Consider the following 60,948-nt stretch of genomic DNA (forward strand, 5'->3'; position numbering starts at 1 on the left):
GCATAGTCAATCCAAGGTAGAAAAGAGCTCCAGGTGCAGGGGTCGGAGGAACTGACACATCAGGTTGTTTCCAGACTCTGGTTGCCTCGTTACGAACAGAAGGCTAGAAAATCCAGTTACGGGATCAGGTTCAATCAGCTGGGTCATGTGCGCCATGTTTTCTCTCTCCCACCTAAGGGTTTATGAGGGAGAGAGAGTGGGAAGAGGTTTTAGGGGAGTGGTGATGGGCATCAGGCTTGAGGTTCCTAGATCCAGGGCGGTAGGTGAGGGAAAAGGTGAATCGGTCAAAGAAGAGGGACCATCGAGCCTTGCGGGAGTTTAGGCGCTTGGCTGTCCTTACATCCTGGAGACAGCACTTGTGATTGGTCAGAGGGCATAGTAACTGTAGTGTGATGTAGCCTGACCTTCTCTGATTGGCTGGATGAGTGATTCTGTGATTCTGCCTTTTTTTTGAGAGACATTTTTAAAGCCTGTGGAAGTTACCACATATAGTTCCTTGCCCGATAAAGGGTTAAGTTATGACAAAGTTCCAATGTTTAAAGTAATAGGTGGAAGTTTTGGTCTTTATTGCGATTCACATTACATTATCAGGATTATCTTACTGTGAACCTACAAAAATCAACAGTATTAGAGAGAGGTCCATTTTATGTTAATGATCATGTTTTTAAAGACGAAACAAGTGACATTTTAGCACAAATGCTCCAAGATTATAATAATAAAACAGTTTTTAACAGTTTGTCCTGCAGACCTGCTGCATTACAGGTGCATGGCTCCTGCAGGTACATTAGATGTTTGCCAATAATTTAGTGGTGTAAGTCATTCTGTGCCATGCCTGGGTGGGAGCAGGTGGGCAGACAAGAGTGTTGTAATTCTGCTCAGACAGGGAGAGAGGGTAATTAAACTCTCACACAGTGGGGAATTTTAATGTAATCCCTTTCTGTTATATTTGAGTAATGCAGCTGTCACGGATCGGCTCAGGCCTGAAAAAACATAAAGACTTCTATGGCAGTAAGCAGGAAGGGCGGGACTAAATAAATGGATATCAGTGTTTACCATTGCGGATATCAAAAACCATATTTCAGGGTCATTTGGCCAAACATATTGTAGAGAGACACAGAGACACATGTAGGCATCACACCAAGCTCCTTGCCTTCAGGTACAGTATGTTGAGTTAAGGAACTGGTCAGTTAAAATATGGTCAAAACTGCATAAATGTGTGATGAATAACATTAATATACTGTATATTACCCAGCTTCAACTTCTGTGTGACTTAAGTGATGATGACGTTACGTCAGTTCAAAAACTTCAACGGCTTCTGACTTGTCCCTTTAGGGGGAACATGTATGTTTGACGGTGGTTTGGCATGTGTTCTTATGCCGGATGCCCGTCGTGTCGCAACCCTGCCATTTTGTCCAGGCTCGGGACTGACACCGGGGTTGTCTTTGGTGGCTCCCATTCGAAACCAGCTGCCTTCTGCATGCCAACCCAGTGCTCTACCACTGAGCCACCAGGCCTCCGGTTGATGTTACTTCAGTTATCTTTGCAAATACTGCAGTCATATTCGAACATTTTCTGTAGTGTGATCCACACTTGAATTGCTTGTCTTCAGTGTCTAATCTCTAGTCTAGTTCTGCTCTATATTTATCCGCTCTTTTTAAGCAATTCCTTTTACATGTCATTTTAAAGTCTTTCTTAAACAAGATGACAGAATCACATTTCTGTATTTTATGGGCATAAAGCATACTTTTTACAGATTAATGAATTTTCACTGGACTCCAGAAATAACCTTTAATAGATAATAATAGTGATTTATTTATTCCTGTTATTCTACACATATAGCTGTAAAGAAGCTTTTCCATGGTCATTTTCTGATAACCAGTTCCCGTTTAATTATGCAAACAGCAACATTTGCAAATGTTGACAACTTCTAAATTGAGATTTGTACATTGTGCCTATGTGGTACCATAAGGAAATTAGATGATTTGCTTTTAGCATGCTGAACTTTGTTCATTTTAAAATATCACCATTCATTGCTGCAGCGTGCTTAATCTTCCAATGTTTAAAGGTTGTTAGGAGGACACTTATGACAAAAGGCTGTTAATTACATAAATACTTTGACTTTGCGTGGGCTCATTTTGGTCATCAGATGAAATATGTTTTTCTTACATCTGTGTAAAATCAAGCACAACAGGTTTATATTTTATTCCAGAGGTCTACCTACTTTTTTTTTTTATTTCAAGTTTGCTTGAAACACCTTATTTTCCCCATGCAGAGCATTTCAGCAGCCTTTGTTGTCTGATTTTTCAGGTTAGTATTCATGCACACATGCTACAAAAATTAATATAAGCTCTGTTTTATGTTTGCTCTTACAGTTTTAGCTAGGAGAAATTTCTGAATATGTCACAATAAAAGGTTAAAAAAACATTATTGGAACATGTACTGTAAATTGTTTGCAAGTAGGGGTAAGATTATTTCCAATGTAAAAAATAAAACCACTATTAATGACTTGAAATTTTGCTCTGGAGCTTCCTAATTCTCTTGATCATTGCCGAGATGTTTCTACACCTTGACATAAAAAAATTAAAATAAAAGATTAAACATGATTTGGAAAGGCACAAACATCTCTATAAAAGGCTTCACAGCTGACAATGCATAACAAACAACATGATGTCAAAGGAACTGCCTGCTGAGCTCAGAAACAGGATTACTGAAAGGCTCAGATCTTGGGGAGGCTACCAAAATATCTGCTGCACTGCAGGCTCTAAAGAGCACCTTGGCCTTCGTAATTCTCAAGTCAAAGACTGGCATAACCAGGATTCTTTCAAGAGCTGTTTGTCCGGCCAAGCCTGAGCAATCAGTGAAGAAGGACCTTAGTAAGAGAGGTGACCAAGAACCCAAAGGTCACTCTGACTGAGCCCCAGAGATCCTGTGTGGAGATGGGAAAAAGTCCCTGAAGGACAACCAGCGAGAATGGATAGATGGAATCCAAGCTGTTAAGTTAACAAAGTTTTTATGACCTTCTACAATCAAGATTTGTTTAAAATATGTTTGCTATACTACCACAGGACCTTCACTGCAAGATAATGACCAAATCTAAAATTTACCAACCCTCTTAAAATTAAAATACTTTATTTGAAGATAAAATATAAACAATGAAATAAAAATATAAAGTGTGTGCACATAATGCACAAGGAAACAACATTTTATAGTTTGGATCATGTTTTCCATTAAAGAGAAGCTTCTCCAGCTTATGTCAGCTGGTGCAGAAGCCCTCATCCGCTTGAGAAACAAAAAGGTCTTACACCTCAAAGTATGAACATCCTGTATGCACATTTACTCAGAAGAGTATAATGTACCAAACATAGGCAACATTCACCCTGGAGGCACTGCAGATGGGTGAGAACACGAAGAGGTGATTTCACAATAAAAGTCCAGAAACAGAAGTGAAGCTGGGGACCGTGACACTTGTTTCGGTATACTGGTCTTGCTTAATTTGGATACCCAAGACCACAGCAATAGTTATTAAAACAAAAGTGAATAAAAAGCATAAAATGACCCCTTTAAGTCACAAAAGAACATTTCTAGCTAGAATTCAAAAGAGTTTCGGAGGTTTGCGCTCCACTCTTCCCGACCACATGTTGAAGTGTCACTGGGCAAGACACTGAACCCCCAACAGCCCATCCTCATCCCCTAGTAGCCTAGTAGAAATTGGGAAAAGCTGCATCAGGAAGTATGAACTGTGCCAAATCAACATGCAGACTAATGACCCTGAACATAGGGATAAGCCGAAGGGGAAAAAAAAGAAAATTTCTTTTAAAATAGGGTGGCCAAAAATTTAAAACCACCTGTTTTCATAATGTAGTCCAGTATGACTCCACTACCCATTTGAACCTCAATAATAAACAGTGAGAAGAATAATCTCTCTGACAGTTTCAACTTAAAAACTGAGAATTATAACATTGTAAAAGTAGAATTCCTAGCAGCTGTATTGGTTTGCATTAGATTATACATGTGTACCTAATAATGTGGCTAGTGAGTGTATTTAATCTATTGGATCTAAATGAACCTTCAACATGATTATGAATAGGTCTTTGCCACAAACCTTAATAGCAAATGTCATGACTTTAGTTTCTATCATAAATGCCAATTTTGTATCATGAAAGGTTTGTAACATAAATTAAATATTATATTTTCAAATACTGAAATTATATTCAAACATTTAATAAAATCAGGATATGATCAAGACAGATTTTAGGCCAATAACCTAACAAATGTCTTTAATTTAGAGAAAGTGGTTTTCCCCACAATAAGTGAAGATCACTTTATTAAAGCTTTATAATTTATTAAAATACCTTCAGGTGAATGATAAGAAATAGACCCCATTTGCTGTCACGTGTTATTATCATTTGTTTTGCATTTGCATTATATTTTTCCAAAAATTTGCCACTCTACTGATCATGTGCAAAGTTATTGCATTTAATTACATTATTGGCAGATTGTATCATAGGCTTTTATTGACCTGCATATTTTTTCTCCATTATTACTTCCTACAAAGGTTTATGGCCCCACTAAATCAACCTTTTCAATTCAGTCCTGAGTTTCAAACCATGTGACTTATTTATATTAATGTAGGATGACAGTGAAAGATTGGCCTGTGAGATAGAGCGACACACTTTTGCATGACTATTCTTAGTCGAATACGAGACTAAAATTGGTGGGACATGCAACATCTCAAACAGATAAGCCTTTAAGTAATTTCTAGACAAAGTAGGGCAGTCAGTGGTGGCTGTCTGTGTTTAATCTCTGCTTCTTAGTGTCTGACATTTTCCCATTTGTTGCCTTGTACATTTTCCACACAATCAAGAGGCAAAGCACTACGGAAAGATGTTGTCATGGTAACAGAAAAAAATAGCCAGGATGACCATGAGTGAGACAGACCTGATAGCACACTGTGTTTTGTCTTGAGTATTTTTTACCTGATACTACAACTGCAGGATATTACTTTGAGATTTCATACAGATGAAAAATAAGTGATACAGTAGTTTGAACTTCAAGGTCACTACTCCACTGGAAACAATCAGGAGATGTATTGTTCATATATTTCACATTTGCTTAGGTTGAAAAAGAGAATAATTCAGGGCTTGGTTTGTCCTCACTGAATTTGATGCTGTCAAAGTGACATATTTCCAAAATTCCTTAATTCTTTTTATTTTTATTTTCAATGTGTCTCCTAGAAATTATTGTGTGGCAGAAGAAAAATGCATAATTAGTTTTTTGTGGAGGGCATACCAATAACTAGATGTACTGACAGCTCACAGTTTTTCAGATTTATCACTGGTAGCTATGGCTGAGACAGACTTTTGAAACTAAACAAAAGCCTGAAGAATCTGGTTAATTCAGCACCCAGCTGAGAGCGTTTGAGATTAAGTGTCCTTTTGTGTTTTTATTATACTTTCTTGTCAAGAGAAAGCGGAGCTCTTGAAAACATTTTGTATATCAAGGGGCAGAACACATCTGTTGCACTTTTTAACACTTGGTGTCATTAGCATACCTTTCAGATGTTAGAAATTAATCAAATGGCATCAAATGTAATAGTCAGTCAAACGAGAGTCTACTGATAACTCGTATTGCTTGCATCCCATAGAGAGGAGACACATGCCAGGTACAGCTGAACTTTGCTGAAGGGTTTGGTCAGTGACATACCTACAAATGTGTCTGCTTATTATTCTGGCAAAGACCAGTAAGAAAGACTTCACAATATCTGTCTCCTCTATAGCTAGAAATAGCTGCTGGAAAAACTTCAAACTTTTCTATGTTTAAAGCCGTTGTACAGAAGAATGTGAGGAGAAACCTTTTTGTTATTTTGGTAGAAATGTCTATTTTTAAATTGTCTCTTCTATCTTTCTAATGTATTTGTTGTTTTGTCTGTAAGTCTGTGTTTTTCAGAGGCTGAATCACACCAAAAATAACAGTAGCAGTCATTTATATAACAAAATTAGACTATGTTTAAATGTTCAACTTGCACAATCGCAGACTGTGGGTGTGTTCTGTACGGTGGCATTAATGTCAAAGTAAAAAGAAAACAACTCTTGTTCTGTCCTACTCTAACCCTTAAAGTTGGTGCCACTTTAATTTACAGTTCTATTTATGAGGAAAAACTAAAGGTTTAAAACATCTCAGACGCTACATACAGTAACCTAAACCAAAACAAAACATGTTTTCTTTGCTTTAAAAAAATAAATTAAAAAAAGCAAGTGATCCTGACGTTATTGTGGGAAATGTGACTTGTTCCATCCAAAGACCCTTTTAAACAGCTCTTACTGTACACAGAATCTTGTTGATTTCTGGAAAGTGTGATGGACTTAAACATAAGGGAGTGCAAAGAGACATCTGAGTCTCCTCTTTTTCCTCTTAAGAATTGCAAAATGTATCTACTTAACGACTCAGCATTTGACTGAAGACAATTATTGAATGCCTCTTGTAAGTCAGGTCACCCACTCCATAGAGCACAGTGACAGCATCGATGCCTAGCAGTGGATACTAGCTCATTCAGAACGCCATCAGAGGCTCTGCTCGTTCCCCTCAGTCTGCTGTGGAGCAACAGGGTGGCTGCCTCACTCCAAGTTGACCAGTTTCATGCCAAAGTCTCTAGTGAATGCCAGGCTCATTATAGCATGATGAGAGTTCACTTTTCCTCTAACTATGCAAGCTTCACCAGGGATAATGAGCTTCCTGACCACTGGGAGTAAGCTTGTCTGGCTGCTTCAGTCTGTAGGAGAGGAGCCTTCACACCTGCTTGTTTTCTCTGAATGTCCATACTTTCTGACACATGTCATTTTGCAAATCCCACTTCACATACTGGCCCTTCTATCTTTAGAAAACTTAAACTCCTGGCTCAGTCTCAGCCAAAGACAAAATATATCTAGTAGCAACTCTAAATGTTAAATGTTTTGAAAGTTTTGTTCTGTCTAAAACATGCGGTTCACTTTTGTGCCATTATTACCGTGTGGCCCAAACTATTTCTCGATTGTAAGCATTGGCAAGGGTTCAGAACGCTGTTGTTTATGGCTGCCTTTAAAAGAAAGGGCAAAATGTTGTTTTTACACTTTGGTATTTGCAGGAGTAAAAACAACATAGAACATTTCAGTCAGACATCAGTTATGTCCAACTGTGTACATCTTTCTACATTGACAGATTAAGGCTGAAAGTGTATTTGTCAAGATGTACAGTCCAAGCAAGGAACATGGATCTATTTTTTTTATATATTTAAATTCAATGATTAGACTGTTACTTTCTGTGAAGAGAAGATTTGGTTCTTCGTCACTTTGTTTAAACTCATGACTAAAACATTGTGTATTACGCTGCGTTTACCTAGGATTCCCCGCTGCCACTTACTTAAAAGTGGAACAAAACAATACATTTGTTTTGTTCCACTTTTTGTTTCCACTTTTACCCTTTGTTTTACTGTATAGGATTTTCCTTCAATTTCAAAAGTCATGGCTGCTTGTGGTTATTTTCAGATGTCATTGACTATTCACCTTGCCTTAGAAAAACACTCTTGCTGCAGGCGATGCATTATGTGTGAGACCCAGATACGTTGGTCTGTGGAGGGCGGGGTGTAATGCTTTCAGTGCTGGGAACATTAGCTGCTTGGATGGAAAAACTGCGGACCTGCCACAGCAGAGATATCCAGAATTGGGCTGCCAGCCTTGGCACATATCCCAGAGAATTGTGACTCAACTCTAGCAATAATGTTTGAATGTCCGTCCAATCCGCTCCCAGGTGAGCCGGCCCCCGAAATGCCCATTACTATGTTTACACTGCTTGTGGCTTCTTTGATTATTTTTAGCGGCTTTCCAAGCACAAGTGTTAGGGACAAAACAAACATTTTAGTACAAATAAAAAACATATTGCTACAAAAAACGGCACTGTGTTGTTGAAGTGATATGACAAACATGTACAACGTTTATATGAACATTATTTGTCTTTTATTATTCATTAATAAAATTCTTTAAAGATATGTTAAATTCTGTAATTACTTTAATTACTATTTAAGGCCATGGTAAAAATTCTAAAGCTGAAGCTGCTTTTGGCAGAATGTTTTATATTTGTCCATTGTGTCCTTGGCTTGTGCTAGTGTAGTGCCGTGATAACGTGACCTTCAGTGGTGTCCTGTGTCCACTGTGTGCTGTTCAGTAGAAGTGGAGAGCTCCGTCTAGAGAAGTGAAGAGGAAATCAGTAAGAGCTTAAGCTCCATGGGTCTCCTGTGCGATGTAATGTGAAACACTATTCTTCGATCAAGCCTATTTTCAGCCCACACATTTTACTGAAGCAAAACTGATCTCCCTAACATGCACTCTGGGAGAATTTGGCAGAACTGCACACACACACACACACACACACACACACACACACACACACACACACACACACACACACAAACAAAGTGCAGACACTTGGCTGGGTTTCTCAAATCAAATTGGGACCAAATTTGACCTTTGGGGGAAAGTCTCAGGTCTGTCCAGCCAATCTTTATCTGTATATAATATCTGAAAACATTTCGATCTACAGTCATACTAACAAACTGTACAATGAATATATCCAGTAGACTACGTGCTTCCACCGACTAGACTGGAAAATAACAAAACAAACTGCCACTTGACAGTAGATTGAGGTAGGATTCATCGTTTTGTTAGTTTTATCTTAACCTAAATTATTAGTTTGCTATTTATTATGTTGTCTATTTTTAGCTCGTTTAAAGAGCTGGTGATGCTGCCAAAAATTTCAAATATATGTTATTTGGGACACTAGTTAGACAACAAGACTGAGCTGAACAGTTTGTGTCATGCAGGTCCAGAATATCTGTCCTTGAAATGGACAATGGACTTAATATGTCTAGTCAGGGATATCACCAGACTGACCAGGTCTATAAGATTGAGACTATCTCCCTCCTTCTCCATGTTACTCAGATGCTTAAATAAAAGACGAGACCCATAATTACTTAACATCGCCACCAATGTCAATAATAAAATGAACCACAAAACACCCGCTGAAGTCTCCCAAAATGCATTTTCAAAAAAACTGAAATTTGGAAATATGAAAATATGAGATTTTCTAATAAAACCTTAACAAAAATGATCAGATTCTTTAGCATAGTCTGGTTTGTGTGAAATGTTGCTTAAATTAAACATTAAATTAATTTACCCCACCTCGGTACATCAGTGCTCATGTTGCCCCTGCTACTAAACAAGATGGCAGTATATAGGTCTAATGTAGCCTGTAATCCTCTAATCTCTAATCCTCCAAACTCGTGGTGCTCTACAAACCACCAGGCCCTTATTCACAGTTTTTTCAGGAATTCAGGGAATTAATCTCAGACATTGTTATGCAATTTGATGCCCTTATAATTACTGACTAGGTGACTTCAAAATTCACCTGAAAATGGCCTGTGATCCTTTCAGTAAAACTTATTTGACATTTGATGATAATTTTGGTTTTACCCAGTTCATGGCATGATTCTGTCCTGACGGATAATGGTTTCTGATCCCCCATCCCATCAGTTATGTCAGATCAGTTTCTTATCAAATTTGAAGCGACATTGCAAATGTATTACCACTTGACACATTGGTCCATCAACCATTAACTATTTTTAGTGAGCACTTGCCAGCAGCCCTGACTTCTTCCACTGCAGCTAGAGGGAGACTACCAAATGTGTTTCCAGGTAATTGCTGTTGCTCTGGGTGTTCAGATTCCATATTATTACCCATGTGTTTTTTCCCGCCATATTATCCAGATATGAGCATTGATTATACCAAGCTATTACCTGGTTATTACTTTAGTAATTCCCAAATATCACGTTACAAATATTTTATTATTGACAGATGCCCTCTTATATTGCTATTATAAACAGTTAAATGGTTTAAACTGATATACCCGTGTATTATCTATACAACTAATATCCTTTTAATTCCGAGCTGTAAACTGCTGCCATACCAAGACTTCCAGTGGAATCCTATTTTGACACTGTTGCCTGAAAAATTTCCATTTCCAGTTTTTTGCATTCATGATATTGATATTTTACACACAAACTCCTTAAAATTAATTGTTGCAGGCCAATTTTCTTTTCTTGGGTTGTTTTTATGTACTGCACCATGTAGATGCTGATTATACCTGTGTGCAAAACTAAATGACACAGAAAATGTTCTTGCAATAAATACCCCTAATTCAAATTGTGTTTGTTTGTAATGCTTGTCTTTTTGGGAAAAGAAAAGAAAACTGTAAACTAAATGACATAGATAAAAAAGAAAAAAAAAATCGAATGAGCTTTTCACTGACTGTACCCAAAGGGATTTTCTTATGAACCCTTCACTTCTTCAAACAAACTATTTAAAATAAATGTCATGCTTCTCCAGATGATAGGGCTCAAAATCCTAACTGGGTCCAGCATAGTTTTTGCCAATGATACTGTGCTACCTCTCAAATTGCTCTGACATTTACATTTAGTGAAAGTCAAGTCATGGCTGATTTTCTTATATACTTCCTAATCACTGTAGCAGATTTAACTGCAGCCACACTAAGAAAGAAACTTTGACAGTGAAATGATTCTAATCATGTTCATTCAATTAAGAGTTTAGCACTGATTGCTGAAACGACTGCTGACTGGGGACTTTTAAACCCACATAGACAATATGCCCCATTGAACAGCAGTCATACTGTACATTGTGTCATCGAGTCATGTTTATGTACTGTCCTATAGGTGCCCATAACAGGCATACCATAGTGTTATTTAAGTATAGATTTTCTGAATTTCTTTAAATTGCATCTACATTTCTAACTGAAAAATGTCTCAGATTTAAAAGGTGAAGATTAAGATTTACTGGTTTCAATAGTGGATTTGTGTTGTAAATTTAGGCCATTTGCCAAGGAACACATTTAGTCATGTAGACCAATTTATGGCCTTGAGTTTCCAAATCATTTTGAAATATATATTTGAAATTGAACCACAATTTAAATATATATATCAATCCTATTTAGTCTTGTGCTTTGTAATGCTCCTTTTTGTTAAATAACGCACTAAAGAGTGCTTTACAGTATCGGATATTCACAGCATTCTGAAGATGGCTCATTTTGTAAAATGTGTTACGCAGTTCTTGTACAAGTGATTGTACACAAATAGTTCAAACAAATTTAATCACAGCTTCCCTACAGGTGGCACCACAGCAGCATGATAATTTAGATACTGTAGATAGTGCAGCAGTAATTTTAAACAAAGCACTTTGTATTTTCATTTATAGGGCCCCAGGTTGTCATGATGCCACTTTATTTAATAAAATTGATATTTCTTTAGCAAGGCCCTAAGAAAACATAGAAACATTAAATGTGTGTACTACAGATTTGTAAGCTTTGACTTTGTGTTTGATGTAAAGCAGAATAGTGTGGTGAGGTAAGTTTGCAGCTGCTTAAATGCCCTTTCAATGTAAGGGGATACAGAATAAGGTCAAAGAGTGTTTTTAAACACTCTTATCTTACCCAGCTTTAAGAGCTACTCATCTAGCTGCAGTATTCAACAGTATTCTGTTAACAGGTTTGTCTCACCAAGAGTTAATTAGCGGAATTTCTGGCCTTTTTAATAAATTTCAGACCATTAGCTTTGTTTTGCCAAGGTAGAGGCAGCCCTCTAAATAGCCATAGTTTATTACTGTAATAACCATATTATGGCAAGAAAGGTGGCAACCATGCTTCATTATTTTAAGAGATGAAGGTCAGTCAGTCCGGAAATTTGAAACTTTGAAAGTACAGGCGCAAAATCGACAGATGGTATCTGCATGTGTGGTTCCCCCCCGTGAGCGCATGGAGGAGGATGTGTGATGGTGTGGGGGTACTTTGTTGGTGACATTGTTGCTGTATTTTTATTTTTTATTTTTTTCAGAATTAGATGCACATGTACCACAACATTCTGCAGCAACACAGCATCCCATGTGGTATATAATTAGTGGCACCTCCAGGAATTGTGAGGGCGACTGTGTATGACCATAATGGAGTGTGATGGGGCATTCAGATGACCTGGCCTCTACAATCACCAACCGATCTAAACTTAATATGGTTTGTGGTGAGTTGGACTGCAGCAGAAAAGAAAAGCAGCCAGTAAGTACTTGGCATTGCACATCTCAAAGACCATTGAAAAAGTTTTCCGGGTAACTCCCTTATGAAGCTGATTGAGAGCACATCAACTGTGAGTAAAGCTCTTGTCAAAGCAAAGGGTGGTTTTAAGTTTTAAACATATTTGAAAAGTAACTTGTTTTTAAGCTACCAATTTCATATGTGCTATTTAAAGTTTACAGTATTAATCTACAAGAAAATAACATGAAGAAATAAAAAGCAAACATCCAAACGTTTGACTGGTAATGGTGTGGCCTTAAGTTTGAATAAATCTTTTATCTTTTCAGACTTCATAAACATAATATATTTAAATGTGTTTTATGTGAAACTAAATTGCATTATCCCGGTTATGAAAACTTCACTAACCTTACTAACATAGTTGAACATTATGGAACAGATAACAAGCAGAATCATGATGGATTCACTCCAAGCATTCGCCTTCCAAGGGAGAGAATCACTGACGGCTAATATTATCACACTCCTGTCGCCTCATACTTAGTTCTATATTTGGGGCAGAGCTGATGGAGGGCATATGGACTGAAAAGACTTCAAAATTATCACTGTGCAGTTACTAAAACTTCAGATGCACTATAATTTCAAGCTCCAAGATTCAAAAGAGCCAAATGACAAACTGCAGCTTATAAACATTTCACTGCCCCCTTGTGTCGTGCGGTTACGTTCAGACCTACTTATCCAATTCCTCTTTTCAAAGGGAGCTATAAAGTTTAGTCATTAATATAATCTCTTCATGATGAATGCAACCAGCTCTCAGGATTGAGGTAAGTGTGTCTCAATTCCTTGTGGAAAATAGCTTGAGGTATTAAAATGTCAAATATGACAATTTTGAACATATCACTGTAATTTAAATAGCAGAATCAATATGTGTTTGGCCACTTACTTACTTACTGCCCAATCTTCCCTAAAAAAAAAAAGTTTCAGTTCTCACGCAGTGTTTAAAAAGAAAGTTCACCTGTCTGGAAAATTGATGAACACACTTATACCTGTCTCCTTTTTTATTACACTAGATGGCAGCATCTTCCAAACAACATTTGTCTGTAGCACTCTCACCACTGTAACACCAGTGTTCAAACTTTGCCGTGCTATCTTCAATTTCAAAACATAAGATGACTTAATAGCTCATATAGGCATATATAAATATGAACTGTAAGAATTCAGTGACACCAGCACTGTATCCTGATAAAATGTCACAAAGGTTAAAGAAAGCATAAAACATGCACATAGTATTATTAAATATGACATAATATACAGATATAGGCCTTCTTGATATACATGAACATCTTAAAACCCTGACTGATAGACTACGTCAAAAACAAAAAGAAATATAAACTCTAAGCGCCCCCCTCTGGTGAGAATCTTATCGAGAATGAAGCACAGATTGTAATGCTGAGCGCTGAAACCTTCAGCTCCTTTTTATCTTATTTTGTCAAAGGACACATGGTGCTACATGTTTCTTGGTTTCCTTGATTGTGCCAATTTAAAAGAGACAAGCATGAAAAATATGTCCTGCTATTTGCCAAATCTTTTAGTTCACCTCCTAAATGCGGCCTAAATTGAATGAGCATAGCACGTTACTGTGGTTGTCTCCATGTCAAATCCAGGGTGAAAGTTGGTTAGGAATAGTTTTTACTTGCAGGAATCACTGAGGCTTTTTAAAAACTCCCGTGTTTCCACAAAATGTGGACATGAAGCATTTTGCATCCACATGTTGTTGTCAACAAAAGAGGTTGAAGTCACAGAGACAAAGTGTTCCTGTGCAGTCAATAAGCAACACCAGAACGGAGCTTGACTCAACCTAAATAAATTAAGAAATTGCATCATTTCTCTTGCAAAATGATGTCATGTTTTGTTTGTCAGGATTAAGAAAGACTACTCTCCCAGGAACCTTGACCCATGATGTGTATGCCATGTGGGCGTGGGATCTGCAGTTGACTGCTTCAGGCCTGAGTAAATACTGCCATCATTCCAGGCATTGCTGTGGATGGTGGAGGAAGGAAATGTCTGTAATCAGGGTAGCTTCACTGTTTCCCATAGCTGAGTCAGGAAGTAAATCAGTTGCCTGGAGATGACTGTTGACGAAGAGAGAAAGCATAGCTTACATAAAAACTGAAAGGTCATAGGTAATCTTATGAGTTTCAGTTCAGTGATAAAAAGGCATAATTTCACATCTTCATTCCATTTCTCTATTTGCAGTGTTTCTCTATTTTTCCAGGAAGCCACGGAGAATATTTATATTATGTTCATGCTGCCTTTAGTGTTTATGCTTTATATACACTATAATATATATTATATGGTAGGTATAGTATAGTATAGTAGGTATCACATATTTTGTGATGCATTATTATCTGCCCATTTGAAGACATTACATTTAGACATTAGATTTTCATATCCCAAACTTAATATGGGAAGAAGCTCTTACTTTTCATTTAGTAAAGAAAAAGGTTTGTGGTGCCAGATGTTGGCACTTTGCTTATATGTAAGTCAATGCATTAAGTGTATTTTAGAATAATGTTTTTTTTTTCACTTTCCATAAACTCAAAAAAAAAAACCTATATGTCTGGTGACTGCATCACACCAGTTTGTTGGGTTGCTATATGCTAAACCAAGTGTTAAATAATTAAAATAACATACAATAATGTATAACTAACTTTCTCTTGAGTCAGCAGAGCTGCAATCTTCTGACCGTATTACATTAAGTAAAAACATTTAGCAGCTCACTAAGCACTCATGCTCTAAAGCAGAAATAGATCTCAGTCCCTTATGGTTTTAAAGATAAAATTACCAAATAATAATAGAGAAAGATTTGCTTCTAAGGTTGGAGTTATTGACCTTAACTGTCTTTGTTTGTGTGTGTGTGTCTGTGTGTGTGAGGATATATACTACCATACTAGACAAAAACAGAGTCCAAGTCTGGCTCTCAGAACAACACCATGGGTTTGCAGTATGCCAGAAAGCAAACAAGAGGTTATTTCTGTCTGTGGTCGACCCCTAACCAACCCCCCTGTCAAGCAGGCTGCCGACTAGGTCAAAATGGGAGAGGGGAAGGGCACTTGGTATGTGCAACTACTCTGAGTAGGAACCATTTGAGGGTTAATTAGACTTATGGGAAAGTTATGGTTGATGAAATCAGGGAATGTTTGAGGGGAAGTGTGATTGAGTTGCCTATCATGTGCTTTAGCCGTAATCTTTCTTTTCATTTTGAATGGAGGGGAACATCTGGGGGCGCCCTATACACCACTGATGCACACAAACAAAGGATATTTTGTTATTCTCTAAACTACAGCTCAGTAGTAACATGGAAATGGTAGGTAGTATTTTGAAATATCAATGTAATTGGGAAACATTTCTGTTACACGTGTAGTAGTTTCTGTGTAAAACCAAATAGTAGATGCAAGATAAAAAGGCTTCACTGTTCTCCAGCTGTGCGGGTCAGCAGGACTTCAGACATGTATGAAAGTTACTAGAAAATGTGATACAAGTGGCTGAAATCAGTAAGTGGACACAAGGTGAACAGAATCCAAACAACTGTACCTGTCCAAGTCAAACTGCATACGAAGCATATGTTTCAGCTGGCGATGCTGACAATGACGACTTTAAATTTGCAAATGTGAAAAAGGTAACACAATCTTAATAGTTGCACATTCTTTTGATATATCAATATTAGTTACGTTTTAAAAAACATTCAGAGAACCCAACACACTTTTCTTTATTGTGCCATTTTAGTAAAGTGCATTTGTACCATATTGTACCTGGTACAAAAACTTCAACCTAAGAAAAATAAATTCTAGACGTCAAAATGTGGTGACACACTGTTTTGTGAAGGGGCCTGGGACTCAGTTTGTTTTGCTTTTTCTCAGCTTTGCAAAGTTTATTATTAAATGACATGTATGATGTTGAAGAAATTGTTTTGCATTTCACTGACCGTTCATTCATTCACTGATTTGTTTGTTTTCAGGATTACAGTAGCAGCATGTCCCACAGTCACAGGGCAAAGCAGACGATGAGGACTTTTCCAGTGTTAACAGTGGATCCTCAATTCAAATGGACTTCTTACAGACTTCCTACAAAAGTAGGAAAAAGAGATTTTCTTTTGTTTCACAATATTACATGTGTTTGAATGCATTTCTTACATCTAACGCTCCAGTATCTGGCCATTGAATTAAATTAATTAGAAATGGGTAGTTTCATAGGTATTATGCAGAAACTGATATAACATAGCTCTTGTTCAGAAGATAAAGCATTTGTCCAACCAGTTTGGTTCCCCCCTCCCCCTGTCCAGATTTAAAAGTGTCCAAAGTGTGATGAACTCTGAACCTCACGTTGCTCCAAATGAAACATTATGTGCAGACAATGATGTTTCGGCCACTTCTGTCTACATTGTGTGAATCTCGAGGATTCTAGAATAAAACATGAGAAATCATTCGCACACTATCTAGAATAATTTGAGATAAAGTGCCAGAACTAATAAAGTAACGCCTCATGCTGTATTACATCGTCATAGTTATGGTAAAACAGTTCAGTTCCATGTCACATGGATGTCATGGAAAAATAACATTTTGCACATCTTAGCTTCTGCATCAGTATTTAATATTATAAATATTGTAGGTATCACAGCAAATGTTAAAATTTAAGTCTACACCAATGTTACAAAACCTACATTATTGCAGTTAATTTAAGAGAGCAAATAATGATATGCTGTATGTATGTTGAGGCACTTAAATAAATGTAATTGCAGTTTGTCTTTGGGCAACTGAGAGTATGTTTAATTTCTGCTCAATGTGTGCAACTAGTTGTTTTTAGTGGTGATGTTAATGTGGCCGAAGCTGCCACAGGCCTCCCTGATTCAGCCTCTGATGAAAGCCGCGTGTAGCACAGCTTCAAAGAACACTGGAGGTCTACAGGGATTTATCTCTGGCTTTCCCACCATCTGCAGAGGCCTTAATGGCACGTGATGATGGTTGTTGGTTCCAGTGTTACTGTACCTTTCTCTAACACATCCAGTCTCTTTTGAAATAGGTTGGCTTTTGTGATTTTAAATCACACAATTGTACTATCTCTAGCCATTTAAAGGCGTACGTTTCCAACATTTTGACTTAAATCCTATCAGTAAAGCTACATTCTTAATGTACAGTTACTTCTTCGATTAAAATCAGATCCAGGTGTATTGATTCTCTTACTGAACATAATGCCAGGGCAGCCACCCAGCTATTTTGCTGCTGTAATGAATAACTGTACTCCAAGTCTTGAAATGTCAGATTTTTATAATTCTGCAATTGGTCATTCATAGAGAAACACTTTGATTAACAGAATTATACTTTGATTAAACCAAACATGTGTCTCGTGTGTAAAAGCACATGCTCATGTGCTTGAAAAACTCAGATCGATCTTATTCCTTCTGACATCTTGGCTGTGTCTGCTGGAGCTGTCTGCTCTGCATACCTGCCCCTAGAGTACTTTAAATGTTCATCTCATCCAGACCTTTCCTGGGATTCTTTCTACAACCATCCTAGAGAAAATCCACAAGGAATTTCACACAGTCTGGGTTTTATAGGAAAGAGATTGTATAGACAGCTCATCACAGTGTTTAGCTTTGCTGTTACTGTTGGCATGTGATCGAAGCTCAACTCAATATGTTTGTTACAAAATGTTTTAGATTGTCTCTCCACTGTACGGTGGGCAAAAATAAGCTGAGCGTGATGACTATATGTGTTAGTCCTCACATGGGTCTTGATGTTAATGAGAGCTTTGATGTTCAATGGAACTTTATCTGGGAAAAAGATGTGGATTGTGTCTCTGAAGAATAATTTGGCACTGAGCACCAAGAGCATTGTCAGAACTTCCGTGATGGGGCTTCAGTGTACTTTCTCAGCAGGACAACATTAAGACAGCAGAACAACACAAACTCATGAATATCATATGGAAGCGCACAATTATATATTAAATCTCTATTTGACCTATCCTCAAGACAAAATCAGGTTGGTCAGATAAGGCTAAAAAATACCTCGTTTTGGGTTTAAAGACATGTAGGCTAAAAGTGTTTGTGTTTTTTTCATATAAATGTGAACTGCCCAACAGAGCACCTTGATCAGGTTTTTATAATAGGCCCACAAAACAAATTTGTGCAAACTGTATTTGTCCATTGATATCTGTAACAGTAAAGTTGGCCTTCTCGTTACAAAGGAAAATATAATTAAAATGAACCAAAAGCGGCTGCCTTAATAGTAAAATGATGAAGAGTAAATGAAATGGCCACAGTTAGACTACGGCATGTCCGAGTAAAATAAATAGAAAATTATAATGATTATTTTTTTCAGGCCTGTGTGTAACATTCCTAATATTGAAGCATTACAGCCCAGTTTCATCACTTTTTTAGGGTTTTATTTATTTTATTTTATTTTATTTTATTTATTTGTTTATTTTAGCCATTTTCTTATTGGAAAATAGTATATGCAGAGATGAGAATAGTGTTGTCCATCCTTGGGGAAAGTGCACCTCCTAATTATGGGGGGAGACCAACAGTGAAATTCTGCAATATCTCATCCTCACTACATGAGCACACAACAAGCTAATCTATAAAATGTAAAACAATAGATAGTTGGTTCATGTGATGTATGCTTATGGAAAATTTTTAAATGTCAAAAAACAAAAATGTTTGACTATCGTCTCAAACATCTTGACCATTTGCCCATTCTGTGCTTAATGAATACTAACCTCTGTTCTTCCAAATGAATCCTCGCTGATCAGAGGCGTGTTTCACAGACGCCGACCCAGTCCTACTTGAAAAATGTCATCAAAGCTCCTGCTACTGCCTCAAGAACAGAGAAATTAACTTAATTCAACCTAAATAGGGCAAAATTGATGAACAATACAGCAGAGTTGACAGTTGACCATTTAAGAGGAAGGCCACTGTGGGAAAAGAAACTCCCTTCAGCGATTTGAAATAAATAAAGTTGGGAATAAGATCAGAATTCCTTTTGGAAGATAACACGTAATCACATCTTTAACATTTAGTGAAGTTAGTTTTTCCTTGGGAAAAACTAATTTATTGTGTATTTACAGTCAAGCAAAATAGCTTCATATTTCAGTAATTACTCACATTTTTTCCCTTTTTTGACCTAAATAAGTCTTAAAAAGGTGCAAGGAATGGAAATATCCATTGCTTAGCATCCTGGTTCTCACCAGGCCATAGCTTTTGAGGATCTGATATAATTATTTGAACATTATTCTTTATAAAAGAAATATATACTGTTGGTTCACAAGGAAGTAGGAAAAGGTTGACAGGGTTTTACAGTTACTGGTATTTTGAGGAGCGAGTAAACTAAGTATCATGGTAGTATCTGGGTTTCATTTCGGCATTTTAATGCTGATAAAACACCAGTTAAAGCTAAAACTACCTTATTGTACTTTGTCACTATTAGTAAATAATAATGTTATTTGCCCCAGTACCCCTGTTTACCCACTGTGTGTGTGTTCATGTTGGTTTGAAAGTGTCGCACAATGAAACTCTGGTGTGGAGTAAACATCCAAAGGGGTGATGTGGGGGGGCTCAGTTGTACTGTTCATTGAAATGAGAAAACAAAACAGACCAACCACAGGGTTTTATGACAGTAGATTTGTGGCTTTAGCAGTTTAATTCCATCTTATTGCAGACACATCTAATGTGCTTTAAGAGTTGCTCATTAAAATAAAATATAGCAACTATGTGTGTTACAACACATTTGTCACAATGTCAAGTGTGTCTCTGGTATCTCTCTGTGTCAACAGAGAAATGTGAACACAAGTAGTGAGTCTCCAGAATGTAGTTTCTCCAGGAGGGTCTTTGTCCTTAAGACAATGAGATAATTTGTTGTATTTAATTTATATATTTTTTTCTTAAACACAACAGTCAAACCTGCTTAGTGCATGCAGGTGAAAACCTGTATATATTCACTGCGTTTTGAAGGAGCAATTGTGAATTCAGCAGCTGGCCAATGTGAAGCAGGTGGTTGTAATAATAAAATAAGTTCAATAACCCTCAAGCCAAAGTGGCTATTAATGGAAAATCAATGCAGTTATATTGTTGCAACACTAAAAAGAATTATTAAAAGCTGTGGTTTAATAATGCAATTAGACTTTTAAATAGATGCTAAGGATAAGAAACAGCTTTGTGGTATTGAAATTTGAGAGTCCACAGCAGACTTTGATGCAGGTTTTGATTGTGGGATAAAACAGGTGTATAAAACCTTCATAAAAATCTCTTGTTTCTGCAGCCAACAGACTTATGAAATGCAAACTCAAAGGAATTCTGTGTATTAACAGACAGTGTGACACACGGGAAGATGTTTTTCCACATTCCTAATGCTCCACTTACTCTCCCATATTTTTTTATGAGCTTGTTGTTCACCATTTTTCATATTCAACATATTGTGCCAGACTAGTCCCATTTACTTTATCAACTCCGTGTTTCCCCTGACCCATGCCGTTTGACATGCATACTTCTAGTTCCCATGAGTGAACATTATTAATCCACTGGACCAGTCCTTCCCATCATGCATTACCCTGTTCAGACACATCACAGAAACAACCAGATGACTGAGCACATCCTGTGTTTCTGTAGCTTCACCTTGACATCACATTTTTTGTGGAAGCAGACATCTGCTCTCAAGCTTCGACATTTTCTAACCTGCCTTCCTAGAACCACAGAGACACAGCACTTGCAAGAATTACTGTGGTTTCTTTTTATCTCATTTCCTGTTTGTGTGTTTGTAGTTATGAATGGAATCTACAGTAGCTACCACTCTAAGTCAACTATAAGTGTATCTTTGCCTTTAATTGTCACTTCTTTGAATTTCTGTCCACCTTTCCTTTTTAGTTTGGTGTTTTCGACACATCCTTTACAAGGTGGAGTTGCTGGGAACTAATACATTGGCAAAGATGAAACTGGTTTCTACTCAGTAAATCAGCAATGTTGCAATGGGAAACAAAAATGAAAGCAACAACTGCTTTACATGTAAAACCAAATCTCCTCGCTAATCATTAAAAGAGGTTTAAAGATAAGCTTCCATGTCCCCGTGCACAAGTGTGTTTGTCATTATTATTTAGTTCTACAAAATTTCTAGAGAAAATAAACGTTGTTTCTCACGGACACATGCCCACTCAAAATTTGGAACAGCTTGTTTTCATTGCCTGTGAATTAGTTACAAGCAGATTATTTGGTCTCCTGCTGTGTGACTTTAACCAAAAGATATCGACTATCATGAGATATTCATAAAACAGGCAAAATCTCCCTGGTATTTCATGCAAAATGATGAGTCCTTTGTGAGTGGAACGTAGTGATCTAGCGAGGGTTAACATGAGCAGCAGTGTGTTCCCTCCTCCAGTCCTGACGTTGACCGAGCGCTCTCACACACTTAGACTCACACACACTTTGTCCACTGAGGCCAGCACTGAGCCAGACAGGATCGACGGTGTGCAGCTCTGAGAGCCAGCTTTCATTCGCTCAGAGCTGGATCTTTTCTAGCACTCAGTCCCCTTTCCCTACTTGCCTCGTCACTCCATGGGATTCCAGATCTGGCCACCAAGAAAACCACCACCGTCCTCTATGGCCTGCCTTGATGTGGAGACCCCCTCCATCTGCAGGGGTAAATTCAAATCAGGTGCCTTTTCTTTCTCTTTAGGTCTAACCTACAAGCATGTCTTTACTTTATTTAAATAATATAAACTCTGGCTTTGTTTTTCATCTTGTTTATGTTTACTGATTCTGAAAGTGGGGGGTGGGTGCGGTGCCGGTGGGTGGAGGGTGATGGTAGTGATGTAGACACAACTCCAACAGGAAATGACAGAACAACAGTCAAGCTCCTTACAGTGATTCATGCCATACACCATTGTTAGAGAAGACAGTATTGTTTTCTGACAGATAATAAATCACATTTGTTCTAGAAAAAGTGTGTGAGTAACAGATTTAGAAAAAAATACTCCTCTTGTTTATACTGGCACTCTGTTCAAACACTATTATGGTTTCCTGTCACACAAGAAAAGCTTGAATTCACCTCTGTATCATCAGTACACACAATGAGGTCTATTCAGGTGAAGTGCATTGCACAGATATGCTGCTGGTAAATTTTCTGATCATCGAATTTTTAATCTTCCTTGTTTGCATTCACCAGCAATTCCTCTGATTAAATCAGACATTGTGCATTGTGTTACCTTTTTCTATTTACACAACGTAGGACTCATTTTGTGATAGGGCCAGACATTATTATTTAACTTATTGAAATCTCTTTGAAATTTACATTCTTTGTGATCTATACCAAGACAAAAGGTTCATGATCCACCTAAGCTGTACAGAAAATACACAACACAGGTTTTCACTATTGCAAAACAACACTTAAACTGCAAAAAGGATAATGTAGAATATACATAGTGTGCCAGAAATATAGAAAAGCTCAATTTCTCTCAGGGCCACATAAAATTCTATTATAAATCATGACCCATTTAAGTACAATTCTTTTTAAACAAACTCAGACAGGACACACCCACTCACAGAGGAGGAAACTTCAGTATTTTCTTATCACTGTTAATCTGGCTTCGTCTTTGTTACTTGTTTAATAAAACAAAATACTACTACCAACCCCAAATTCTGTAAATGAGATGTGTTCTTACGCAGCAGCAGCATTTTACCTCGCAATGATTCTCAGTTGTTATGTAACAGCAATTTACTTTTATTTTCCCGAGCTTTTTGTTTTTTTAATTTTAGGATAAACTTACAAGTTTTCTATCCCGCGGAATTTACTCGATGTCTTTTAGAATTACATTTATTCTGGTAGAAATGTTTCTACAAATGAACACAATAAAGAAAAATGCCTCTATATCAGCTGCTGTTCATCCAAATGACATTTTTGTCTAACTTGAATAATTTGTCCTTTTTTGATTTAGTCTGTCTATGGTTTGATAAAATGGAATTTTGTTTAAAGTAGTTGGCATTTACAACAGCAAAGTCAACATAATTCAGTTCAGTTTTGTTTGGACACAGATCTGTAGCCACACCAAACAGTATTTTTACGTGTACTATTAAAAAAAAAAAAGTCTTATGGGAGCCCTCCAGGGATAATTTGCTGAGAACAACATGGATCTGAGATTACATCAGTAGATGGGGATATCAGCAGAGCCCTCTTTCTGGGTTCCTCCACAACCTCTGTTTACGCTCTGCTGGTGAGCAGGAGAGCGGGGCCAGTTTGCATCACAGAGAGGTTAGCCAGGGTTCAGGTTGAACACAACATGACACAGAGTTAGGAGGACCCTGGGCATGAGGTGAACCCCCATACTGATGCTCAAATTAAACTCTGCATGTGGTGCTGGAAGGCAGCTTTCAATATTATTAATATGCAGTAATACACACTCATAAATTTCCTTGCCTGGGGAATTCTCTCCAAGTCACAGTGGATATAAATATTAGGACAAATCTATGGTATTTTTTACAATCTCCTGGCCTGACCGTTACCCCCCTGGCCTGGGTTTGGAAAAGGAAAGGCACAGCAGGCAGTGCAGGCACACTGTGTTCTCTGCCACAGACTTAAAGGGTTGCCGTGAGACTGGACTTGGCCCCCCCTCCTCAGCGCTTGTAATGTTGTGCTCCCTTGCCCACCAGTACGAAGCCCATGAGCATCCCTTCGGCCCTACAACTGGAGGTCCCATCCCCTTAACTAGCCCCAGATTTTATGGTTCCCAGGCCTTGTTCTCACAGCTGCCTGGTTTATTTTTGCTACACTGAGTCACAGAGGGCTGTTCAGACATAGCGCCTTTCCCAGGAGAGTTGAGCAGGTCTGTTCTACAGTATGTGTGTGAGTAGCTGTTTCACTGTATAGACCAGCTTCACTTCACCACAGCAGTGATGATAAGGGCCTCATGTACACTACTGCTTCATTCGTCACCATCACCCATCCCATTTCACTTCTGTTTTGTTTTGTGCTGGGCTGTGTTGTTCTCCTGAAATAATATGTTTGCATGTGTTTGAAGATAATTTAACCCTCCTGTTATGTTCGTTTCTGAGGAACAGCATTGATGTTCACCCGTCAATTTGTGTCACAAACCAAAAAGTCCCCAAAAACATTGTTTATATCTCATCAATAACTAAATTACTAACCATTTCAATCAATATTTAGTGCAGTGATGTTCTTTACTGTTCACAGATCACTCGTATATTGCAAAAAGATCATGTTAAAAAAAAATTTATGTACACTGAAAAGACCTACATATAAATTATAATAGTTTTATATGTAATTGATTTTTAAAAATTTTATTTTATATTTTGATTTTTTTTGTTGTTGTTGTTGTTTATGGAGTGATGTTGATAAATTAAAATGAGACACCTCTTTTGTTCAGGGTCAAATTGTTAACAATCTAAAAAGAATACTGTGTATACTGTGTATGTGTGTATGTGTGTGAGTGTGTGTGTGTATGTGAATGTGAGACAGGGTTGTATTATGTCTCATAGTTGCAAAGAAACAAATAGTATTTGATCTTTCTGACTCTTTTCAGCTTCTATTTTGTCTGCCGGGTCAAATTGACCAGAAGAGTACCTTTGTAATATGAACATGTAGGGGGGGTTACAAATATGTGAACTGAACGATTTTTATTTTATATGTCGATTACACTAAATAAGCCAAGCAGGAGAAGTTTCAAAGTGAAATTATACTTTTAAGTATTTTTTTTTTAGATTGTTAAACTTTAAAATGGGTCAATTAGACCCTGAACATAACAGAAGGGTTAACGTTTATACTAATGGGATATTAATGCCGAGGACTGACGGCAAGAACTTTATGTGGTGCCTGCAGACAGTCTCAACAAGTCATAGCTTTGATGTTCCTTCACAGCTTAACTGATCACTGCTTTTCTATCCAAGATTACAACTTAAAAACAGTTTATTAAACAGACACAAATTACTTTGCTGTCTTCAGTGCCATTTCTAGTTGTCTTTTCATTAATCCAAACAGATCTGTGCTGTAGTTCCTTTGCTTAACTGGATTTGCATCCGGCACAAAGATATTGACTCTCAATGGAAAGGCTCGCGGCCAGTGGCACAGCACTGCTCAAGTCTGTTGTCGTACTTCTAACAACCCCAGCTTAAACCATAAAGGAAGTGAGTAGGATGTCTGTGGTGGTGAACGGGGTTTTTCTGTCGAGCATTTAGTGTACTACACTGATTGAGACATAATAAGTACTTTGTTTTACTTGAAGTCTGCCAGGTTTTATAGTTTAAAGCCAGAGGTACGTTAGTTCTCTCGTTCATTGGATCTCAGTGGTTAATATTCAACTCTGACCTCTGTGTCTCTGCACTCTTGCAGTCCTCCAGCTCTGTCTGCAGCAGAGGAGAACTCGAGAACAGCTTGCGGAGCAAGGCATCATGCCACGTAAGTATTCATTTTACACTCTATGTCTTACTGAGTGCAATTGAGTTTTGATAGGTTTGCATCAATATACGTAGAAAGAAAGTCCTTTTAACACACAGCACCCAATTTCAAAGAGTGTTTGGCACAACATAAATCTGGCAGTCAATAAGTGCAAAGGAATTTTCAGAAAATATTAAAGGTGGTGATTTTGTTTGAATGTATATCTGTTTAATTACATTTGGAACAGTAAACCTTTACATTATATTTATCTGATGGCTGTACACACATACTTTTACATGATGCTCAAAGTAATATTAATGAAGGACATTCATTTTACTACTACGGTACTTTTGCCACGTTTATTTCCAAAGTTGATTTGACTACTTTGTACTTCATGTCTTTTGCTTTAAAATATTAAACTTCTTTGTTAGGAAAGTGTTTTTTCATCAAACCCTGTGAACATTACATTATCTGGACACAAATTGACGTGCTAGTCTGTGTATTAGTGTAAGTTTTACCATACTACCACTAAGTGCTGCATCATTGTTTGTCATGATCCTGGTCCTGGACTTAATTTTGTCTTTTCTTTTGCCATATTCACTTCCTGTCCTGGACTTTTATTTTGTAGCCATTCCCTGTCACTTCCTGTGATTTCGCCTACTTTAAAGACCTCATTAGTTAACATTGTTTTTACCCATTTCCCTGCCTAATTAGACCCAACACTTCCCTGTCACATCTTCACCGTTTTAACATGATGAAACACCCAGTCTCCTGGCTCTGGTTTTTGGAATCTATTGCCTATTCCCATTTTTGTGCTGTTTTTGTGTGAAAATATATAATTACTTAAGTATTCACAGGTCACCTAAATCATTGCTGTTGTTGGTTTTAGAAGTTGTACATTTAGTTAAATGGACATCATGTCAGTGCAGTGAATGTTTTAAAGGATTGTAGTTTAAGTCCACCTCTCTCTAAAATGTTACTAAATTCATTATAAAGAAATGGAACAGGAAACACAGAATGACATAACAGACTCCCTCAAAGAAAATACCAGCTTTAGTGGTTCAGACAGTGTGTGTATCAAATGGGATAAGAGGAAAAAGTTTATTATAAATATTGAGTAGAGTTTGTTAGAAATCATGTGAAAGATTTTAAATTCAGCTGAAAGAAATTTCTGTGCTCTGATGAGACCAAAATGAAGTTTTTGGTCATCAGACTAGAAACAATGTTTGGCATAAATGAAAGTCAGCAAATCATCACAATACACTCCAATACAATCCCCACCAAGATACATCAGGCCCTGGGGTTCAGGAAAACCTATGAAGGTAGAGGGTAAGTGCATCAAACATTGGGAAATCCTGGAGAAGCGGATGCAGTCGGCTAGAGAACTGCAACTTGAGAGTATATTTGTTTTCCAGCAAGACAATGACCCCAAGCTTGCAGCCAAAGCTACACAAAAATAGATCAGAAACAACAAGTTTAATGTTCTGGAGTGACCGAGTCAGAGCCTCAGAGGCTTCAGAGGCCTCAGAGGCCTCAGTCCTATTGTTAATTTGTGGCTGGACTTCAAAAGTGCTTTTTGCTCATGATCACAATCTGAATCTAACCTGACAGAGCTTGAGCAGTTTTGCAAAGAAGAATGGAGAAAAAAATGCAATGTGCAGATGTGAAGCCAGGGTAAAAAAGAAAAAGCCAAATTAAATCAGCCATGACTCAATGTTGTAAAAAACATAAAATAAACAAAAATGAAAGCCACAGGGGTAAATACTTTTTCGACACTGCAACAGAGATAAACCATCAAATAGCAGACTAGTGCCAAACCAGGAAGGACTAATTCCTCTTTTAATATCATCTACATTGATGCATTGATGTGACTAAAGCAGAGCAGGATCAGTGTCTGTGCAGCCATCCCCGGGTGAGCATTGTGTTTAAGAGCAATATTAATGAAAGAAAAGTTGAATCAGAGACAGAATCATGCTGATAGCCTGGAAGGTATGAAGAGAAAGAGATAAGGCTCTCCACCTCTTTGTCCTGTCTTCTCTTGAGAAACCTCCAGCCATCAGGTATTCAGCTCCTCTCTGGCTCCACGCAGCCGCATGAGTCAGCGACTGAGCCTTCAATTGAGGTCATTCACCCCCTTCTGTGTCCTGGTGAGGAGGCATGCACACAAACCTCCCAGGCCACTGTCCACTAAGCCCCTCAGTTGCTCCTACACTTATAGGCTTTGTGGTAGGTATGCAGTAAGATTGGCGTGATGAGCAGGGTTGTTTTGATTTAGTTCCTCTGACACACAGCTCAGAGTGCACCCTCAGTCAGTCTGTCCTTAAACCAAACAGTGCTTATCACGGCGGAGGTGACTAGTGTGTGAGCACCTAAAGCAGGATGAGTTTATACCGAGAGCCCAGAGAGTAGTGTAACTGAAACAATGTCTATATTTGAGTCAGCAGAGACACTTCCTGTGTGACTCCCACGGGCTCCTAATTAATGTCACCCTCTTTCAGAAAACCAGAGACAAAACACATGAAAATAACAGTGTGAAAAACAAATTCGTCTGTGGTGTGCAGAATGGCTAAAATGATGGTCACCAGTTATACGCAGTTTTTTTTTTTTTTTTTTTTTTGATTTTTGAATATCTTGGCAATACAAAATACAATAAACAAAAAAATGACACATCTTATCTTTTTAAATATTAACTCTTGTTGATTTTGTATTCAGGCCTATGGATGTTTTTCCTTAGTTCATTATGTGGTTTGTAACTATTTACTGCTCGATGTTCATTATTTAAACCTTTTAAGGAATTTTATTTGTGTTTTCTAACTAAAGTAATTGATAAAAAGAATGATGAACATTGTTGATTGTTGAATTACTTTTTCTTAAAGCTCTGAAAACACCTGCTACCTTCCATGAGCAGATTCGCAGCCTGGAGAGAGCCAGGGTAAGAAATAATGTCATCTAACTGCTACTAGTCATGTTTTTTTTTTCATCTGTGTTTCAATTCCACCTCTATAATATTTCTTTTAAATGTTTCATTTCTTTTTAAAAGACTGGGAACTTCTTAAAGCACAAACTCTGCAGCAGACCTGAGCGCTCTGAGCTGGTCCGTATGCACATCCTACAAGGTAATTATCCTCCTGTGTGTTCTTACTGGGTAACACCATCCAGATAAGGGAAATGATTAAGCTGGTTATTCATCTGTCTGCACTTACTGCCAGTCATAATTTGTTATACAAAGTTAGCCAGATAAATGTTTTCGTGAGGGCTGGCTGCAGCTGCAGTGAGTCACAGAGAGAGAGGCTGACTGGTGCTGGCCACATCATCTGATACGTGTGTTTATCAGACACGCAGGCTGAGCCCTCCCTGCAGGCCACACAGATGAAGCTGAAGAGGGCCAGACTGGCAGATGATCTCAATGAGAAGATAGCCCAACGCCCTGGACCAATGGAGCTGGTGGAGAAGAACATTCTCGCTGTTGACTCTGATGTCAAAGAGCTTAACACTGGTATATGCTCAAAATTACTTTTGCATGATCTTTCATATATGGAAATCTTAATGGACACACATAAGTGATTTAGCAGTCAGCACCCTGCAGTGAGAAATGTCTGTCACTTACCTGCCACTGACTGATACTGAGAAACATGGCCCTCGCTTACGTCATAATTTGAGTGCGTTTTATCTGGGGCTGCTTGTTCCATTTCCCCCATAGTGGGGTTGCAGCTTTTAACCACACTAGCAGCATAGGAATGAAAATGGTAATGACAGTGTTTATCATGTCAACAATAACAACACTGTATTAGCTGAACATTTTATACAGACATTTATGAAGTACAATTGATGAAGCTTAAAGACTTTGCTGACACCCAGGTACTTCCTCCAGTGACACCATGATGCTGACATTTTTAGTGTTTGGTGAAATATTTCAAAAGCTATTGTCTGATTAAGTTCAGTACTGTAAAATGTATGTAACTCTACTTGTTCATGTGTGGTGCTGGTCTCAAGGTGGTAAGACAAACTACCCCAAGGCGCCAGATGATTACAAGTTCAATGAGGACAGCAGTGATGCCTTATCACTAGAACAGCCTGCAAGCCGGGAAACTTCCAGCTCCATTTCAACTTCTCCAGAGGAGCCTGTAGAGAAAACCTCCACCTCCTCTCTGTTAAACTCGCCCATACAGGTACAGTATGCCAGTACCTTAAACCACTTCAATTTGTAAAAACATGTAAGCAGACAAACTAGTATTTTTGGCAGATTTTATGATCTATAGTATTAAAGGGGGCCTTGTGGCTGAGTGGTAAAGCATTGGGTTGGGATACAGAAGGCTGCGGGTTTGAATCCCACCCTACTGGGTGTTGCCCCGAACTCGGACAAAATGGGAGGGTTGTGGCAGGAAGGGCGTCGGGCGTAAAAAACTCATGTCACATCCATGTGCAGAACACCTTCCGCTGTGGCTCCCTCAGAAGAGACAAGCCAAAAGCCGTTGATCTATATAATCCAGTGTATTAAAATTATGTAATCCTTAAATAAAGCAAATCAACTTTAAATTTGATAATCTTTCCATCTCTGCTTTTCTTGGCACTCTGCTCAGCCTAATTCACAGCCCACATCAGATGTAGGTAATCTTGTTTCTACCAGCGAGCAACAAGGCAACCCACAGGCATCGACACCTCAGCCAATTACCACAGTTGTCCCTAGCATCACAACAGGGCCAGGTCTTATGAAGGTGGGTTTTTTTAAAGCCTCTTTTTAACTTCTGTAACATCGAGAGCAGTTTATTATTTTTTTTTTTAGCTTGTAGTCAGCTGACGTGAAAATGACTCCTTATCTTTCCATCTATGATTTATTGTGGTTTTGTTGTTGTTGTTTTCTTTGGAAATGTGAAGAGGGACATGATGTTGGAAGACATGAATCTGTGTTTTGTCATCCTGACGGCCACACTGGTTAAGGGGGGGATATTAAGTCAGCAATCAGCCAAGTCAAATGCAGTTCAAAAAACAACAGGGTTTAAAGTCATTTCATAAATCTTTGAGCTTAAATCTTTGCTGGCCTCAGTTTGTCTTTAGTTAGGGTCAAACAACAGTATGGCCTTCTCATTCAGGCCGTGTGAAATCTGACAGATTGTATCCAAATATCAAAGGGCGGGGGATAAGCAACAACTTGTGCATGCATCATAATCCAGTTATTCTCTGAGCATAAGATGAACTTTCCTTTTCTTGGAAGATGTTCAGGGAATGAATTTGACAAATTGGAGGGTGTACTTGCTTAACCCAGCTTGAGTTTCGGATTTCATACTGTAGCCTGAACCTGCTGCTCTTATGCCAAGCCATTTTCATGTGTATCCTGTAATTACAGGTTGTTAAACAGTAAGGGTCACATTTCCACTGCTCGCTTCCTTATCCTGCAGTTCTCATCGGGTGTCAGAACAATGTTCCACCTCAGCGCTTCAAGCTATAAAAATCCAGTACGAGTTCCAAGTCTTGCAGTATTGGTACTGGCAGTGCTAACTGTATTCCCTGATAAACTGGACTGAGATCAGTCACAGGGAATAAATAACCTCCAGATGGTCCTCTCAATTTTTACATGCCCCTTTTCTTTGTTGTGTTGTGCTCTGCAGCAAACCCTGCACAAGCAACCTGGCGATAAAAGCCGCAGCAAAAAGAGCAAAGAGCCTAAACCACGAGTGAAGAAACTGAAGTACCATCAGTACATTCCCCCAGACCAGAAGCAAGAGCTCAGTGATGTGCCAATGGACTCTGCCTATGCCCGCCTGCTTCAGCAGCAACAGCAGTTCCTGCAGCTCCAGATCCTAAACCAGCAGCAGCAGCAAAAGTACAACTACCAGGGTGTCCTGTCTTTGTCACTCAAGTATGGTTTCATTCAGCAATAGAAACACTCACTTTACTAGAGACAGAATTCTCTTCACTGCAACAGTTATTAGTATTAGCTTGTAATTCTCTTTTGAGTTTGTTATTTAACCTGTTGAGTTCAGTTCTTTTGGACTTTATTATTCTACAAACTCAGCCTGCTTTTAAAAAAAGTGAAGATTGAATTCTGTTGTTCCTGCCCATAGCTATCCTACACAGAAGCTGCTGATTGTGAAAAATGAATAATTGTTTAGATTCCTTCTGTCATGTGCACTTCCTTTCCTTTTGACAGGACATCAGAGCCACACACCAGCTGTTCCAGTCTTATTAATGAAGACGCAGGATCTGCCCCTGTGCAGCCCCACTACACTCATACAACCCGCAAACTAGATTATATACCAGCTAATCTGGATGAGATGAAGGTGACACTGTTCTGCCTGCACACAGTCTGACTATATGCACCCCATGCATGCAGCAGAGAAATGTTTTATGACAGTCTCTTATTTTCAGGTTGCTGAGCTGAAGATGGAATTAAAACTCAGAGCTTTGCCAGTTTCTGGGACTAAGACAGATCTGATAGAGAGGTTAAAGTTGTATCAGGGGACCTTGGCTGCAGTGGACACAGCAGCTGTCACAGCAGCCTCAAAATCTGAAAACAAAAAGATAACCCCTCCTGTGTCACCTATAGCCTCCAAAGTGTCCAGTCTGGGCATAGAGGACAGTAGCAAGGCAGAGAGTTCAGCAAAGCCTTCAGATACTCCAGCTCATGCTGCTCTCTGCTTGAACTCCCCACGGAGAGATCTGCGGGAGGACTGTTTAACAGAGGGGAGGTCCCATGAGAAGGATTCTGAAAAGGACAAACGTCTGCATGAGAAGGAGCGTCAGATTGAGGAGTTGATGCGGAAGCTGGAGCAGGAGCAGAGGCTGGTGGAAGAGCTAAAGATGCAGCTAGAGGTGGAGAAGAGAAGCCAGCAAGGAGATTCACCACCTCAGCTCAGCCCCCTTGCACCCTTCCAGGTCAAAGAGGAAGATCAGTCGCCCTCAAGCTGCTCAGCACCCTGTAGCTCTCCTTGTCTGCCAGTGCTGATCAAACAGGAGGACATTGCAGATCAGAGCCACTTAGCTTCTCCAACTCAGTTCATCATAAGCCATCAGACCATCAAGCAGCCTGAAACCCTACAGTCTGTCCCGGCTGGAGCTCAGATCCTCCTGCCTTCATCCCATCATGCCTCAGTAGTTGCTATCCAGCTCCACGCCAGTGGCATCAAATTTCACACCACTGTCAGCAGTGCAGCCCCAGGACTCATCCAGACATCTGGACAGGTGCCACAGAAAGCAGAGGCCTCAGCAGCAGCATTACAATGCAGGAATCACAGTCAGCCACTGACAAAGGTAAGAAGAGACATTGATTCTTGTGCAGACTGAGTTCGTCTTTTTATTAGTTGTCACTGTCACTTCTTTACAATGCAACGAGAATTGCATGCAATTGCTTGTACATAAAGTGTATTCACATCTAAAATCATACATTCTGTTTTTTGTGTGGTAAGTTCGCATGTGGTAGATGTGGTGCAATGTTTTTGATGACACAAGCCTATTACATTTCACGTTTTTCTCTCTGACAATCAAGTATGTGTGACTGTGGGTAATGCATCTTTCTCACTGCCAAAGTAATAACAGGCCTCAGCCAAATGGTGAAATCTTGTCCTCACATCAAAAGAAGGCATGTGGAAACATGGGTTTCAGCTCAGTCCACACATGAGTTAACCCGCATAGCACTGCAAACCAATACTAGTACAAGTGGGGTGATGCTTCAGCTTAAGTGGGGCCAAAGCAATTTGATTTAAAAGCAGCTGCTTTGTCACTTAAACCGAGTGGGTGTGCAGCATTAAACTACTTTCCCTTGCTTGCAGCAGAAAGTATTTTAACCACATCAGTTGGATTAATTCATTAATGCATGCCTCTGTGCTAACTCGTCTAAATTTCTCTGCAGACATGGAGGATGGATACCACAGCACAAAGCTTACTCAATACATTTCCAGTGAGTGGATGTCCTGCAGGAGCCTCCTCTAGCCAAGCTGTCCCTAGAGGACCTACAAATAAGGTAGAGGAGGATTCATTTTTCTTTTCTACTTTCTTTTTTTGTTTTTCTGTACAGCACAGTATTGAAAAGTGATAAACCATGCTTCATTATTAGCACAGTGATTGTTTCACTTCATTATTTGCATATAAGATAGTTTGCATCTGATGTTTCATGTTTTTCATTTGGTGTAAGGCCCTGTTGTCTTTTCCTGATAAATAGTCTCCCTGTCTCATAAACCATGTGTCAAAATGCAAAAACCCACCTCCCTACGAGGATGCCGTCAAACAGACACGCAGAACGCTAACAGCTGTTCAGGTGAAAAAGAAATATCGATTAAATACATTGTTCAGAACAGTAGAAACTTGTTATCCCAGCTTCTAAAACATTTCCTTCTCTTTTTTTTCATCTCTGCAGGGTCCTACTGCAGCAAGCCAACAGATGGATGATCTGTTTGATGTGTTGATTGAGAGTGGTGGTGAGAAATACGCAACATCTTTGTGCTGGTATATAAAGACTACATAAAAATGATTTTTGTATTCTCACACTTTATGTCCTGCCCACCTTTTTTTAGAGATCTCCCCCTTCATCCGGCAGGATTCTCCTAGTCTTAACAAGCATCTCCCTGTGACAGCAAGTGTAACCACCCTTCCTATCAACACGGTTCTGAGCCGGCCTCCTCCCGTGGTGCAAATGGCCCAGCTGCCTACTGCACCCATTAACAACTCAACCAACTTGGTAGCCCTGACCACTGACACCCAGCTGGACACGATCCTAAATGGCACGCTGGGCGCTGACGCCGAGCCACAAGCACTGAAAATGATGGAGGAGTTACACTCACCCTTAGGCACCATGGACGTGGACTTTAATGAAAATACATCAACTTCTGCGATGACACTGCACAGCACCAACATGGACAATATGGATTGGCTGGAGCTTACCCTGTCTGTGCCAGGAGAGGGGGACAACCCTTTGGATGTGTCAACACCGGGGAGTGTCTTCTCCTCTGACTTCCTGGACCCTAATGACCTACCCTTGAACTGGGATTGAGTGACATCAAGGTGAATTCCTACCGCTGTCAGTCCAATATTTTTTAATGCCAGAATACTGCTTTTGTATCTATGAAAGCATTAGAGCTGCTGGATGTTGGGACAGCTTTGTTTTGATGTTTGACCAGATCAATCAGGTCAGAAATAATCTAATCATGCAATGGCATTTTAGAAGTTGCTTCATTGCTTCCTTTGAGGTCTTTAAGCTCTCAGATCAGGAGAGACTGACACTAAGTAGGACTGGTACTGGCAGTTTTAGCTGATGGTTGAAGTACCATCTAAGCTTTCATTCTTAAAGTTATGCTGCTCTTTTGTTATCAATCTCTTTTCATGTTTGTCCCCCAATATGAATTGTTGTATTGACCATGATTATAGCAGAATAATAGGAAATTATGCAGGATGAACACTGCATGTAGCTAGTTCACGCAATCCTGTCTCAGCATGGTTAGCACTATCAGACAATATTGTGAGCACACACAAATGCTAAATGTTTCTTTCTTAAAAGTAATTTCTGTCAAGCTGTTCTGACTGAATTTAGCACTCTGCAGAAATGCAGAAAGAAGAGGCCTCCAGTGTGTAAGACTACTGGTCTTTTGTGAGTCCAGTATTCTTACAAAAGGCCAGTAGTCTAATGACCTTGAAAAGGAGAAGCAATAGTCATATTCTGCACTCCATCAGGTCTGGATCAAATTGAAAAGTTATAAAATGCTCTTTGAGCATCCTTCATGTCTAAGTATGACAGGATAGCTTCCTAAAAGCTTAAAATGAATGAAATACTACAAGGTTTGCTTGGTTTTTGGTTTATTTGGTGTAAACATAAGAGGAAAGGCCAGATCCTGATCTGCTGCATTGCATTACAGAGGAACAACAGGCATACAATCACAGCATTATAACAGCATTCTTTATTACAACACAGTTGTTTTTTGTATTTGTTCTCATTTGAAATAAATGCATTAACCTTCTGTGGTGGTGACATCTGCTGGCCACATTTGATTTGAATCAACTTGAGTAAGTAAAGTCTGTAGTTCTGGTCTTTTGTAGTTCTTTTTTTTTTTTACACATTGTAAAATATGATTTCTCTTACACAGTAAAAAATTAAGGCTGATAATGATGCACTGTAGCACAGTAGTGCCTCACAATATTATGTTGACATCACTGGCTGACTCATCTGAGTGTCTAAGAATTGTTTTTCAAAACAAGTTATATGATGACCAAGTTTGTTATTTTTCTCTCATTGCATTTGTGCCTCACTTGATTATTCAAATGTTATCCTTTAAAAGGGATTATGTGCTGGAATGAAAAATATTTTGTCTTTACTATAATAGTATAGCTCAGCACCAAGAGAGATAATGCATAGTTTGTATGCCATTTGTTTTACACTATGTATATTTATATTGACTTTTATACAAATGTAGCAGTCATTTTGTAAATATGGAGATTGTCTCGGAGTCAAATTCAGTTTATGAGCATTCCTAGTTTGCAAGTTACCCTTTAGTGATTGTCATTAAACTCTTCCGGAAATAGTCTAGGCTCATCACATTTAGATGCCTTAATGGAGACCTTTGCACAACTTTTAAGATTTGACAATAATTACAACCACACATTTTTATTCAGTGAAAGATCAAATTGTCCTAAAAATGTAATATAATACACATTTACATCCAGTCACACTACTCCAATAAGCCACTTGTGCCCTCTGACTTGTGCTCTGGTGATGCAGTGAAGCATTACTCCTCAGCCACTCATTGTCAGAGTATCCTGCACAATGGGGAACGGTTCACTATACTGAACTCTCTGAGAGAACTCTACCATCAGATTGACGTTTGTTGTCCCCTTTTTAGAGCTTTTTAATGGTTTTAATTGCTGTTCGGCACTTCGGACATCTGTGTGTGATAGATTTAAACCTATCGCAGCAGAAGGGGATAAGGCAACAACCGGCCACACACCTGCAAAAGAAGAAAAATATCAACTGGAAACACGTACCTGCATCTGTAACACTGGCTGCACAAATACAGACTGGCCCAACAAAGTCTTTTTATCTTCTCATGCAAATAATTCCCCAGGATAAAAGGGGAGTGTTTTATACCCAATCAAAGCTGTCATGAGGCAAACCAGCCAGGTCACACTGCTGACACTAGTAAAGGTTTCTGTCATGATGAACTGCTGACATTCTGGGCACTGTGTCCTGCATGGATGGGGTGGAAGCTTTTCCACATCCAAAATCACTGTTGGGGCTGTGAAGTGAAAGAAGAAATGACTTTAGCAACAGCTATCGCATAAAATGATTTTGAGTATTTATCTAAAATTTTACAGGAAAAAAGCAACACAATTTTGATCGGTGTCTTCTCAAAACTTTGACCCGGGGAATGGTGTGCAGGTTGTTGTATGAGTTCTTAGTAATATAAAAATGTATTTGGAAATTTCCCAAAAACTGTAGTGTCCAAAGGGTGAATACACCGGTACTGAGTGCTGCTTGTTCTTTTTTGCTTTGTATCCAGGTGCTATAGTCATTTATCACTGGACAAATGTTGATCCATGCAAGTATAAAAAGTGTTTTGCATGATATAGGCCTGATGCAGACCCAAAAGCTCCTGAATCTTTTTCTCACTAGATATGACAGCAACAAATTTGTTTTTATTATGAACCTATGCCCTACTTTCTGTTACATATCATCTGCCATTTGAAGACATCAGCACCAAAATGACCAGTTAAAAAAGAGCATTTTTTGCATCTCAGACTCACCGGGGATATTAGGTGGAGGCTCAACATAGAAAATATTCAAACCAGAAGAAGTGGGAGAATTAGGGGTGGAAGTAACCTCTAACAGAGAAGAAAGAGGTGGTTACAACAACATACTATAATTGAGTAATGATTTGCTGCAGCACATTTGGACTCACGTTTCATGCTGTTTTCATTTTCATTTGCACCAAGGAAGCTGTTGTAGGTTTTGTGGAGTTCAGCTATTCTTTCACTCATTTGGTTCAATTTGTCATCAATGCTGTCAATCTCATGCTGATATGAGGCTGCTTCCTCTGGAAGTCAAACACAACATTTATACCTATTTGAGACACCAGAGACGTTAAATATTTTCACCTTACGTGTATAGTAAGTAAAAGAGTTTAATGAAGTGCCAAATATCTGTCTTTTTTTTATTTAGAAATCTCTTTCATGCTATCTTTTGTAGTTCACCTGTATGTTCGAATTCAGCACGGTTCCTCAGCTCCTGAAATACACACAGGAGTTTTTTCCTTTCCAGAAGCTGTTGCATTTTCAGTGAAATTTGTTTCAACTCTGTTGGTATTTTGTTTAGATCGATGTCTGAAGAAGTCATGTTGAACGCTGAAAGAGGAATTGTTGGATTGTATTTATCATAGGTCTAATTTTTTAGATTCTATGTATGCTTCTGATGTTCTTTTTTGTTAATAAGAGCATTAGATATGTCTACACTACATGCATATAGATGCAAATATATTCAAACTGTAAAGGAAAACTAACTTAACTTGGTTTATAGTGAGAAGACAAAATGTTAGTGCCAAAAACATATTTATAAGGCCCAGCTTTGGCAGCACAAGGCCTACATTAGATCAAAAATATTGTGACATTTATTTTATGTTTACAGATTCAAACATGAGATTGAGACATGAGACATGAGTCTTTCTGCGTTTCATGCTAACTGTTTGCTTATATAAATAAATATAAAACTCTTAACACTACACTCATACTACTTTGAAATGCACTTCATGTGAAATGCAGACCTTGCCAATTTTCCTAACTCTTGAAACCATTTAATTCTTATCAGATTTTCTCTATAGTTAGTAAATTAATATTTCTCTCCCAGACCAAAGGAAGCAGACCAAAATGATTTATTAACTTATTGTCAGTACTGTTGCCCCCATGTCTGTAAGTTTTAAATGTATGGTCACTCATGTTGCTATGCATCTTCAAATTATCAGTAACTCATTTACATTAAGCAAACAGATAAATGCCATTAAAAGAAAAACGCTGGTCACTCACAGTTCACTTTACCTTTACCAAGTATTAGATTAAGTTTCTACTTTAAAATAACACTTAAAGTTGGTGGGTTATGAAACATAATTAAGTCAAACAACAGTTTTACTTAATACAAGTAGAATATATTCTATGTATCATATTTCTTTTTTTATGTTCAAAGTACGTTGGAAACTTGTAAAAAAAAAACAAAGTGTGCTTTTAAAGCCACACGCTTTATACAAATTTGATTAAACTGTACCCGTGCTGTACCCATTACTACACTATATGAAGTTAAAAGATTACTAATATAGCTCAACTAATCATATATCCTGTAAACTATTAAGTGTATCAAGTAATATTTCAATAATATACCGAATATTATTACATTACAGAGCCTGTTACCTGGTTTCCCGAGCTGCTTCCAATGTGTTGTGTACTGGTGATATTCAAACTAGTATAACAAGGAAATGTAGTGTTCACCTTAACCAGGAAATAATCAACACGGTACTTTATGCTTACAACTGCCCTCTCTGGAAAATGGTCTAGTTTTGATGCAAAATTAAAGCAAAAGATAGACACACCCACATATAAAATATAATACTGAAGTATTTTAATTTAACAGACAAGTACAAAAAAATATTTGAAGCATAAACAAGAATAGTTTTTCCCCAAATGTTGGCTGTAGCATTTCACTTTTTCCTGAGTTTCTTCATGAAAGTCACTTCGTCTCTGTTTCTGATCCCATAGCTGAAGACATAAACAAATATAGCAAAAAACTGTAAAACTGAGTAGATAATAACAGAATCACAATTACAGTACGTGATGATTTTATACACTGACTCTTTAAGTCTCATCTTGTCATCATCAAGCTTTTCCCCCTGAAATACTAAATGATAGGTTCTCCAAACATATCTCCTGTAAAAGAAGAGAAGCAGACTGGAAATGTAACAAGTGATATATTTATTTATTATAACATTTTTAAACATCTTTGGTTGTGTGTGTTTGGGTGTGCATGTGCATACCAGCTTACGTGTTTCACTCCACCTTCTCGTTGCTGTTTTAGCTCCATGAATCTACGAATGGCCTTCTTCAGGTCAAGGACAGTAGCATTTTGCACAACCACTATGGCTTAGGGATAAAAAAAAAAATTTTTTTTGAACAGTTAAAGAAATGTATAATAATGAAAACTATAGACATAACTATATACAGACAGAAGTGATGCTCTTACAATTAATAAAATAAATAATCAAAATAAATTTAGAAAAAATTGTACAAACCAAGAGAATCTCTACACTTACGCATTATTTCACCATCTGCCTTCAAAACCCTTACTGTCATCGCTTGGCCATACTCCAAAGCAATTTGGGAATTTACCTCCTCCAGAGTCACCTACAAAAACAGATCCAGTTTTTCTAGTTCCAACCCCTCTAAGGAGTCAACTCAAAGAAATTTTTCAAAATGGACTAATAAAATGTGGCAGTTAGTTGTAAATAAAATGAGTGAAATGTGAGTGAAAATGTGAATCATCTTCCTCATCTGTACTTAGTAGTGAAATAATTTCTAACTTAATTGAGTAGCTGATCGATAGACTGAAACATGCAATTAATACATGTCACCTTGTGAACTTGGCTTTTATCTATGTGTATAACATATATTATAAATAGTCTCTAAGCAGCCATCTGTTTAATAGAACTATATATAATACTACAATGGATATCTATTCTCTGTAGAAAAGTTAAAGCTTTGTAAAGTGATTAGTTTTCAAGTCGTTTGCTGGAACAATACACTGAGTAGCTTCAGGGGAGGTCTTGTTATTTTAAATGCCAACATTTCATGTCCTCCATTTTATGTCATGTCCTTCTCCACAGTAAAGTACAAAACTATTAGCAAGTACCAAAAGTAAAAAATACATGTCAATATACTATACAGTATATTATACTATAGCAGAAAGAAATGACAAGAACAATATAATTGACAACTAACTTTAACTAATTAATATACCATTTAGCTGGCTTAATTTGTATTAATAAATAATATGTTAGTTTTTTTAATTAGTTGGTTACGTTTTGAATTCAGAATTTGCATCTCTAATGCAATAAGTAAGTAAAGCTAGACAATTAATGTAGTGAAATATAAAGTTTTGACCATATTTTGTTTACAAATCGTAAGATTACGTCTTTTTAACATTTCCATCTTTACATATGATTAACAAAAGACCTGAATTGGCAGATCACAAAGTAACGGGTCCTGCACCAGTCGTGCAAGTCCCTCCTCAAAAATGTCCAAGATCTCTGAGTGAGGAAGAGCCTCCTCGTCTTCCTCCTCTGCCTCTGGGCCTGCGATCTCTGTCAGGTTCTCCTTTTCCACCTCTTCATCCTTCACAGCTTCTCCTCTTTCAGCAGTGTCCAGACTTTGCTCTTCCATCTTCAGCAGCCACAATCATTCAACAAACTATCATTACTGCCCTGGTTTATACGGTTTGTAAACTTAAAACTGAGGGCAACTTGATTGGCGATGTAAACTGTAACAATGTTAATGAAGGACTCAGATTTAAGACATACTACGTACAATTTTATCTGTAACTGGACGTAAACAACGTGTTCAGTACGAATTAAAACCGGAGGGACAACGTAGCCTATTATATACCGTTCCCTCTAATGGAAATTAATTGAGACGCTACTTAATCGTTCTCTTAAAGTGGCAAATTTGACTGATTAGATTGGTCTAATAAATTATTTTAACTGTTTATATTGTTTGGGGTTTGGTTGTTGTTTTAATAGAAACAAGTCTGGCGTTATCGTTCCCTTGTTTCCTACCGGACTGTAAAGATTGGAGCACATGTTTGTCATCGCCTTCGCTTCCGTTTATTCACATGTACAAAACTGCTTAAAGTCCGACAACTAAAACAGTGTAGTCATATAGTTTTTGGTTTAATTTACAGTTACAAGTACTTCAATTTCTTAGCTAACATGCTTCTTTTTTGTCCAACTTGTGGAAATGTTTTAATTGTCGAAGAAGGACAGAAGTGCATGAGATTCGCCTGTAACACCTGTCCGTATGTACACAACATCACAAGAAAGGTCGGTTACATGTCACATCTTCGGTCAGCTCTGTAACGTCATTCAAGATAGATCACATGTGGATTGTTTCCTTTGAATCTGACAAATTTCTTTGCCCTCCCACAGGTAAACAACAGGAAGTATCCCAAGTTAAAAGAGGTGGATGATGTTCTCGGTGGAGCTGCAGCTTGGGAAAACGTGGACTCAACTGCTGGTATGTGACACCTACGATAGTTTCCGTTTATAGGTCTTCGTTTAAAACTCTACCAGATACACTGGTCACTTGTCTTGATATTTGTAGTGTAAACTTATTTTTATATTGCCTTCTGTTTTATATTATTCTTAAGACTGCTGCCTACCCACCGCCGTCCAAACTACTCGCCTCACAAATGTAGATTGCAATGTAGTCACATTGCAATCTACATTTGTTGTTGATTTTATCAACTGACAGGAAAGATGCAAACACAACAAACATACACATAAATTGAGTCGTTTTTTAAACATTAACACGTTCCTATTTTCATTTGGGATCCTAGTTAGTAGTACTAGGCTTTTTGTTCTTGATTTATGATTTTTCATCATACTCCCTACCGATACCTTCAGGTTCTAAGATTAATTTGGCGCGCACACACACACACACACACTGACACACATCAGTTGTAACAATTGTGGCGGTACAATAACATTTTTGAGTTACATGGGTAATTTGTTTACAAGTGTGCAAAATTCAATGTCGTGCATGTTTTGTAGGGTTAACTCTTAATGAATATCAGGCAGGGTTTGGAAAGAGTTGCTCTACCCCTTATGTCATTGAGGGCTTTTGTTTAATAATTCATGCTTTGTTTTTGTGTCCTTTGGTACACACAGTTTACTGTGGGCACATATAAAAACTACATAAATTAAATCTTTTCAAATGAATACATTCATTAGATGGTCTTCACTTACATAGATTGGACAGTGGGTGAGTGTCACATATCACAGTCACCAGTATCAACATTCTATTACTGTAAATGCTACAGTAATGATATCCTAATCTTTATTTTTATTATTAATCAGACTTCCGTCTTCCGGACGTTTTGGCACCTAACAAAGACATACTTTCAGCTAGCAACACCTTTAAAACTTCAAAACATTCAGCTTATAAAGGGCATTATTGTTTTATACAGCTTTTTAAAGTTATGATGTCACGGAAGACATCATCAGATAATTGTATAGTATAGTATATAACCAGTATATCAGGAAGCGACATTTCGTTCTATTTGATACATTTCGATCATCTATTACAGAAAAAGCATTTTCAGCTGTCTCAGCAAAAACGGTTAAACTTTTTTCAGAATGAAGCATTCAGTGCATTTTCTCTTTGGAAATGCTTTTTCTAGTTAATGAATCTATAATTAGAAAGTAAGAATTGATTTCTGTAACCATCAACAAATGTAGTTTTACACTATGCCCATATTTTTGAAATACATTTCATCTGACACCCAAATAATCATTGATGTTATTTTATAAAGGCAGCTTAACAAGCTGCTTGTATGATTGATTGAAATAAATGAATTTCTAAATATATCTCACATACCATTTGTTTTATTTAATGAACATATTTATATATGCATATTTTGCAAATGTTTTGTGTATTAATTTGAAATATTAGGTGAGCTTTAGTCACATAATCTGTAGTGTCTGTTACATAATAAACCAAATGTGTTCATCAACCCCACCAGTCCTAGTGCTTCCAGACTGACACATTGTATTGATTTACAGAAAAGTGTCCAAAATGTGAGCACCCCCGGGCATATTTTATGCAGATTCAGACCAGATCAGCAGATGAACCAATGACCACCTTCTACAAATGTTGCAACACCCAGTGTGGACATCGATGGAGAGACTGACACCTTTTGTATTTAATAGTCATGTATTTATTACTCTTATGGCACTGATTACGCCCCATTTTTCTCTCCCTCATTCTGAGCCTTCAGACATGAAAGCTCCTCTGATTGTTTCCACAAGTTTGTCGAGTTTCTATTCTGTGTGATAGGAAATTTCACTTTCAGGCATAACAACATTCCACATAATAAAATGAGTGCTAATAAAAATTTATGTTCACATTTTATTGATAAAATAGTACCTGTATACAACAGTCTAACAAAATTTGACTTACATTGTTATACGTATCACAGACATTTAGAGAGCATTGCAGACCAGCATTAACTGCAACCATGGCATACTGTACTTAATATTGACTACCTTGGACATCTTTGCTAGCCTCAAGAAAAATAAAATAAAATGCACAGTCAAGGAACTAGGTAGTGAGAATTATTCATTTTGTGTGTAGCTCATGCAGACAAACTGCACTTGGTGAGCAAAAGTGAACAGAAGGTTGGGCATGCCATGGAGGAACAATGGTCATTCCATTAGTATTAATATCAGTAGAGTCACAGTTATTTAAAGCATATTCCTAGCAGAGAGAGAGTACTGTTTTTTTGTAACTGCAGTATTTGTCAAAGGACATCTTTATCATTATTTATTATCTAACATGCATCTGAGCATTGCAGGTAATCTTAAAGGGCAAATGTGACAACGGTGCTGATATTTAGTTTGGTAACAAATGCTTCTATTTTTAACTAGTTTTCTGTTAACAATCAGCCAACTGTATCTGTGAGAGGATAAACTGGTGCACAGATCTCTCAGTACTCAACATACAGTATTGCCAAAGAGATGTCATGCATTGTATTCATTAATAACAGTAAAACCAACTGTCAGGTCTAATTTTACTACAGTATGAAGAAGTGCATGTAAAATAGAGTTCACTTTATAAACACTGCTTGTACTCACAAAATGGCACTGTAACTCACATTTTTGCCCCTCAGATAAATTAGGTTTTGTTAGTAGTTTTATGAATGCTTCACAGCGGGAATGTGAATCCCCCTTCTCTGATGCATGTGAAAATGCAAATGTTAGCGTTATTCTCAAAACTTAAGTGTTTCATTGGCAAACTGTAGCTCAAATGTAAATCACTCAACAGTTTGTGACTGAAGCCCAGACGAGTAATAGATATAGCAAGTAACATTAATCCTGGGTATTCATAAACAAGCAAATACATCAGGTTTTAGCTAATTTGCTTACATTCAACAAGGGGTGATGACAAAAAGGAAATAACTGGGTTGGTTTGAACAAGACAAAACGTTCACAGTTCTCAATATTGTTAAAACAATGGATAAAATATTAAAAATAAATAGGAAGAAAGAAATGCTAACCCAGCATGTATGACTTAATGTTTTTAAAGCAAAATTCACAAATTAATTCAAAAATAAAATAAAGTGACAATTTTCACAGTTTTCTCATGCTGAGTTTATCTACCCATAGATTTCCTCCCTGCTTTTTATCCAGCATTCTGGATGTTCTAATGCCCCACATCTTCTATAGTTATGCGAGGGATCTGTACATTTAAACTGCATATTTATACATAAAAAAAAGATCTGGCCAAAAGTTATATACAGTAAAAGGTGATCTAATGAGAAAACGGCACTTACAATATAAGAGAGCTACACAACACTGCAAAAATGGGGAGAAAAGCTTGTCACTACCAGCAGGAGGAGCTGTGACTTTATGTGTGGGCATGTACATCTTTCTGCAGCGTACAGCTGTCGGTAGTTAGCATATACGCTTGTATGTGTAAATGTAGCCCTTACAGTTTGGGCAAGTGTGTGTCACATCCTTAAGGTCATCAATCAGACAGGGAATCAAACAGCAGCCAAGATCACACCTGAAAAAAGGGAGAGGACAAAATATTACACTGAGGTCAAACATCTGCACATGGTTTTATACAGTCAGTGCCCACAAAAGAAGTTAATGTTTCAGTAAAAGAAAAATTACTGGGGTGAATAACAAGTAACAACTCCTGTGACAGCAGCAGCTTAGAGACACAGGTATAGTGTATTCTACAGGACAGGTGACTTCTGCTTCTTCCCCCGATTTGAATGAAGTTAAGACAAAAAAACAAAAAAAAAAGGTCAGAGATTTCTCTATATGCTGAACAAGACAGACAAGATACACATACTGACTGAGTAAAGAACACATTAAACTCATGTAACTTTAGACTTGCTCTGTCTCTTTTGATCTGCATATTACAACACGACAAGGTCCACTTGCTTTGCATGTTAACAGTTGTTGAGTAAAAGATGTTAGTGTGAACCAACACAGAGTGAGAAGAAATGATTCTAAGTTTGAGCCATAATGTGACAGACAACAGTTTGAAGGAAGTCACTGTTATGATTAACCAATGCCAGGTCCGGACTACATGGTGTTTGTCTGATATCCAGGGGGTTTAATGTTAAACTAGACAATTATAGTCAGATATTTTTGCAGTGGCTTGGTCACCACCTCTTAAGTCCATACTACACTACACATTACTACCCAACCACTCACAGCTTTTTGTCAGCCAGAGACCAGATAATGTCTCTTCAGATAACAGTTTTTATGCTTATCCATACAAGCACTTTTCATACCTTAGAAAACATTATGAGGTTGATTTGCAGTTCCAAAAAAAAAAAATTTCCTGTGTTTTACAGCTCCACCTCATAGCATGAGCAGCAACAACCTCCTTTGTCTTTCACTACTAAATGTTTATAGTTGTGTGCCAATTTTAAAACATAATGGATAAAAAAAATAATTGCAGCCGCACATTAGCTGTAATCATCTATGTTTGCAGCTCTGTGCCAATTTGAACACACAATGGCTTAAAAATCATTCCAGGCACCCATTAGCTATAATCATTAATCTACAGCCAATCCCAGCTGACACTAGAGGAAAGGTGGGGTACATCCTGGACATGTTGCTAGACTTTCGTAGGCCTGACAGCTACACAACGTATTCACACCTAAGTGCAAGATAAAAACATGCAAATGTACACACCATGATATCATTAGTTGACAAAATACATTAAACTATCTCACTGGTTAAGTAAATCTGCTTAGCTTCTCAGTTTACTTAGCTAACTTACCCTACAAAGAAGCAGAAGAGGCAGAAGAGTGTATTCATGAGGCCGATGTCGTGGGAGATGCGGGTGATGATGGCCTGCTGACAATGCGGACACACAGTCTGCACTGGTGAGGTCTGGAACATTTCCCCCTGCAGCACAGTCACAGTGGTAGCTGCTCCTGGAGGAGCCAAGACAGTTGCTGTGTGACCACCCACGTGGACAAAGTGACTGGGACCAGGCCCCATGGGTCCTGACATCAGGTGAGGAAAGTGACCGGGTGGTGGTGGATAGTGGCCACCTGTCAGAAACAAAGTCAACTTAAGGTATTTTATATACAGCATTTGAATCTTAGCACATATTGTACAGAACTGGAAAGGTAGGACTGAGCGGACAATAAAGCCTCTAGAGTAACAAGGGGATTTAACAAAACATAGTTGTGAAAGATGAAGCACAAATATATGATGTTAAGGTTGAATCCATTGACTAAGGGGACAGTAGTAGAGGTCAGTAATACTTCTAACCTGGTGAGTATGAACTGACACTTTAGCCCAGATATTATTTTCTATATAATACATAGCATCCAGACTGTGTGCTGCACCTTGTGGTGGTGGCATTGGCATGGGCATAGGTCCTTCTCCTGGGACATGTGGCGGAAGGAAGCCTGGCTGTGTGGCCTCATAGGGTGGAGGACCATAGTCGGGAGGTAAGGGCTGTCCTTGTGGAGGAGCAGTTCTTACAGGAACTGTTGCTGCAAGATAACAAGATAACATGCATCAAAAAAGACATTCACAACAATGAAGGAAGCTAATAACAGGCCTGAGTCAGAGTCAAGAAATGAAAAGAATGTATACAGCAAGATCTTAGATATATTTAGAAAATACACAATTTCTTCTGTAATCAATTAATTTAAGTCCCTGTAGTTACAGTATGTGACTTTGCCGTTCTTGGTATTAATATGTGGCATGGTTTAGATCAATTTAAGTTGTTATATGATGTCTGAAAATGTTAGGGTCCCCAGAGCATGTCACAAAGATCACAGCTACTCTGTGAATCTGCAGCTCAGGTTAAGATTTTCAGTCTCTCATTATTTTTGATACCCAACTCCAACTACCTGGCAGTGATTAGTGAATTCGTAGTGTACTTTGTAACTAACACTGGGGCTATTTTTAAGTCTCCATGGTGACAGTGTACTCAAGCCACAATGATTCTTTCCTATTATGTTTAGGTTTATTACCAGGTTGTCCATTCTTCTCCTCAATGAGTGGGGCACTGGGGCCTCCGGGATATGGGGGAGGAGGATCACTGGACATACTGGGTGAACGTCTCTACAGGGAGTGGGGGTAACACGGAGCTCCTCTCACAGATCTCCTGTGGACTTTCACTCTAAGAGTAGAAACATGCACAATTTAAGTCCCACGGTCCATTACTCTGTGTCGCAGACTTCTCTCAAGTCACTGGTTCAAAAATGTGTTTATGAAAGGAAATGTTACTTCACAGAAAGTAGTCTGATGAGGATTTCACTCTCAAGTATGCCAAGTAAAGCAAGACACTCACCATTACCCTTTATAATGTAACTTCCATATTTGAACCCATATTTGATAACATACTGCGTATAAGGCTCAACACCAGCACATTTATGTCCACTGAGGTGCTGTTGAATCTATGTGGTTATTTCTGAAGATATATATTGTTTTGGTTAATATGTCTACCAAAAACATATATATGCAGATGTTTACACATTCAAAAGAAAGTATGAACAAGAGAACAAATGTGTACCTGGGTGCTACAAGGTAAGTGGAGATTCCACCAGAGAGGAGGTTGCTATAGGTAACATGATCAACAATATGGATAGAATTATTACAAATGGACTGCGTTGTATATATAGATGAATGAGATTCTTACATTGATGATGATTTGTCTGATAATAATATAGAAATCATAGAAATAACTTTACATAAGAACTTATTTCCCCAGTCTCAGCAGAAAAGTCATCTGTGCTCGTTAATTAAAACTCAGTTCAGCGATTTCACAGTGAAACATCAGCATCACAACAACAAAGCTTTCTGTCCGTCCTCAATACAAAATAATATCACTTCAAATAAGTTTGCTGGGAGAAATTAATCAAACACTTAGCTAACCAGCTAGCTGTTAGCTACCTGCTGTTATTAATCCTTTCCCAGATAATCCAGCTCAAAGCTACTTGCACAACCAACCATTAATATTTTAGTTACGTAATTGAGGCGAGAGAAAGGCAGCATTGAGATTAATTTCAACTGGGGCCCGTAATGCAGCAGTTTCACTTTATTAACATTCTTGCTGTCTTAATAATTATGATCATCATTATTATTTGCATTACAGTAGCTACGTAAACTGACACGGTAATTTAGCTAAAGACGACACCGCGGAATGATGCTAAAACTGCGTTACTACAGCTAGCTAATGTTCATTTAGAAGTCGACGAGCATTACTGATAGCTAAGCTGCCTCTCGTAATAAACCAGGGAACGACAGCTACCGTCTGTTTGGACTCAGACGCGTAACCTTGGAAAGACGGAGACGTGTTTGTTCAGCTAAAGCAAAAGGAACAGACCGAAGCATGTTTGCTATTTGCTCTTAGCAAGCTAGCAAGGCGTCGCCATTCTAAAAGATAAGAGATTACAGATTTAAGACGATTCCCCAAACAACCGCCTTAAAGGCCTACGTGTCAATAAAACCGGGAAAAAATACTTCGGTCGCGACTTCGAATATGTAGCTGTCATCGTGATGAAAGCCAAATTACCTGGTTTAGAAAACGTGAGAAGTGAAACCAACCCGCGGTGCAACTGAAGTTTGACGTTAGCTCCAGCCCCCTGACGACAGTCGTCATCCGTCAAGAAGGAAGGTTGACTCAAGGCACTAAGTGGGCACGAAAAGGAATGTTTATCATAAGTGTGGGATAGATGAATTATTGCAAAAAAAATTGAAGTTAATACCAGCCTTTGTAAATTGGGTTGCATAATATTGTAAAATATAAATAATAAAACAATAAATTGTAATAATAATAATAAGAAGAAGAAATCGTTTTACTTTGAAAAAGTGTTTAATAATTGGCATTTGGAAGTTGATTGTTTAGGTCTAATTATCATGTATACTAATGTATACATGTACAAACATATACATTGTACACATACAGTACAAACTGACGTAAAGGCATTATTAAAATAATATTTATTTTGCCACCTACAACACGTTATTATATCAATAGTTAATACACTATGGGTTGAAAGAAAGCACTTAGTATTGATAATTGTCCTAAGAATTAAAATTTTGTCAGCAATATTCTCATGTGGAACCGATCATGTCGTTATTTATTAGAAAAATGGAAACATCTTTCTCATACGGTGGCAAGAATAACGATCACACTGATAACCGACTATTACACTATAACTGACATTAAAATGTTCATCTCATTTTGGTTACTTTACTTTTTAAAGTAAATACAGGAAATGTTATTTTGAATCGACGATACCTTGATTAATTTTTTGTAGTGTAGTTCCTCACTTGACCACGAGAGGGAAGTAAACAAACACACACACACACACACACACACACACCCACGGGTGAGACGTCAACATTGGTTATAAATAGAGTTAACCATGAGGTTCCACGGATTATTAAATGACATTTAGATCAGGCTTATATGCTATAAATAGCTTATTTGTTACGGGTTACAAGGACTATTTACTAATGCATTTTAGATAAGTCAATAACAAGAAAATCACAATCAGAAAAAGTATTGCGAAGTAGGTTTTCATATAGGACATTAGTGAGTTGACGCACAGAGTAATAAATAGAAAAAGAATGTAGTGGAAGTTTTAAGTTGCCATGTTTAGAGCCATTGTGGCTCTTTTTTGATTTTATTGCAATCGATCCATTTTCTTCTGCTAAGTGTCAAGCCGAATGCAGGTCAGTCACAGCATATACTGTGTTCAGATACAGGGTTGACAATGTCTATTTTTGGCTTGCAATGATTTTTGGGTGTAATTATAGACGTGATGGCTCAGAGGGGCCTCTCACAGTCTCTCTGAAATTAAGTGTTAATGTCTCAGATTTAGGCACTTTTGTCTTTTAGCTAGCTATTAAATTAGTTTAGGACAGCCTCAAATTAATTGTGTGAGCGCCCAAGAAACGTTGTGTACGTTTATTTATTCTTTTTCGGTACAAATATAACAAATATAATATCCAAATATAATATCCTTACCCCACATAGAGAGACTAATAATCGCGTGCAGAAATGAAGGACATCGCTACGGAAGTTATTTTGAATTCCTCTAAATGTGCAGTGTACGATGGTGCAGCCGACTCCATACAACAACTACGTCTTTCGCCTACTCTCTGGCTTTAGCTCCGTGTTCACCGCCGGGCGGTCCCCATAACCTGAATGAACGTCCTAGTCGTGAGGAGCCAGCCAATCAGCGTGAGCCCCTACTGCGTTAGCACAACTCTGGCACAACAACAGCCAGTCGCTATTTGTTTCCTGTTAGCATTAGCAGCATAGCCATCCAGGTATTCTGAGCCTGTCAAAAGCATAAATAGGCGGAAGCCTTTTATTTTTTGTTGTTGGAGTTATCGTTGTTTTGGCGGTATTGTAGGGGGAAGGCAAAGCTGATCTGCTGCTGTGGCGCCGTTAGCTGGTAGCTAACTGTAGCTAACATCGGCAGAGAAAGATGGGGTCCATCCTGAGTCGCAGAATCGCTGGCGTTGAGGATATCGATATCCAGGCTAACTCGGCCTATCGATTTCCACCCAAATCTGGTGAGTGATCGGCTTTGTCTCCAGGCTAGTATTCACATTTCACAAAACTTGAACATGAAGCAAAAACAAAAACTGAGACCCTGCGCAAAGCTTTAGCAGTTACACAATCAGGTTTTAGCTTTTGTACTGAACATTAGGTGCAATGTAACATTAAAACATGTTGTTTACTTTTGATTGTTTTTGCGGAGAGGTCACGCATTACCGAGAAAAGCTCTACCAAATTCTGATTATGGCTGGAACATAGTGTCACTATCAGGGTAAATCACGGTGGGTTATTATATTGTATTACACCTTTGTGATCATAAACCAACAAATAAAACAGCAGTTGAAAGGAGCAGTTGATTCCAAAGTGTTTTACTTTAAGTAAATTGTTGGAACGACTAAAACATCGAGGTAAATGGCAACAAATGCTCATCAGCTTTCATTACAAAAAACTCGAGGTCATTTTCTGGGCTTATGGTGTCATGCTTCAGTTTTATCCTGCACACACTTTAAGACAGTAACCATTGTGGGGATGGGTGTGCCAATTTAAGACTGACTCCGTTTAGAACCCATAAATCCATTAACCACTGTATTGTCTCTTTGCATTTCAGCAAATTGTGTTGTCAACATATCAGTGTACAATCCCATAGGGGTGGATAGAATGATATTAACATTTGTGGAAATCTTATTTTCTTGATTTTGGAGGCATAGAAATGCTACAGAAAAATATTGTTTCTCAGCTGAATTTAATTTTAAAAAGTCAGTTTACACCAATTTGGCTTTGTACAGGTACATTATTTTAATTTTACAGAAAGATCATATCGGCACATAAATTAGTGATTGTTTACATTGACAAAACAAAAACATCAAGAAAGACAATTTGCAATGGTGCTATTGTTCACCTTTTTCTCTTGTTAACCTTTTAGGGAATTATTTTGCCAGTCACTTCTTCATGGGAGGAGAGAAATTTGACACACCTCATCCAGAGGGATACCTTTTTGGTGAAAATATGGACCTGAATTTTCTTGGAAACAGACCAGTGCAGGTTGTCTGAGAATTCAGTACTGTGGACTTCCCACAGCCTTAAAACTACTATGGTTTGATGAAAAACATTTCAAATCCAATATCACAATTTACTGTTATTATTTTGCTAGTTTCCATATGTCACACCTGCACCCCACGAGCCTGTGAAAACCCTGAGAAGTCTTGTTAACATTAGAAAGGACTCTTTGCGTTTGGTCAGGTAAGGATGGCATTGCAATAATACATTACACATTGAAGAGGACCATTGTTTAAAATATCTAAGTTTCAAATGTGATGAAAATAATGCTCAGCAAACCGTATGATTGCAGGTATAAAGATGACTCTGACATACCAGTAGAGGAAGGAGGAAAACCAAAGGTTCAGTATGGCGTGGAGTTCACTTTTGATGCTGATGCTCGGGTGGCCATCACCCTCTACTGCCAGGCATTTGAGGAGTTCTCCAATGGGATGGCAGTGTAAGGATTTCATCTTAAAACACCTTTTTTTTTTTTTTCAAAATCTTTAGTGTTTTATTCATTGAATGTAAATGTCACATAAAAACACATTTATGTGACATGTTATATATGTTAAATATATTACATAAACTTACAGCATGTATCTGTTTGTATAAGAGGTTCAGTTGTTAAAATTTAATAATTGGACTGATACAGCAGCTTCAGTTTAAAACATATGCCAAAGAGATTAAAAAGTTACAATTTCTGGGAAGTGAGATTCAAGTCTTGGAGCATGAAGACTAGAATAGATACGTTGGGTCCTTAGCAACCAACCAGTCACCATGGATACTGCAGACAAGTCTTAGAAGATGATGAAAGTCGTAGTTCCTGCTGATGTTATTGTGTTAAGATGAAATTAAAAGATGAGGCGTGTTTCTGGATTTTGAAAGACCTATTTTTTTTTTTTTTTTTTGCTACTGTTTTACTTTGGTATTAATTTTTCTTTGTTCTCTAATGATTTAATTCATTATTTAAAGGTGACAGATTTTCCTGTTGTCCTGTGAAAATGGAGAATTGTGCCTGTTATGGTACCCTGATCATTTCTCTCTGTAACACATTATATGCAGGTACAGCCCAAAGGATCCCTTGATGGTCTCTGAAACAGTACATTACAAGCGTGGTGTGAGCCAACAGTTCTCCATGCCATCATTCAAAATAGATTTCAGCGAGTGGAAAGAGGAAGATGTAAGTAACTACAACAATTAGAATGTTACTGTATTATACATAAGAAAAATTTGGTTTATGTATGTAAGTGCTGTTGCACACACTTAAACATATTTTTTTTACTTTACATATACATAAGTGCATTGTCTCAGCTTTAGATTTATTCGAACAGATTAATGTCCACAATTCTGTTACAATACCTTAATAAACAATAGAGTGTATGTATCTATGTGTTTCCACAAAGCTAAACTTTGACCTTGACCGAGGAGTGTTTCCTATGGTTATCCAAGCTGTGGTTGATGAAGGGGACGGTAAGTTACCAGAGCTACATGACATGTATTTGTTTTATTTTTGGATTGGCTGAACAAACTGTAAAGGAATATTTCTGGAATAGCAAAATAATATAAGCAATTGTCAACACAAAAAAATTTGCACTATTTTTGTGAGTTTTGCCATTGAATTCTAAGCATTTATGCACTTATGGTATTTACTAACAATGATACTATGTGTTTTTTGTTTGTTTCCCAAGATTGCCTTGGACATGCTCATGTACTTTTGGCAGCCTTTGAAAGAGTATGTATACATCTAAATTAAAAAGAAATAGTAAGAATAATTTTAAGCTGAATTGAACGTTTTATTTATGATAATTATATGAATATAATTGTTTTAACCCCCAGCATGTTGATGGCAGTTTCTCCGTCAAGCCTCTGAAGCAGAAGCAAATTGTAAGTTTATAAGTGTAACTTTAATATTGACTTTTTAATTATTTTAGTAAATGTTAGGGAGTAGAATGTGTTTATCATGATATAGTTAACATCTTCGTATTCAATTCAATCCAATTTTCAATTCAACTTTATTTAGATAGCGCCAATTCACAACAAAGTCATCTCAGGGCACTTTACAGAATACAGTCAAGATTATAAAGATGTATAGAGAGAACCCAACAATTCCCCCTGGAGCAAGCCATAGGCAACAGTGGAGAGGAAAAACTCCCTTTAAACGAAAGAAACCTCCAGCAGAACCAGGCTCAGGGTGGACAGCCATCTGCCTCGACCAGTTGGGGTGAGTGGAAAGGGGAGAGAGAAAAGAACAGAGCAACAAAAAGAAACAACAAAACATCGGGCAGGTTGGTAGGACCAGTAGCTGCACGCTGGAAGACACACAGCTTCAAAGCCGGGGACACCTGCACAAAGGGACAGAGAGAGGAGGACAGAGAAGGACAAAGACAACTACGGGAGAGAACACACAGGGTTAATGACATAAAGTGGTGACAATTGCGGGGTGATAGGAGAGGAGAGATGGTCAAGAGGAGGAAAGGAGCTCAGTGCATCGGGGGGGTGGGTCCCCCAGCAGTCTAAGCCTATGTCAGCATAACTATAACTAACTATATGCTTTATTAAAGAGGAAGGTTTTAAGCCTAGACTTAAAAGTAGAGAGGGTGTCTGCTTCCCAAATCTGAACTGGGTATTGCTTTCACTAGTAAAGAATGCAAAGCTGAAAGAACATACTATAACATACAGCATGTTGTAAATGCAGTTACAAGAGCCTCAAATCATTCTGCAGCTTTAAAAAAACAAAATTCACTATGCCAGTCTGGCAATAATGTAAGTTACTAAGTAGACATATAGACAAAGTAAAAGCTTTTTTATATATATATTAAAACTCAGAAACTGACATCTCATTTTCAGAAGTATTCACATACACTTGAATGTGGCATTCCAAATTGTGGTCAGTCGGATCCTGTTTACTTTAATTATCATTATTGTGTTTGAGTGGACATTTAGAAATGCACATACCTGTGCATCTTAAGACCCACAATTCACACTGTATGTTGGGACAAAAACCTAGCTGTCAATGCCAAGGAGATCTGCATACCCTTCTGTGATAGCCAAAGGGGGTTGTAAGTCAAACCTCCCCTGGGACCTTGCTGTGTATGTTGACATGAGTTTCCGAATCGCGAACGTATGTAAAATTTATGTTTCTGTATCTTTTTAGGTGGACCGTGTGAGCTACCTCTTGCAGGAGATCTATGGCATTGAAAACAAAAACAACCAAGAAACCAAGGTATTAGTGGAAATATTATCTTATGCATGAATAAGAGTCTTGTAAATGTTCAGCCACATTTCATTAATAATTTGATAATGTGATTTCTTTCTAGCCGTCAGATGATGAGAACAGTGATAACAGCAATGAATGTGTTGTTTGTCTGTCTGACTTGCGAGACACACTCATCTTACCATGCAGACACCTCTGTCTCTGCAACTCCTGTGCAGACACCCTTCGTTACCAAGCCAACAACTGTCCTATCTGCAGGCTGCGTATGAAAAATTACATTATTCTAATAAAGTTTTGCTCTTCATTGCGGTTTAGTAATGCAATTAAAAATGCCGGGTCAACATTTAACACAGTGAAATTGCATTAATATGTCTAATTTGATATCTTGTTGTACTACTCAGCCTTTAGAGCACTGCTGCAGATCAGAGCTGTGAGGAAAAAGCCTGGAGCTCTTTCTCCCATGTCCTTCAGCCCTGTTCTGGCTCAGACTATGGACCATGATGAACACTCTGTGAGTCTTATGCAAATCTGTGTATAATCAGCTAAAGCTGCAACTGAATTAAGGAGAAATGGTAATAAGTTAGTGCTGTGTGACACATTTATCATTGTTGCAAAAATGGACAATTCGATAGATTTATGCTGTACCAACTTTTACTGAAAAGTAAGTTGGTATTCTGTGGTTAAGTCAACACCTTATGTAATCTGTCAGTACCAGTCTCAAATGCACGCTGTATGTCAGCATATCTGCAGTTAAACTAACAGTTGCCCATCTCATATTTATATTTCACATTCACTGTTTGATAAGGATGCATTGTCACCACAATGCACATCTCTTTGCAGAGCTCAGACTCAGTTCCTCCCGGCTTTGAACCCATCTCACTGTTAGAGGCTCTAAATGGTCTGCGGTCAGTGTCTCCTGTCATCCCATCGGCTCCTTTGTATGATGAAATCAACTTCTCAGGAGGTCTGGGAGGGGACAGCAGACAGCTGAGCTCACCAGAGCATTTAAGTGATGGGAGTCTGCAGAAAGGCAAAGTCAGCAAGTCACCTGACAGGTAACATCACAGTGAGGATATCTACATGTAGAGAAAAGCACTGTCAGTAATCAGGTTAGCACAGGATATTAGATGACGTATCACATTAATTGACAATTCCACTTTACAGCAGTCTTGGTCAGTAATTAGATTTATTCTGCAACTACTTTAAACAACTATATTGTGCGCAGTTGCGGCAATGACTTCCCTGCATACGTTACACATTCATATCCTCACTTTTATGTGCTCATTAGCTTTTTCCTTGTCCCCTGCTATAGCACCCTTAGGTCGCCATCCTCTCCCATTCAGGAGGAAGATGAGGAGAAGCTGTCTGAGATGTCTGATGCTCAGCCACACACCCTGCTTTCCAGCAGCCCTGCCCCGACAGACGTAGGCCAACACATCCCCACATGAAAACTCTAAAACATTTGCTGCAGACAAAACCCTCAACAAAATCTTTTTATTGCAGGCTACAGCAACTGAGGATGTGGCTGAGTCTCTGTCTCCAGACGATGGTGAGTTTTCTTATTTCCTACAGTAAACAGTCAGAAATGCGTTAGACTACACTGATGCTGTTGTTGTCCTGTGTAATCTAGAGGAAAGGATGCATTCTGGAGGAGACATCCTGCAGGATTGCATCAGTGAACATAGCAGCTTGACCAAAACAGAGAGTGACATACAGGGTGACCTGTCACTGCCAGGTGAGAAAACTTCTGTGTGGAACTAAGAAGGTAATATCTTAAATCCCCTGCAAACGGAAAGCAACAGAAAGACAAGGAAAGAAGTAGATTATGTACTGTGTATGATTAAGCTATATACAGACAACATAGGCAAATGTCAGATCACAGCTTCCAGAAAATTAGTTGGGCAAGCAGTGACTGCAGCTCCTAAAAAGCTCAGGTTCCTTGTTGTTTTTGACTTTGTTCTGGTACTCTAGCCTATCGCCTTTCTTTCTCAATCCAAGACTTTAAGGCTTGAATTCACTTGTGCTTTGCATCTAACCTGTGTGCTCTTGTGCTTCTTTCTGTTTTTAACACTCCTCTCCTGTTACCTGTCATCTTGTCCATTTGCTCTGCATCACTTTGGGTCCTGATTACCAGCTCTAGGTCCTGATTCCTGCTCTATTGGTATGGAGGAATAACTGTGGTATGTAGGTTTTCCTGTCTGCTCCGTCTCTGTGTTCAGCCTCTATTGTACTGGCTGCAACCTGTTCTCCATGAATATATTCACCATCATCTAACGCAGCTAGAAAACAAATATCCACACGATTGATGAATCTGATGTGAGAAACCAGTTTTTATTGCAGAAAGGGTTCTATATAATAAAGTATAAGGGCAGTTTGTCTTGTACATATTTACTCGTATTTGATGTGTGAACTGAAATTGGAGGCATGTTGCTTAGTGTGTCTGTTGCTTCTTCGTCAGGTTCATCAGAATCAACAGAAAGCCTGAAAAGTCAGAGCACAAACTGCTCCAGTCAGCCTCTCCTGTGTCCCATGAGCAGCTTTCACATGGATGATGAGCAGTTCAACCCCTGACTTTGTTTCAGCCTTTTTCCTCATAGTCATCGGAACAGATTTTACTTTATAAAAATCATGAGTCCCTTTATTCCCTTCACCCCCAGCACATTGTTATGCTTCTATAAAAAGAGCCAACAATGGTCCTCAAATGAACAGGAGATGGGAACTCTTGTTTAGTCCATCAGTGTCTATGACATAAGAATAGATAAATGTTATTCCTGCAAAGATACTATTAGTACCGTACACTATGACTTATCTTTAAAAACACATATTGTTTCTCAGCTCTAAAACCATTTCCAAAGTTGCAGCCTGGTAATGTGGATTCCTGAGATATTTCACTGCCTGTCATGGCGGTGCATTTAAGGTCACTTACTTTAAAAGATGTGTGTAATAATTCACTTGACACTAAATCAGAAGAATTTATAAATACCGTTTTTACTTAGATGGTTGTATTCAATATTGACTCGAGCTTGTTTTTCCTCACAAGTGGATTTGGGTTATGAGCAGAAGTTGTAAAACATCTGTACAGTATGTGTGTGTCCAGTTGAAGTGGTTTTGCACTCCAACCAAATTGTTTATAATCCATTCCTTCTAACAAGAGTTTGTGACATTGTTTGAAGTCGTCTGCAGTCTAAAGGATTTACATGTCAGTTTTTTATTATTTCAAATTATATATGTATCATAACTTTACTAGAATCGTGTGTAGTTACTTCCAGAATTGTACACTTGCATATTATAAGAGTAAAAGAACTTATACTGAAGTAATGGAGATAGATTCAGTTAAAATGCACATTATTTAAGACTTTGATAATGAGTAAGACCTACAGGTTCATATCCTAACAGCTGAACTCAAAGATTTGCTAAAGCCTCTAACAAGCATAGATGCTCCTGCTACATATATGCCAACTCCGTATGGCACTGTAAGTGTGCTTGTCGTAGATGTGGCAGCTCTCTGTACAGTTTTTTTCGTGGCAGTGTCAGTGTCTGCTTATGTGATGTAGCTGCATAAATGGGGTCAGGTTATTGTGTGACTGCAATACCTTTACTCAAGTTGGTCCTGTGTGTGTAGCACCATGCATATAGATATATGTGCCTTGAACTGATATGGCTGACTGCTTATCGCATTGGACATTAGTGTTCTTCTAAATCCCACAATATTCAACAAGTGTCAGCTTGTAGACAAAATTTAAAATGCTGATGTAATGTAATTGTTTTTTATTGTTAACTTCATAAGAATGGAGAAATGTACCATGTTATTTGTATTATTAAATCTAACGGCATTTTTTTGAGTTATGGCCATGTATAATCATGCATTCAATCCTAGCATTTAGATTCAAATGGAAATTGGAAGAAACACATTCAACGCAACAGAGGCACAAATGGATTTTAATATTTGAGCTAGCATTTGCATGTGAATTTCTAGAGGCTTCAACCTCTTACTGCTTTTAAGTATTGTGGTTATTTTGTCTTTCCCCCTCCTCTACTGTGGCATTTCAACTTGACACTGTGCCTTCCTGTTCCTGTTCTGACCACTATTGACCTGGTATCCAGGATAACTCCACAGTAGGTGGTTTGTGGCTCTCTGTAAAAAAAATCAATACCTGTATCTTCTTGTGTGTAAAGCAGCATGTGAACAACAATAAAGAACAAAATTCAATAACTACCACTTGTTTTCTGACTTTTTACTATACTTCTTATCCATTTTTCAGCAGCTTCTGTTGCAGTACTAAATTACCATCAGTCATGGGCAGACAGTATTACTCTGCACAACTTTATGTTGGGAGGTAGGTATAGTTTTGTTCTAAATACAAAGAAAATAGAGAAAGGTATTAAAACACAATGTAAAACTAATGCAAAGCGTACAGTGTAGTGGCTGACCCTATCAAATGGTAAATATTCTAATATTGAATACACATTCAATTTAAATATTTCTATAATCAGAAGTAACAAAAGTTGTCAAGAAGCCTTTGAAAATGAATTATCCCTTTTATTTTTTTATTTATTTTTTTGTCCTTTTGGCTTATCCCGTGAGTTCAGGCCCACCACAGCAAATCATTGTTCGCATGTTGATTTGGCACAGTTTTTATGCCGATGCCCTTTCAATGCAACCCTCTCTAAGGCTTGGGCCAACACTGCACCGCTGGGGAAGGGAATGAGCTGTTAGGCGTTCAGCATCTTGCTCAGAGACACTTTGACATATAGCCGAGAACAGGGATCGAACCACTGACCCTGTGGTTTAAATACTATAAATAATATCAATGCAGAGGTTTATTAAGGGGTAAGCTAACCTTTGCACTGATATAACATTTTGTTATTTTACTAAAACCTTCTTTTTACTCACTCCTTGAACACCTGCTAGTGATGAAGGATTGGATTTGGTACTCACTGAAAGTGCATTAAAGATTTTGTTGATGATGGCAAAGGGGACCAAATTTTACCCTTAACCTAACATATTAATAATGCACATTCAGCTATTACAAATGTGGTTTAATCATCAAAGTTACAAAAATAAGTCATAGTAATTTAAACTTAAATTACATTGGTGCAAAAGTTTGCATCCCTTGTAATAAAGTGATTAAACTTTGTATTCATTTCTGATGAAAAAGGCAATTGTACTAGCTAACAACTACTCCGGTCCATTATTTCAAAACAAAAACTACATAAAAATCCAACCTCATTAAAGGTCTGTGAGCAGGTATTTTGTTTATTTTATGTGCTATGGGTCTGATAATGGTTCTTCATCACATTAAACACTGGCCCCTGCTGGCCAAGCAGGCAACACTATTGTCCTGTCGTTATTGGTTTAACTGT

General features: G+C 38.0%; 6 protein-coding genes across 21 annotated transcripts; 3 read left to right on the forward strand and 3 right to left on the reverse strand.

The window, feature by feature from the left end:
- The first annotated feature begins 16,132 nt into the window (after positions 1-16,132).
- Positions 16,133-36,049, forward strand: mrtfbb (myocardin related transcription factor Bb). 11 transcript variants are annotated; one of them, XR_010910837.1, is made up of 15 exons: positions 21,551-21,812; positions 25,500-25,565; positions 28,421-28,476; positions 28,585-28,660; positions 28,879-29,040; positions 29,538-29,712; positions 30,112-30,259; positions 31,151-31,401; positions 31,693-31,822; positions 31,911-32,792; positions 33,391-33,501; positions 33,700-33,795; positions 33,895-33,955; positions 34,052-35,102; positions 35,154-36,049. XR_010910837.1 is itself a non-coding variant. In XM_067477571.1 (15 exons), exons 3-15 carry the CDS (start codon positions 25,559-25,561, stop codon positions 34,525-34,527), a joined length of 2,631 nt encoding a protein of 876 aa, XP_067333672.1. In that variant the 5' UTR covers positions 21,551-21,797; positions 25,149-25,294; positions 25,500-25,558; the 3' UTR covers positions 34,528-36,049. The 11 variants fall into 11 exon arrangements, 10 of the variants coding, with proteins under 10 accessions (XP_067333669.1, XP_067333668.1, XP_067333670.1 ...); XM_067477571.1 differs by adding an exon at positions 25,149-25,294 and having other exon boundaries at positions 21,551-21,797; positions 34,052-36,049; XM_067477573.1 differs by adding an exon at positions 25,149-25,294 and having other exon boundaries at positions 21,551-21,797; positions 28,453-28,476; positions 34,052-36,049.
- A 250-nt stretch (positions 36,050-36,299) lies between these two features.
- LOC137100019 (lipopolysaccharide-induced tumor necrosis factor-alpha factor homolog) lies at positions 36,300-39,031 on the reverse strand. The gene is made up of 6 exons (XM_067477585.1): positions 38,919-39,031; positions 37,716-37,865; positions 37,424-37,558; positions 37,269-37,346; positions 36,613-36,760; positions 36,300-36,472 (listed from the first exon to the last, which is right to left on the reverse strand). The coding sequence occupies exons 2-6, from the start codon at positions 37,855-37,857 to the stop codon at positions 36,364-36,366; spliced, it is 612 nt and encodes a 203-aa protein (XP_067333686.1). The 5' UTR covers positions 37,858-37,865; positions 38,919-39,031; the 3' UTR covers positions 36,300-36,363.
- Positions 39,032-39,109: 78 nt separating this feature from the next.
- Positions 39,110-41,143, reverse strand: snrnp25 (small nuclear ribonucleoprotein 25). 2 transcript variants are annotated; one of them, XM_067477587.1, is made up of 5 exons: positions 40,734-41,143; positions 39,815-39,905; positions 39,547-39,644; positions 39,357-39,431; positions 39,110-39,263 (listed from the first exon to the last, which is right to left on the reverse strand). In XM_067477587.1, the coding sequence occupies exons 1-4, from the start codon at positions 40,938-40,940 to the stop codon at positions 39,381-39,383; spliced, it is 447 nt and encodes a 148-aa protein (XP_067333688.1). In that variant the 5' UTR covers positions 40,941-41,143; the 3' UTR covers positions 39,110-39,263; positions 39,357-39,380. The 2 variants fall into 2 exon arrangements, with proteins under 2 accessions (XP_067333688.1, XP_067333687.1); XM_067477586.1 differs by having other exon boundaries at positions 39,539-39,644; positions 40,734-41,140.
- A 203-nt stretch (positions 41,144-41,346) lies between these two features.
- polr3k (polymerase (RNA) III (DNA directed) polypeptide K) lies at positions 41,347-43,668 on the forward strand. Its single transcript, XM_067477588.1, has 3 exons — positions 41,347-41,596; positions 41,702-41,789; positions 43,337-43,668. Exons 1-3 carry the CDS (start codon positions 41,486-41,488, stop codon positions 43,462-43,464), a joined length of 327 nt encoding a protein of 108 aa, XP_067333689.1. The 5' UTR covers positions 41,347-41,485; the 3' UTR covers positions 43,465-43,668.
- cdip1 (cell death-inducing p53 target 1) lies at positions 43,669-50,931 on the reverse strand. 4 transcript variants are annotated; one of them, XM_067477582.1, is made up of 8 exons: positions 50,793-50,921; positions 50,061-50,091; positions 49,332-49,447; positions 48,330-48,374; positions 47,788-47,936; positions 47,152-47,301; positions 46,575-46,851; positions 43,669-45,338 (listed from the first exon to the last, which is right to left on the reverse strand). In XM_067477582.1, the coding sequence occupies exons 5-8, from the start codon at positions 47,861-47,863 to the stop codon at positions 45,227-45,229; spliced, it is 615 nt and encodes a 204-aa protein (XP_067333683.1). In that variant the 5' UTR covers positions 47,864-47,936; positions 48,330-48,374; positions 49,332-49,447; positions 50,061-50,091; positions 50,793-50,921; the 3' UTR covers positions 43,669-45,226. The 4 variants fall into 4 exon arrangements, with proteins under 4 accessions (XP_067333683.1, XP_067333681.1, XP_067333682.1 ...); XM_067477580.1 differs by lacking the exon at positions 48,330-48,374 and having other exon boundaries at positions 50,793-50,920; XM_067477581.1 differs by lacking the exons at positions 48,330-48,374; positions 50,061-50,091 and having other exon boundaries at positions 50,793-50,931.
- A 112-nt stretch (positions 50,932-51,043) lies between these two features.
- On the forward strand, positions 51,044-59,800 carry mgrn1b (mahogunin, ring finger 1b). 2 transcript variants are annotated; one of them, XM_067477578.1, is made up of 17 exons: positions 51,044-51,346; positions 52,255-52,373; positions 52,483-52,571; positions 52,681-52,827; positions 53,433-53,550; positions 53,774-53,840; positions 54,059-54,102; positions 54,207-54,254; positions 55,525-55,593; positions 55,688-55,847; positions 55,986-56,095; positions 56,425-56,639; positions 56,897-57,008; positions 57,088-57,133; positions 57,215-57,319; positions 57,719-57,764; positions 58,043-59,800. In XM_067477578.1, the coding sequence occupies exons 1-16, from the start codon at positions 51,259-51,261 to the stop codon at positions 57,757-57,759; spliced, it is 1,578 nt and encodes a 525-aa protein (XP_067333679.1). In that variant the 5' UTR covers positions 51,044-51,258; the 3' UTR covers positions 57,760-57,764; positions 58,043-59,800. The 2 variants fall into 2 exon arrangements, with proteins under 2 accessions (XP_067333679.1, XP_067333678.1); XM_067477577.1 differs by lacking the exon at positions 57,719-57,764 and having other exon boundaries at positions 51,047-51,346.
- The last annotated feature ends 1,148 nt before the right edge of the window (positions 59,801-60,948 follow it).

This window comes from Channa argus, chromosome 15, assembly GCF_033026475.1.
Source record: "Channa argus isolate prfri chromosome 15, Channa argus male v1.0, whole genome shotgun sequence".
Lineage (NCBI taxonomy): Eukaryota > Metazoa > Chordata > Actinopteri > Anabantiformes > Channidae > Channa > Channa argus.

Excerpts from the sequence above, each read along its gene's own strand:
- cdip1 (XM_067477581.1), bottom strand. The coding sequence starts at position 47,863 with ATGTCCAGTGATCCTCCTCCCCCATATCCCGGAGGCCCCAGTGCCCCA. Across the intron at positions 47,302-47,787 it reads GGAGAAGAATGGACAACCTG|CAACAGTTCCTGTAAGAACT; the intron begins GTAATAAACCTA and ends GTTATCTTGCAG. Across the intron at positions 46,852-47,151 it reads GCCAATGCCACCACCACAAG|GTGGCCACTATCCACCACCA; the intron begins GTGCAGCACACA and ends TGTTTCTGACAG.
- snrnp25 (XM_067477586.1), bottom strand. The coding sequence starts at position 40,940 with ATGGAAGAGCAAAGTCTGGACACTGCTGAAAGAGGAGAAGCTGTGAAG. Across the intron at positions 39,432-39,538 it reads GGAGTGAAACACGTAAGCTG|GAGATATGTTTGGAGAACCT; the intron begins GTATGCACATGC and ends CTTCTTTTACAG. Across the intron at positions 39,264-39,356 it reads GACAAGATGAGACTTAAAGA|CTATGGGATCAGAAACAGAG; the intron begins GTCAGTGTATAA and ends TTATGTCTTCAG.
- mrtfbb (XM_067477563.1), top strand. The coding sequence starts at position 21,713 with ATGGGATTCCAGATCTGGCCACCAAGAAAACCACCACCGTCCTCTATG. Across the intron at positions 30,260-31,150 it reads CAGGGCCAGGTCTTATGAAG|CAAACCCTGCACAAGCAACC; the intron begins GTGGGTTTTTTT and ends TGTGCTCTGCAG. Across the intron at positions 33,956-34,051 it reads TGTGTTGATTGAGAGTGGTG|AGATCTCCCCCTTCATCCGG; the intron begins GTGAGAAATACG and ends ACCTTTTTTTAG.
- polr3k (XM_067477588.1), top strand. The coding sequence starts at position 41,486 with ATGCTTCTTTTTTGTCCAACTTGTGGAAATGTTTTAATTGTCGAAGAA. Across the intron at positions 41,597-41,701 it reads TACACAACATCACAAGAAAG|GTAAACAACAGGAAGTATCC; the intron begins GTCGGTTACATG and ends GCCCTCCCACAG. Across the intron at positions 41,790-43,336 it reads AAACGTGGACTCAACTGCTG|AAAAGTGTCCAAAATGTGAG; the intron begins GTATGTGACACC and ends ATTGATTTACAG.
- LOC137100019 (XM_067477585.1), bottom strand. The coding sequence starts at position 37,857 with ATGACTTCTTCAGACATCGATCTAAACAAAATACCAACAGAGTTGAAA. Across the intron at positions 37,559-37,715 it reads TGCTGAATTCGAACATACAG|AGGAAGCAGCCTCATATCAG; the intron begins GTGAACTACAAA and ends TTTGACTTCCAG. Across the intron at positions 37,347-37,423 it reads AAATGAAAACAGCATGAAAC|AGGTTACTTCCACCCCTAAT; the intron begins GTGAGTCCAAAT and ends CTTCTCTGTTAG.
- mgrn1b (XM_067477577.1), top strand. The coding sequence starts at position 51,259 with ATGGGGTCCATCCTGAGTCGCAGAATCGCTGGCGTTGAGGATATCGAT. Across the intron at positions 51,347-52,254 it reads TCGATTTCCACCCAAATCTG|GGAATTATTTTGCCAGTCAC; the intron begins GTGAGTGATCGG and ends TTAACCTTTTAG. Across the intron at positions 57,320-58,042 it reads GGGTGACCTGTCACTGCCAG|GTTCATCAGAATCAACAGAA; the intron begins GTGAGAAAACTT and ends CTTCTTCGTCAG.